This window comes from Fundulus heteroclitus, unplaced genomic scaffold (genome assembly GCF_011125445.2).
Source record: "Fundulus heteroclitus isolate FHET01 unplaced genomic scaffold, MU-UCD_Fhet_4.1 scaffold_580, whole genome shotgun sequence".
Classification (NCBI taxonomy): Eukaryota; Metazoa; Chordata; class Actinopteri; order Cyprinodontiformes; family Fundulidae; genus Fundulus; species Fundulus heteroclitus.
The window spans coordinates 4,486-67,500 of NW_023397012.1; the positions used below are offsets into that span (position 1 = coordinate 4,486).

Below are 63,015 nucleotides of genomic sequence, written 5' to 3' on the forward strand. Positions count from 1 at the left end.
TTTATATTTGCATCTTGGTTGCTGATGTTAATGAATTTGCATTTTCACAGAATGTTTATTTAAAATATATAATAAGGATGCATTAATGTGACTAATGACAGATTAGTTTAAAAGTATAAGACTAATGATTTTATCAAGACTGATAAATATTTCCTCACTATCTTTTTGTTCCCATAGAAACCAGTTGTTGTATTGGGTTAAACCGAGTCAAGTAAATGGACAGCATTGTATTCTCTCTGGTTTCTGTTTAAAATAACCACCAAGGATGGCTGATCCTAGGAAAATAAGCACATGGTGGCTTTAACTACCAATTACAGCAACCATGTGCGGTTGCATCTCTTCATGCAGGTGTTTACCTTCCTCTCCCACTCTTTTTTTTTTATCTGAGAGGTATTTAAATGTGCCCAGAGCCTTTTCAAGGTGGGATTGTTACACCTTTGTGTACAACAGTGTCCTCTGTGGACCTTGTTGTACTGTTGGGGAAAGCTACTGAGTTGATGTGTTGTGTTTGTGACAGCTGCTATGGGGAAACATGCAGGAGTGAACATGACCCTTGTTGTCACACTCTGAACATACCATACCAGTCTTTGTTAAAAAAAAAAAAAGCATAAGGGTATGTTTTTATATAGCTTTTTTTTTTGGTATACAAGAGCAAACCCTTATTGATGTTGTAAGGCAGTTGTGTCCAAAGTGTAGTTCGGGGTCCATTTATGGCCCCAAAGAATTTGCTAACTGGACGACCATCTCTTAATAAGGAAATATCGGATCTACAACAATTTCCACATCTTTTTCCTACAGAAAATCTGACAAATTTAATTAAAATATTGCATGGTCCTGCAATAGACTGGCGACCTGTCCAGGGTGTACCCCGCCTCTCGCCCATTGGGTGGAGATAGGCACCAGCACCCCTCGCGACCCCACAACGGATAGACGTGTTAGAAAATGGATGGATGGATATTGCATGCTCATATTTTATGGAGCAAGTTTAAAACAAATCTGGTTATAATTTTTTGTTATCATTTTAGTTTTTTAAGTTATATTTTTTGACCCTCAAGTACCTTTCACTTGATAATTTTTGCCAACCTGACAAAGCGTTTGGACACCCCTGCTCTAAGGGAATCTTAGAGGCCCTACTTTGTGCTCATTTTGTTTAATTAGGGAGGTTCCCATCAGAAAACTTTGAGTTAAAAGTTCCATCCATCCATCCATCCATCCATCCATCCATCCATCCATCCATCCATCCATCCATCCATCCATCCATCCATCCATCCATCCAAGGGCAACATCAAACCTAAACCAGAGGCAAATGGACTTTTGGTCAGTTTTTCTGAAAACGCTTCGACTCAAGTGCGATCCTCCAGAATTGACAAAGACTCCTGGATACCTGTCAGACATTTTCAGACAAACTAATCGAAACTCCAGTTGCCTCCGGTTGATTTAAGTTTCATGTTAAATATGAGCTAAAATTCAAATTCTAAAATAATAAAGAGCAAAAACAGGATTTGCATATAGGCATTGATGAATATAATGACAATAATAATGTAGTGTATAATAATTTAGAGTTTTTTTTCATCTTAATGTACAGATTCAGATCTGGTTTTCTGCCAGCACTATAAAACTCACCGAAAAACAGCTAATATGTTTAGTGATGCTAAAGTAAACATGTTTTTGTGTAAAATATTAGTTATTTTGTGAAGTTCTGTCATTTTGTTAAGGTAGGAGACTGATAAGCTGATGTTGGTGCTTAATGGACTAAGTTATCTGCTTCAGCAAGCTGTTTATCTTACCGACAGACATGGCACTCCTTGTCACTAGCTTGTTGCCAAGGTTTGTTTTAAAATAGTGTGCCCTTGAAAGGAGTGATGAGTGCCACGGTCTTTGAGTAGTGAAACCTTGGTCGAGATCGGGTTGCAGAGGTAACGGGTCCAAAGAAAACCCCAGACATCCTTTTCCCCGATGACATTCTCCATCTCGGGTTGGGAAAATCCCAATGTGTTCCCAGGGCAGAAGGAGTATACAGTCCCTCAATTAAGTTCTGGTTTTGCCTCAGGGTTTCCTTCCTGTGTCTCAAAAAATTTCATCAAGGAGGCATGCTGGATCAAATGATCAAATGCTTAAACCACCTCATCTGAGTCTTTCAGTTCGGTGGGGAATCTTCTCAGTTTTCACCACGAATGATAGAGCCCCTTCACCCTGTCCCTAAGGCTAAGCTTAGTGGACTAATTGAGGAACTCATTTCATCTACTTGTATCGTAAGACCTTGTACGAACAACTAATTGTATCAATTTTAAGTAAGTGCCATGGTTTGCAGGTAATCCACTTATTTGGCCATCCCAGCGTTACCATATTTATCTTGTCTGTTACCCTGTCATTTTTAGCTAGTGATCATCAAATACAGCCCAGACTCTGTCATGGTTTAGGTTTTGGTTTATTTGTTTTGGACTTTTCTAATTAATTTTCACTCCCCTCAGCCAACAGCAATCTGTCCCCATCCAATCAGCTCAGTTCACTCCTCAGTCACCAGTCAGCCCAGATCAGCTCCACCCTCTGCCACTAATTACAGTCAACTCTGTTCACCTGCCTACATATACCTGCCTCTTTCATCCACTCTCTGCCAGAACGTCTCGTCTTGCTCCATGTGCCGTGCCTCTACCAGTTTCTGTGTGCCCAGCTAGCTGGACTCTTCTGCTTTATTTGTGTTCAGCCCTCACTAGTAGTGTTTCCATTACAAACGTGCGCTAAACATTGTCGATACTCTGCTAATTTTGATAAAACACATTTCGGCAATTGCGGTGTTTCCATTAAATAAGAAAAGCAATTACAATCATACGTTATTACGTTTATTCAATCCAATCCACTTTATTTATATCGCAAAATTTCCAATGTGCTCTACATAACAAAAAAAAAAAACTAAAAAGTACACGGACGACCACACAACTGCTTGGTGTTAAAGGCCAAAGTTTATTCATGCAAGTATATCGTCCATGAGGGAGGTGTATTTGAAACAAATTTTTATCTTTTCCACTGACGGCACTTTTGCCAAGCTTTCTCTTCTCCGCCAGGTATTTCTGTTTCAGAGTTTTCCATTTTGAACGTAAGATTTAGGCAGTCTCCTCATGAATCCAAACATGCCGCGCCATCATCCTGCTACTACGTCCTGTTGTCTTCTGCGTCTATTTCACCAGTAATGGCCGGTTGTTGATCATGTGACTCGTGTGATGCGAAAAAAAACTGTTTCCATTGCGGTTTTGGGAAATATACCAATTTCGATATGGCTGGAAAAACCACCTCATCCTAACGCAAAAACCTTTTATCGAAAAGTAGGAGTGTTTTTTTCGAAATTGCAGTGTTTCCATTAAACACATTTATTTTTGTAATTACAATGTGTTGGTCAATGGAAAGGCGGATACTGTTGCTGCCTGCTGCCTGCTACACCTGTTTAAGTCACCCCCCACCTGCATCCTCTAGTCTCCTGCCCATTACTGTCTGCCTGCTTCTTCATCCACTATTCATTATTGCAGTAAACTTTTTAAAACTAAGCTCTGTGTCTGGCTGATATCGGGTTCTCCAGCTCTATTCATAACAGACTCATTAATAAACTCAGAATTAGTCCTTTTTCACTGAATGGAGAGCCCAAAGCAAATGTTATCCATAGCATTGTTTTACTACTAATAGTTAGCAGTATTCTTACACATGCTTCCAAGTCATTCATATTTTGTAACTCTGTTACTTTTTTCTACCATGTACTCCAAATGTTGCCACACAGATGATTTAAAAGTGTCATTTTCGTACAAGAGCTTGTTACGCCCGCAATTCATATTGAATAACAGTTTCAAAAATGAGCCTCCTAATTAATTGGATTTTTTTTTGTGTTCAGTCTTTCCTCTTACACTTGTGATGCTGTAGTAGCAGTGCCAAAATAATAGGAAATGTGCGAGAGTGGAAATACTTGCACAGATTGCATCAGTTGACTATCACTCAGCTTTTAGTTGTCTCACAGCCAGAGCTTGAAGCCGTATGACAACTGTGAAACACCCATTACCAAAGAACTAAGCAGCGGTACACACCATTCTGGTGTGTAGTCAAGGGACGGAGCAAAGCCTCTGAACAGAGGACCACCAGGTTTTGGATGTTTGAAGCTAAAATTGGGCTGGTTTTCCATCGCGCCCTCTCTTTGAGTGTTGATTGCAGACCTAAGAGCCTGGTTGACTGATCTGAAAGGAAATCACAGGAGAGAGAGAGAGAGCTTATCCATGCTTTTGACTGATAATCAGCTCATTATCTTGTTGATCATTTACAGCTCTCCCTCTCACCCACTCTCTATTCTTTTAGCTGTGTCACCGGAGCAGAGCACGGCGACTTTTAATGGCTTGGCAACGAGCCTGCCGCGTCGAGGCAGAGTTAAAACGACCCATGCTAGCCTTGGCTATTCTCCACTTTTCCACAGTGCAGGATCTCTCCCCACTTATCAACTCTCTTGGGGTACGGGAAAAAAAAAAAAAAAAACTAAGTACAAACAACAACTGCAACAACATCTGCAACCATGATGCGAGTGCTGCCCTAGAACCCTAACATGACTAACTGTGCATGAAATTGAACTGATTGGAGTTATTGACCAGAAGACTCCAACCCCTGAGAGGACACGGAGGAGTTGAGGTGGGGATGGGGGCGGGGTGGCTGGTGTGTTACCTGATTGAGTGAAAAATCTCAGCCGGTTGCTTTGATGGAAGCCACTTTACAGGAAAGAGTGATTTAATGGAAGCTGCCAGATCTCATCAATGTCAGCGCTGCGGCGGTGTTTTATATAAAAGTGCCTACGATGACAGGCCCTGATGGGCAGACGTTTGCTGGTTGTTTTAACTGCAATGTCAAGAGAAACACTCATTTCAGCTACTAACAACTAAAAGAGGAGCCCAGCTGAACATACAGCACCCTTGCCCTTTCTCTTTGTAGGTCCCTATTAATAGCCCTGTTGAATTTTTAGCTGAGCTTGATTAGCCCATAATTAATGTGACCATTATTAGAAATGCCCATTATCTCGGGGAAATCAGCAAGGTGAAACCTGGAAGAATAGAAACTTAAAGTGCATGTGGCCTCACATAATAGACCCAGTGACCTAAAAATCTCAAAAGTAACAAATAAGTAATTCACAATTGACTGTTTTATCCTTTCCAAATCAGAAAGCATACACATCTTCCATAATAACGTTTGTTACAAAGATTTTACGGAAAATTTGGATGAACTACATGAAAATAAACACAGGTAGGGTGGACAAATATCTTCACGCTCGTCACAAATAGTTTCTCTGTTTGACGCAAGTTTTGCCCAGGATTGAAAAATAAATGGATTTTTGGATTTAAATGAAGGAAACGCTCCGAAGCTGATGGACAAGGACACGACGCAGTTTACACCATGGCTACAATCTGTATTTAGATTATGGGGTAAACAGCTAGACAACCAAGGTTCTATCCAGTATACAGTATGTGTAGGTATTGGCAATATGGACCTAAAATTTTATCCCAATATATTGTGGTACTATTGTGATAATGATAAAAAACGAGGATAAACGTCTAATTACAGCTTCTTGCAGCTTTTTAGTTATCTGTCTGGCTGTGACTGCATGTCTCTTAGGCTTATAAACATAAATACTGTCCTTAAGAAACATTTAATAGCGTAACATATAACATACGTCTCATCAGGACACTAGTTACATAAAGAAGTTTGATTTTTACCACTAAATCCCACAAAGTAACTGCATTTAATTATTATTTTGAATTTATTGATATTTATTTAGGCTCTCAAAAAAAAAAAAACAACAGCGACAAAAATAGCAAAAACAACAATCATGACAGAGCTGGTTGTTTTGGGGTTTTCCAGACACCACTAGTTGGAATTTACTGTTACCAAGATAAACTCAAACTCTTATCATGATAAGAATTTTTTTTGCGATAACAATAAAACGATACGATAAAGTCCCACCCCTATGTGTAGCATTAGTTGAAGCAACTACTTAAGGCTAAAAGGTATGTCGCTGTGGGTCAGTGCAATGAGTTTGCTTAGAGGCCATTGTAGTCGAGTGCAGTGCAAATGGTTGGGAAGAACTGTTCCTGCTATTTCCAGGTGTTTTCAGTGGTGCTCATTGGAACTATCAGAAGTTTAGAAATGCAGCTGTAACCATTGCCTTAAGTACTTTGTCGCATTGGCCATAAGTTATTATCAAACCAACTGATATTGGTTTGCAAATAGCAGTGAGAATAATTTCTAAATACTGACAGATTTAAGATGGTTTCGTTGGATTTCTACACCTTTTTGCACTTCCTTTTCCTCATGTGTCGATACTTCCAGGTACATCTAAAAAAAATTGGATTTCGTGAAACAGTTCAATATATTTTGTGATTCATTTAAAGCAGCACCATGCAAGTCTTGAACCAGGTATTACCTTAAGCTGAGATATATTAAATGTTTTTTCACGTTAATATACAGCACTCTGTATGTATCGATGCTCTGTGCTAACCTATGTAACTTGAGAGGGTTGGATCCATCGCTGAATAAGTCATGCGACCTGGAGCGGCGCTTTAGGTTACGACACTCTGAGCTCAGACTGCCGTAACAAAACCAAAACAGATATTACACTTACTGATCAGACATATTTTTTGGTTCTCTGATGTAGCATTTAATGTAGAGGGGTAAATGTGGCCTCGTCTTTACAACTAACTCCATTACTTCTCAGTCTTCATGATTAAGGCTTACAGATAATGAAAACCCAAAATTCAGAGTCGAAAAATCAGAATATTGTAAAGGTAAATATTGGAATCCAATTGTGTGCCACCCTAATCAGGTTCTTTACACTTACAAAGGTTTTCTGATCCTCTAAATTAGGTATGTTCAAAGTGTGGCCCGGGGGCCATTTGTGGCCCCTCTGCTGATTTTGTGTGAAAATCACACAAAATCAGCATAAAGCCAGTATAAAGTATAAAGCAACACAAAACATTTGTCTTTTACTAACTAAACATTCTCCTTAATGTTGTACTAAATTGGACTACATCTATCCAGTGACTTTTACTCTTTTTTTTATTATATATATTATTTTGGCCCTTGAGTCCTTTTCGAACTGACAATTTTGGCCCACAAGCCGAAAAGTTTGGACACCCCTGCCCTAAATCTTCTGTCAGTCTGGGTCAGTAGGCTACACAATCAAGGGGAAGACTGCTGACTTGACAGATGTCCAGAGGTCAGTCACTGACACCCCCGACAAGGAGGGTAAGCTACAAAAGGTCATTGCTACATTCTTCGTGTCAAGCCACTCCTGAGCTAGAGATTGTCAGAACCACCTAGGCTAAGAAAAAAATCTATGAAAGAGTTTTAGTGTCTGAAATTAATGACAAAAAAATTGTTTTATACATTTTATTTCAGATGTACTGTACTTGTATATCTTCTTTATAGGACGAGCTGAGCCATGTGAACAGTTAATAAAGAGTGACGGCCAACCAATTTCTCTGTGATGTGCAGAAGGTGCTGCTTTGTTTTTGTTTTTTTTTGTTTTTTTCGAGCCTCAGGATAACACCAAGCGTCATCTGTCAACTCCCCTGCAAGAAGCCCACTGTGGCTGTGTCTTCAGTAGATCTGAATTGCATTGCAATTGCATCATTAATAGAGAAGAAATGATTCCCAGCGACTCTGGGAGAATTCATTGACCCCTCAGGGAGAGACTAGAAACAAGACATTGTTTTTACAGGGGGAATATCTAACTAGAGGTCCCATTACCACATCATCAATATACAGAAGCTAGTGAGCAGGGAGAGGAGTAGGGAAGGAGAGGAGGGAATGGAATGGCTTATAGTGCTAATGGCAGTCTGAGCACTCAAGTCCCAAACATTCAGCTGCCTCATCTCATCTGGGCTATGTAATTGCCCTCCTGGAAGCTGCCACGCGAAGCGGCTGCTTCCGCAAGTGAAGAGTGGCAGCTGCTGGATGTTGAAGTGCAGGTCTGGGTCAGGTCCCCAAGTGGGTCCCCTTGCAACCATGAGATGTCATAATTAATAGCTATCTGTTGGCCTGCGGGCCGGCTTTGTGTGGACACTTTGAGAGCTAGCGGCGTTTAGGCAAATTGAAGCCTAACAGGGAGTAATGGTAAACTTATTCTTCACTCAACATGGAGGATCAGGAGTTTTGAAGTGAGGTTCTGTTGAAAGCTTATAATAGTTATGATGGGAGGGTCTTAACTCCACCAAAAGGTGTAACTATAACAACCTTTAAAGGTTTTTGGCCAAAACAGGCTTTCTTTTTACTGGCGTTTAAAGCGAGAGGAGCAGAGGCTAAAATAACTGTCTACATCAGGCATATCGTTGCACGGGCTCTGACTGTTTACACTGTACCCAAATGCTAAGGTAACTAGCACACGCCTTAGCAGGGATGTTGTTGGACTATGATACATAGTGTATATTGGATAAGCTTTGTACGTTATGGAAATATTGCATACTATTATCCATATTATCGAGTGTTAGGTCTATAGGCTTGAGTTATTTTTCCACCATCAAATAACTTTTTTTTCCCTTTGGTCAGTTTATTTATTTATCCTTATATTCTACTCTTGGTGTTTTCTTTAGAGCTAACTTTAGATTAGGCAGTTTACTTTTTTTTCCCCCCTGTATTCTTTTTTCGTTTCTCATCACTAATAATCGTGTTTGTTTGTCACTGTCATACCCGAATTTCCCCATTGAGGGACATTAAAGGAAATCTTATCTTGTCTGTTGGGGTTTACAAGCTGAATATTCTAGAAACGATGATTGGTGTTTTTTTTTTTTCCACTGCAGTTACGCTCAGAAACAGAATTATTGTCACTTTAAAGTCAGAAAAAGTTTAGTACATTTTCCAATTTTCAATTACTAAAGATTGTGGTATGTGTGTGCCTTGGGAGTATAAACCTTATACACGCAGTAGCAGTATTCCTCATTTCTCATTTTAAACATATATAGGATTCATCTGGATGATAGTATTTTTGCTTTGAATCATAAATAGTTTACTTCAGAGCAAATTTGTTTCAAAAGCTGAAGTTAATAACTAGTCCAAGAGACCCCAAGACCTATTTGACTTTAGCTGTCTAATAACAAATCCTGTCTCAAAAACATTATTGCAGTTTATACAAAAGCTATTTTATGAAACTTTAAACTGTTGTCATATTCGCGTTAGGTGGTTATTTACAGAGCCTGATTATCACTTACGTGGAAAACGAACGTAGAATCCAATGGACCGCCAACAAAATAGATTTCAAATGGAGTGCTAAAATACTTTTTTCTTTTTACCTCTACCCTTCACATGTAAACGGTGATTATAAGTGTAAATAATCACCAAAGCTTCAGGTTAAATAAACCTCAAGACGAGACGGTACACCTTACTGGTGTTAGCGGCTAACATTTATCCAGTTACGGTAGTTTTGTTTACAATCTGCATTATTTCTGTCAGAGCTTCTTTTTTTACTGAAAATACTGTGATACAAACAACTTAGTTTGCTAATATGATAGCAGTTCCCCCTGACCCTGGTTCTGCTGGAGGGTTTCTTCCTGATAAAGGAAAGTTTTTCTTTCCACTGTTGCTACATGCAAATAAATATATATATATCTGTATATGTGTATATATATATATGTATATAAACTGAATTGAATTGAGCTGAATGTTTTTGTGATGATTCTGTTTTATCCGACTCCAGCAGCATAAAAGGGCAACAACCCAACAATGACTTCCTTTTGCACTAAAAAGTAAGAGACAGGGTGTCATGCTTAACACACTTATCCTCACATCCAGGGCTTAAACTAGAAGCTTACACATATTTCAACAGAGAAAGTCATATAATGACAGAAATTGGATAGCGCTTCGCAAGATGGATTTCATGTAAATGAGAAAAATTGTGGTTTTTAATGTCTCATTCCACCCCTGGTTTCAACAGAAAATTACTTCCAAAAAAATATCCTAAACTATGCCTTTAATGTATACTTATCCTCACTTTGCTTGCAGCAAGTGTCTGCTGCATCCCACCCTCTGCTTTTCAGGGATTATTTTGCTCTTGTTTGTATTAAGTTTCCTCTTTATATCTAAATGTATCTGGAGATGTATCCCTGTGGTGTACCGTGGGAGTTCATTAATCTCCGGGGACCAGCGTTCTCCCTTGTTAAGTAAATATACATGAGCTCCTAGTGCAGGATCGAAGCTGGGAGCACCTTCGCAAAACAACTTGTTCCCTCATCGTCCCTCTTTCTTCCCGTCCTCCTCTCGTTCTCTCCAACACGTCGCCCGGGGGGGGGCAAATCTCACTCTGTCTCATCTGCTGGTTAATTTCACTGGAGCGGCCCTTCAGTAATGAAGCGCCTTGATGTACATTTGCCAATTTCTGCCTCTGCCACCGCAATATAATTGGGATGTGACTAAGCATGAATACCCGGCGCAGGGTTGGTTGACCTCTCCACGACCCCGCGGGGTAGTGCTTTTGTCATAATGGAGGTATTATCTCACATGATCTGGGAGTGGGTAGTGGGGGGGGGACTGTCTTCAGGGTGCCGGGGGAATGGAAATGGATTCATGCAACTCCCCAGTCCTGTGCATCGCAGAGGGGAAGTACGAGAAAAAAAATCTTTTTTTTTTTTTTTTTTTTTTTTTTTCTTACACGCTCGTAATGAAGACATTTTCTTCTTATCTATTGCCGCTTTGTGTTTATTGGAGTAGGAGAGCAGCTTCTGGCAAAAAGCAGGGGTGGCTTGTCTCTTTTTCATGTGAAGGCAGTGAGTTTTTGATGCTGGAGAGGATTTCTGTGCGTGTGTGTGTGTGTGTGTGTGTGTGTGTGTGTGTGTGTGTGTGTGTGTGTGTGTGTGTGTGTCAGTCACTTCCCTGCGTGGGTGCACTGTGTATTCACATGTTAGTGTGTGTGTGTGTGTCTCCTAATGACCCTGTAAAATGACAAGCTGAGCTGGAAGGGAGAGTACAGCCGCTTGTCAGTGAGAGAGAGAGAGAGGGAGAAGGTGGAGGAGGTAGGAGAGTTCAGACGTAGAGAGGAGAGGTGGGTAGCGGCTGTGAGGTCGGTGGTTGGTGTGATTCACCATGCTGTCATCACAGGGGGACCGAGGCCCCTCGGTGGCCCTCTCTATTCCCACCTGAGAGGCCTGCAAATTGAGGGGCCGCACTGTCATTATTTACAGCCCGCAGCTCCTAACCTTGGATTCGGAGCTCATCACTGCGAAGGGAAAATCAGATTGGACTTGACGTGTACCCGAGCCAGTGACCTTGATAAGTGTGAGGTGCCTGCAGCAAGAGGTTAGGGGGGAGACAAGCTCGGCTTTGCACACACACGTGTGCATGTTTGTGCGCTACAACCAGGTGGAGGATTTGGAGACATGGTTGAATGACCGAATCATGACTCAAAATGCCACGTGGTCAGGCCTGCTCAGGGACCACGTTACCGAAATGAACATCAGAGGGAAAAACAAAATCACAGCCAGGCTATTCAAGGCGCAGTTTATTACAAATTAAGCGAAGTTAGTGCGTAAAATCTAGTCTATAAATACACTCCGCTTTGACACGTACAGCACCTTGCAAAGTTATTTATACCCCCTGAAGCCTTTTCCACATTATGTCACATTACAACCGCATTCCTCTGTGTGTGTGTTTTTTTTTTTTTTTTAAACTTTATAGGTTGTTTGACTAATACGAGGCGGTGCATGATTAGGAAGTGGTAGGAAAACAATAAATGGTCTTTGAAGTGTTTTACAAATATAAGTCTAAAAAAAGGGGCCTTGCATATGTATTCACCCACCTGGATCAGCAGGTGGTAGAATCGTGTTTTGGTGCAAGTAATTATAAAAACTGAAATTGTAGGAATCACTAAGACATCAGTTTTCAAGTCGTGCCCTTGAATCTCAGTCGGATTCGTTTCTGGACTTTGACTAGACCATTCAAACACTTGAGTGTACTTTAGTCTAGCCCATTCTTCCCCAGTTCTGGCTAGAGGGCGAACCTCCACGCTATCCTCACCTAGTTTTTCCCATCAGTTGAAGGAAGGCATCCCCACAGCATAATGCTGCCACCACCATTTCCGGGGGCTGTGTGGGTATTCTGCAGCGTTAGTTTTTCCTCGACACGCTGCACTTTGCATGTAGGACAAAAAGTTAAATTTCTTTTATTTCTAACTAGAGCGCTGTCTCCCACATTTTGGTTGTGCCTGCTTCCTGGCTTGTAACTTTCTTTTAACAATGACTTTCTTCTGACCGCTTTTCATTAAAGGCCAGATTTGAAGTTAGGGATATTTTTTTTTCATAACCTTACCCTGCTTCAAACTTCTGTAAGGCTTTATCCCTGACCTGTTTCTGGTGTCCTAGTGTGACTTCCAAGAATAAATATAGGTGCATTGTATTGACTGTAAAAGACCCAATTTTGATTAAAACCACTTTCCTTACAGACAAGTGCACACTTATAAGACCAACTTTTTGATTCAGCGCCCTAGGTCAAACAGTATGGGGTTAAAATAAAGTTTCTTAGACGTCAAGCGGGTGGCAACAAGGCATAGTAAAAAGGTCAGTGGGGGTGGTGGGGGTCTTTTGTGTGTCTTCATGCACAGATTTGCAACATAATTTGAAAGGATGTTATAGGATACAATAGAAATACCTTTGTCGTCCCACAGTGGGCAAATTTGGCCGTGGCAGTGGCAAAAACACATAAACAGGATACGTTAGATATGCTAGATTAAGTAATTTAATTAAAAAAGCTTATTTTTAATTTCAGTTCTAAAGCAAAAGAGATTAAAATGATCAGAAACAGGAAACAAAGAAAAATGTCCTAATTATAATATGGCATATTCAGGGATAGCTTGAATTTATTTTAGGTGTGGTGCTATTGTGTTATTGTCTTTATAGTTCCCCTGCCTGTACTAGTAAGATGTCATAATAGAGTCTGAGTCTAAAAAAGTGAATACATTTCAGAACACTATATAAGGCTAACGGTTTAAATTCCCTGTTTTACCAAATGTTATCAATTGAAAAACACTCAAATGGAAAATGCTTCTTTTCAAGGGATACTATGCTGTATTATTGGATCTCCAACTTCTACACCTTCACAAAAAACTTTTAACAAGTTTTTTTTTGGGTCTTTTTTTCACATCAGGACAGTGTACCCGTTTTGGGACGCAAAGTGACTTTGGTTGACATTGTAGGCGGAGAAACTATGCCACTGTTCAGCTAAGAAAATGGCAACAAATTGAACACATTCTTGTGAAACTATGAATGTTTATTATTCCCTAATATAGAGCCGTATTCTACAGATATAAACATTTGTTGTTTGACTTATTTTAAATAAGTCCTGTCTGGCAAGCTGTTAGCCTCTCACTGCTCTAAGGATGTCCTCACCTTTCTACAAACTCACCGCATTTGGGTAGTGAGCACGATCCCTGATCCTCTCCCAAACCCCCTTTCCTGTGACAATTCTTTGTAAAAAAATAAATAAATAAAAGTCAGCCCCTAGTGCCATAAAAAAACAGAAAAAGAATAAAAAAAAAGAAATTTAGTCCTGAAAAAAACAAATGCACAAATATATGGCTACTCTCATTTTGATGCCCGCAACACGATCCAAAAAAGTTCTCGTTACATCTCCTGGTTAATTAGGCTACTTGGCAGCAGGTCAGTGACAGGACTGGGCTTCTAAAGTGCATGCAGGGAGAGTTTAGGAGGAAAAGATAGCGAGGGGCAGATGAATCTGTGAATGACTGTGTGTGGTTGAATTCTTCTGTGTTAAATGAGCAACAACTCTTGGTGTTAAGCTGCAAACAACTTGGGGATTTTATTATCTACCTGGCAGTGGCTGCAAAGTTGGACTCCATTGTGTGTTGTAAAACACTTAGAAGGGAGTCTTGAGCCATTAGCAGAGGAAAAGTACAGTTTCTCTCAGAAAAAGTACAGTTTCTCTCAGAAATACCCATGCCTCATAATTATTTCCGGTTTTTGCCATGTCACAACCAGCAAAATCTAACGTTTTGTTGGGATTTTATGTGATAGATCAACAAAAAAATAAAGCATGATAATTAGTAAAAATAAAAGTATACATGCTTTTAAATAGTTTTCACATATAACAGTCTTAAAAAGTATGGCATGCATAATTGTAACAACCTTTTGTTACAATTACCACTGCAAATTGGGTATTGGGGTTATGTTGTTTTATAACTTAACCCTTCTTTAAACTTGTCAAGTAGTTTCTCCTTGACTATTCTGTTGTGTTCCTTGGTCTTCGGGATGTTGTTTGTTCTCTAATGTTGTCTAACAAACCTGTGAGGTCTCTACAGAACAGCTGGATTTTTACTGACATTAAATTACACACAGGTGGACTCCACTTTTTATTTAGGTCACTACTCAAAGCAGTTGCTTGCACTCGACTTTATTTAGCACTATAAGGGTAGGTTTTGTTTAGGTATCTATTTGTAACAAAAAGTTTTAATATAATGTTATGCTGCTTTGTGTTGTCTGTCACATAAACTCAACACATTACAGGAAGGTTTGGGGTTGCAACATGACAAAATGTGAAAAAGCCGAAGGGGTATGAATACTCTTGCAAAACACTGTAAGGTGGGTAGTTTAGCGGAGCATTTTGTGATCCACTGATCTGTGCGTTATAATAAAGGAGCTATAAGTAACAATGACATTTAGTGGTTGAAATTGGAACTACACATACACAATGCCTTTCTCGGGGACTAGCGGTTTACTCAACGGTCCGTTGTTGATGTGTAGTTCCCCTGAATTTTAGCTTACATAGGATGTTGTATTCTGTTCCATTTCTCTTACTAGCTTCTATGTTTGCAGGCTGCAGCTCTTCTGCCAAAATAAAATATCAAATACTGCCCTTTGTTTTGGGAACTCTGGGAACTTTCATATGATTGGGTTAATTATAGAATTATTGACAATTATTTACATTTATCCATTCTTTTTGCTCTCCTTTGCACTTTGCCATTATCACTTTATTTTAGATCTGTAAATATTTATATATATATATATATATATATATATATATATATATATATATATATATATATATATATATATATATATATATTTCTTTTGTGGAGAATGTTGCATATATATTCTGAGGAACCGGGAAAAGTAAACACGGGCTACACTTTGAACCTCTAGGTTTGAAAGGAGAAAAACGTGACTAAGACATTGTTGGTGGGGAGGACTGATTGTTTATAGGGAATGTTACTTCCATCCTGGATGAGAAATGAGAATGATTTACATTGATTTTACAGTAAATATCTTACTTATAGCTCCTTTAAGATTAAACTAGCTGCACAATAAATACTTGGAAACCAGTGTTGACTATGATAACATATCCCCAGGTGGATAATTTTGCCAACGAAAATGATGCAAGATTGTGAATATTTCAAGGTACACTCAGGTTCATTTGGAAAATCTTTTTTTTTTTTTTCATTTTTTTTTTTTTTTTTCACAACAGGTAGCAAATGCTATGTCCTTGAGGATTAAAAGCCGAAGGACAATCCTGCCCTGCCATCAGTGCAGAATTGAAAATCCAGAATTTGTGATTGCTGGGTGAATTTATTAATATTTGTTAGCGGCATCTGAAATGTGAGGTATGCTACTTTCAAGCTGCAAGCAACATTTATTGTCTTGCAGAAGTTCTCACAACCCTTGAATCTTAACAACCACAAACTATGGCAGACATTTTAGATTGCATAGAAAAACAAAAACAAAATGCTCAAGAATATGAAGGAGAAGGAACATAATATTTACCCTTCAAAGTCTCTAAAATTAAAACCTAAAAAGTGTGCCGTGCAGTTGTATTCTTCCTCTTTTACTCTGATACACTTAAATAAAATCTATTGCAGCCAGCTGCCTTCACTGCGAAACATGGTGCCAGCATCATCATGCTGGTCTGCTTTTATTCTGTAGGAACAGGGAAGCTAGTCAGAGTTGATGGAAAGTTTTGAGTCGGGGCTTTTTAAAAATGTATCCCGTTCTTTCCACTTCGCATTTATGTGATCTTTGTGTTGATCCTTCACTAAAATCCCAATAAAATACATCTATTCTTTGTGGTGGGTCAGGTGGGCTTTTGTTCATGTGTCATTTTCTTTCTTCAAGGGCATGACTACTTTTCCAAGGCACCCTATGATTCCATTAGTTTTGTGATTAGTTGTGCATTTTACACAGAGACATATACATTGTTACAGCGGAAAGAGGGTGGCTCGCCTGCTGTTCAGACCTTTTCATCTGTTGCAAATGGCTCGCCCATCATGAACTGAAAAAAAATTGCGAAAGGAAACCTTGACATTTTAATACGCTGATATCCTGTCAGGCTGAAATGGTAAAACATTTCCTCCTCAAAACGACAGCACTTAGTTTTATTAGTTCCCAAGCATCTAGATTATGCTTTTAAAAAATTACTTATGCAACAGAGACAAAACATGCCACTTTACCGTTGCCTTTAAAAGGTTAAAAATTGGATTAAAGTTCATCGTGAGCATGCAGTTTTCTGAAAATATACCATTTTAAGTGTATGTGTTTTCTTAGGTTGTATGAATTTGTTTCGTTGTTCCTTATATTGCTGTTATTAAAAATATTACTTTCTAATAATATTCTATTGTGAAAATTGGCTCTATTTATTTATTTATTATTTTACTTCGAAATATTCTTGCAGCAATTATTAAAGTTCCAGATCCAAAAGTTTCTGGCACAACTTCACCGACTCCCAAGGTGCACAGAAAGAGTCAAAGATCCAGTGAAGTAAAGCTTCTGGCAACGCTTGAAGTTCTATAAAATAAAGTTGTGTCCAAGTGCTTCACGTCACCAGCAAAAAGTAAGAAATTCAACAACATTTGGAGGAAATTAAATGAGAAATCTAAATAATACAAAATGAAACGCACGTCAAAAAACACTTGTTTGCAAACTTTAAGTATGAAATAAAACAACAATAAAATTAATATATAAAAGACCATTTGCTTTTCAGCTTTAAAAATAAAGTGATGACGAAATACAGGGAAGAAAAATGCACAGGCGGCACACATCATGCTTTGCACCTTTAAGAAAACAAAATAATAAAAGGAAGAAAATGTAACTATTACAACAGAGAAGAACTGAATTAAAGAACAATTGTAGAAAATAAAATCAAAGAAAAGATGGCAACAACTAACATGTAAAACACTAGTTTGTCAATTTTATGAATAAAAATAAAGACGTGTATGTGTATTAAGATTAAAATAATAAATTAGAAGCTACGCCTAAATAATAACTGAGAATAACTACATTTAACAGCTTAAAGAAATCCATAAACTAAAAAATATATGTAAAACACCACTTGCTTAGAAATCTTAAGAATGAAAGTTTAAGTGAAGTTGTAAAACATAACATCTCTCTCTTGATTTTCACATTTGTATTATATGTAATATTTCCAGTTAAAATATAATGAATAAATCCTTTCCTGGTTGGTCTTACTCTTCTTTTTCTTCATTTTATTTTAATTTCAACTATTTCCCCTCACACCAGCTGGGTAGAATGTGTAAAATAACAAAAAAAAAAGGGCATCCGGATAAATGATGAAAACACAGTTTTCTTCCACCACAAGATGCCGGTTTGGTGGCGTGAAATGATTAATTTCACACATATACAGGTCATCTCCAAAAGCAGCAACATCTCATTCACAAGGGGCCCTCCGTCAGCAACAAAGCAGGAGGCTGCAATAAAATCAGCAAACAGCAGCACGTACTCCACGTCAATAAATCTTTGGAGGTTAAACCTGAGCTCTGTAGAATCCGAGCAGCCCAGTCAGGTAAAAGTCACCGAGTACATCAACACGGTCGGGACCAGAAAAAGAAGAAGATGAAGAAGAAAAAAAAAAAAAAAAAAAAAAAAAAGCAGTTCAGCGGGAACAGACTCATACACAGTCTGTGTTTGCATAAGAAGGATGAAGCCTTAAATTATTGGGTTTGTGTAAATAAGGAGATGAGACTGTTTTTAGCACACCGGGTGGAAGGAGGAGTGCTTGGATGAGAATAGTCTCTCTGTGTGCAGCGAGATTGCTTTTGGGTTGTTTACGACAGCTCGCAGCTCTCATATATCAAAGGCAGTATGTTTGCTGTGAAGCTACAGTTTGCGTGCCATCTGCCTTAGCTGAACTTGACCCTCCAAACAGACTTGTATTTGTAAACCGAGCTCTTCTTTTCGCTGCTTTTTCTTATTTCGTTTTATTTTATTTTCTCCTTTTCCAGTGGATGCTCCAGAAACCGCACAAGGTGGCTACCTTCTTCGGCTGCATCGGGAAAGACAACTTCGGCGAGATCCTGAAGAAGAAGGCCGACGAAGCCCACGTGGATGCCCACTACTATGAGCAGAACGAGGAGCCAACTGGCACCTGTGCAGCCTGCATCACCGGAGACAATAGGTTAGTCTCCTGTTTGGCGCCTTTGACCAAGAAACGGCGCTTGATCTCTGATTTGACAGAGCCTCTTCTTCTTCAGGCCTTGACTTTCTCATCATGGCTCAGCTCACACATCAGAGGGGTAAAAAGAAAAAAAAAAAAGAACAGCTCCAGCTTGTTTTTCTTGGGCCCCACTCAGTCTCTGCCACCCTAGTGGGTTGTCATCCATCTATAGGCTGACAGTAGCAATGTGTTAGAGATTCCCAGGCTATCCCAGTTCTCACCTGTCAGCCTGTTTTAAAAAGGGGCTTTAGCGTCTCTGGCGACTCTCGCGCTTGCATCATCGTCATCATCGGCACATCTGAGACAGCAGAGGTCAAGCCTTCACACCCGCGCACACAAATATCGCTAACTTTAAGGTCTGCAGTTCACGATAGGTCTGGCAGCGATCAATAACCCTCATCTCTAAACACTCCTTCACTTTCGGCAGCCCTTCATCCTGATGGATACCGCGGTTGTCAGTCAGCCAGCAGCCGGACCCTACCGGCCCCGGAGCCGGCAGCGGCGAGCGGTCTTAGTGGGCTTGTTTGATGTGGGGTCTGACACCTGAAAAGGTCAGGTGCTGTGCTCGAACTCTGTAGTATTTCTTACAGGTGTTTAACAGAGAGCTCAGGAGGCCAGAGGAAAGGTCGACGACTGGGCCAGATTGGAAAAGTGATGGCTTTGAAGGACTGGGTAGCTAGCATGTCACAGCCTCTCAGGCTTTGATTAGTGAAAGGCTTCAAATGAAGAAAAAAAAAAAAAACTACCTTCCCATCTTTCTCGGATCTGAAAATTTTTTAATTCCAGCATGTGACTTCGGTGCAGGAAGAAAAGTCCAATTTTAGAGATTAAGGAACAAGTTTATCCGATTCTTATGTGAGCAATCAGGGGTTTAATCAGCAAGCCGGGGATGTCTCAGTTTGTATGGTGGCCGTCATACAAAGTTTTGGATGCATTTAAAAAAATATACTATAAAAAATATATATCCAAAATATATTTTGTATACATTTTAAAATACTAATCCAGTGTGCAACGCTATGTGTTTTTCCCACTGTCACGTCCGAATGTCCCCATTGTGGGACAATAAAGGTATTTGTTATCATATTAATTCAATTTGATTTAATAGCTGTAATAAATCTAATTACTCATAATATACAAGTCTGTACTAATTACAAATGTTTGATTGTTGGCAAAAAAATTTTGACGGAAGAGCCGGCAGAACTAAATCATCTTCACCGCAGTTACAAAGAAGCTTCATCATGTTGATTAATGCACAATTTTTCACATTTACTTTTAAGTGCTGAAATACAATGATTAGCACTGGCTTAATTAGCATTAGGTATAATTATCAAGGGACATAATTGTAAAACAGTCGCAAAGGGGCACCTTTTTAGCTAAGCAATTTTGCTGTTTGTACCCATTTGGTAGCAGAATGAGTAATTCATCCCGATAATTTGTCTGTCATGAAGACATTTACTGATGAATATGGTTGAAAAATTAGAATGTTATAACATAATGTTATAAATTATGACTAGATTAGAAGTGTCCTGTTCAGGATGTTAATTTTTTTAAATGTGCTTTTCAAATATTTGCCAATGCTTATTCTTAGTCCAATATTTAATTGCAATTAATGGCATCTCTATCTTTTTAAAAGTAAAAGGCTTTAAAGCAGAGCAAATTACACACACAAAAATACCACACTACATTTTATTAGTATTATATGGTCTGCATTAGCACTGCGATTGTCTTCCATTTAACTCACTCCTTACTGAAGCGATGTTCTGGGTGCTTCAGTGTTTTCTTGACATCCCCTGAAATCTTGTCCCATCTGGAGTTTTTGCAGGACAGCTAAATGGCAGCGATGTTCACAAGTCATTTGTCCACCTCATGGTTAAAGTCTTTACTGAAATTAAGCTCCTCACATTGTGGTAGATGATATAGAAAAAAAGCACACTGATAAAATAGAAATCATATTGATCGATACCGAAAATTAGCAACAAATTCAAAACATATATTTTAAGTGCAGCCCTGGCCATTTTATGCTCTCGCTTAGAGACCTGTTTTTAGATACAGAACACACAAACACTGAATTAAAAGTTGACCCTTTATTCAACCAATTTTTTACCAAAACTGCAAGTTTAAAAAAAAAAAAACGTGTGCTCTCTGAACTCTTTCTGACAGAGCATTCCTTCGGTCTGCATTTGTGATCGGCTGGGAGGATGTATTGACTGTAATACTAACCTACATGATAGGCTTGAATCCAAGAAGAAAGAAAACAGTTCTTCTATTGAACATTTTATTGACCCCTTTTTTTTCTATCATCGGTATACGTATATCGATCGTTATATATTGTTACTGAGTTAACATCCAGCCCTATCCTCACATGCATGTCGTCTACTCTGCCTAATGCACAGGTAGCTGTAGAGTGTGGTTTTAAATCGTTATTCTTAAGCCTGATTCAATTAGATGTTTCAGAACACTTAACACCTAAAAAAAAGATTGCATATCTCGTTAGTTATCTTGAAAGTTATTTTGAAAGCTATTTATCCACCTATAAAAAGGCATTGTCCAATCATGTGCCGTGCAGTGCCTTTATTTTGAAAAACTTTTGATATTTTTGTATTGATGTGGTCATCACATCAATATTCATTCTTCACCTTTATTATTGAGTGCATCAGATGGAGGCACTTCTTATTATACAAGTCTGGGGTTTTACTACAATAAACGCTAAATGTATTATAAATCTGCATTTTAAAGCTTTGTGGTTTGGTCCAAAGTGCAAAGCAATACTAAATGATAAAGAATAATGAATTTCTAAAGAAAGGTAACAGGAGTGCCAATGTAATGACGCTGATGATATTGGAGGTAAGTGAAGGTTATTTTGTTTTGAACTGACCCAAGTTTGGTTTGAGATAAATCTTTGTAGTTATCCACAGCTGCTTGGATCCTCGTGTTTACAGATACACTTCTTTACAGATTAACCCTATAATTAGCTTTGGCTGTCACTAAATACGTCTTGTATTAATCAATTCCGCATATTTTTTCAGTGAAGTTATGAAAGACATTGGTTGTGTGTACCTGTGATGCTGTTTTGGTTGGTTTTGCTGTTATTTTTATATCTCTTTCTGCAGGTATAGAAGCAGACCTCGAGGACGTAATCTTGCACTCTTTTTCCTCTATTTTTGTCACCTTTTCTCCATTTTAACGTTTTGCCTCATCTTGCTCTCTTCCTTTCTTTCTCTTTTAACTTTCTGTTTCTGTGTCCATTGAATTTGAAATAATGCCAAAATAATATCCAATAAAGGTTTTTGCATTCTACCAAGCGGAACACTATAGCGAAAGCAGCAATGCTATATTTCAGTGTGAACCCAGTTAATCTTCTGTGGACAAAAGTTGTTCTCAAGGTACCGTACCATTCAGACTATAAGCCACACTTACAATCCTTACATTTTCTCAGAAAGCGATGGTGCGCCTTATAATCTGGGGACCTTATATATAACTACCACTGTGCTTACTGGCCGATTTTATGTGGTACAATGCGCTCAAAAATCTGTTCAAATGTGTAAGTATGACTTTGGTTAGCAATGAAACCGGTGCGCTTAATGGATATTCGAAGCATTACGGTACACTGTGTCACTACCTGATCGGACCCCTGAGCTGTCTACAAGACTGCCTGACAGTAATGTCTAAACTAGAAGTGCATTCATTTAAGGCAACCTGCGCCCAGAGTACGTGCTAGCAACAATAAACCAAGTAAGTTAACTCAATATAAATAAAAGTTTATAAGTTAATTTTGGCCTTATATTAGAAACAGGGCAGTGTAGTCCAACTACTCTGTCTTCCCGACAGAGACGAATAGCTCTCTCTCTCAGGATAGAGCTGTGTACGCGGAGGGGCCGAAGGATATTACACACTTGGGAACAATATTTAATGCGTGTTATAATCCGGTGCACCCTATGTGTGGACATAGACACACATAGACACATTAATTCACAGTGCGCCTTATAATCCGAAACATATGGCACATGAATCTAACATTTTAGTTTTGAAAGTCACGGCTTCTGTCCCACACACCAACAGTTGTTTGAGTCCGGTGTCTAAAAGTGGAATCTGCAGCACCCAATACAGTCTCTCTTTCAATGTGGACACCATTTTGGAATGTGAAATAAACCTTAGATTGTTCTAGAAAACCATGTGCAACCTTTAATAGTTTTGCAAGCCCTGCACACAAATTCTCTTTTTCAATGGGCTTTGACGATTGCGGATTGCTGTATAAATCCCAGCCAGTGAACCAACTGAAGTTGAGGACTGGAGTCCCTCTCTCTGTAACTGCTAACCACGATGCTTTAGCCTCCCCTTTTATACAAGTATCCCGTCCGATCGGATTTGTTCTTTCTTCGGTCTCTTCGTCGCTGTCGGACTCCCTCGGTGATGACACTGATTTTGCCTGTCATGTGTGGTCCCAACCTTCCAGTCCATTACCGCAGCTCGGGTCAAACACGGTCCCAGCCCCGCTGTCACATCGTAGCCTTCGTCATCACACTCTGATCAACTTAGTACGCCGCTACTCCTCTCTGTGACACCACCGCAGCGAGCAGCTTTTTCTTGCCATGCGAGAGAGGACCCCCTTCCTGTAGCAGCACTCTCCTGTCATATGGTCGCCTAACAGTTTTCCCCTAAGTAGCTGTGATGGCTGCTCTCATTTTGATGGCCGCTCATAAAGAAAGAGAACATGAGGACGGGCTAATGAGCTATGTTAAGATAAGGCCACCTGCTTCACTTCCCATCTCCCGCTACTCAGCCAAAGTGCTGATTTAATAATGCGTTTTTGTTGTTTCTCCACCTTCGTTAACCGTGAGCCACTTCTCCTGATGATGTGAGAGTATGAATTATTTGGAGGTGGCCTATTGTTCTTACTTTAATGTCTGGTGGTTTAAAATAGCCTGCTTTTGAAAAGATGGAAAAAATAGAGACGTCTACATGACTTTATTTCACCTTGGTTCAGACGCGGGGAAACTATTATCATCCTTTTTATATAGCGAAAGAACAAAGAAAAGTCTGCAGCCTTTTTTTTTTTTTTTTTCCAAGCATGTTTTTGAGACAAAATTAAGATGGATGATAAGCGAGGCAGAAGATTTATGGGGTCTGTCTCGGCAGGTCCCTTGTTGCTAACCTGGCAGCGGCAAACTGCTACAAAAAGGAAAAACACCTGGACTTGGACAGCAACTGGGAGCTGGTGGAGAAAGCCAAGGTCTATTATATTGCGGTAAGTGAGACCCCTCTACATACTGAGTGACTGTTCCCCAACTCTGTTAGCCAGAGGAGGACAAAATGTTAAGAGGCTTTATTCAGGAAATGCCTCAGCACGCCCTCAGCATTGTCAATATATCCATTCATCCTTTGTTGAGGGAAATGAGCTATGTTACCTATTGAGACAATACAGCTCCATTTTCCCTATTTTTCCCTTCGTCTTTGTGCACGAAGCTGCAGCGCAGTGTGAAATTGTTCTACATGTAATGTATTCATTCATTTCTTTTAACATGAGGACAAGCCAACAGGTGCTGGCAAAGTGTGAAAATTGATTATGCAAGTTCATTCGGCTTTACCCCCCCCCCCCCCCCCCATCACCTCCTACACAATCTTTCACTCAAACACACACATACACACACAGATTGAGCGGGACAGATGTGCGCTACTACTGAGGTAATGTCTTCACTTGCTGCTTCTGGAGCAGAACAACCAGCCACGCTCATGTTTCACTGTTTGGGATCATATTTAATTCCTGCAGATCAACATTTTCTCTCATCTCAGGTCAGAATGATAGCCCTGAAATCCCACAGCATTCCATGTCTTAATGCACTTCATTATTGGCATAAATCAGCATAACAGCCAGTGGCACTTTGCAATATAGGGGGGAGTTTGGCTCACCCAGGGAGCCCTTCTATCAGGGACTGACAGAAGCAGTGGGGGGGGGGGGGGGGGGGGGAGACTCCTCCATTTGCACCCCAAATGTGTTTTCCATTAATTAGTTGACATAACAGTTGGTTTCTGATTAGATCGGTGCAAAATTAAAGGGCTACACCAATGTTTTTTTTTTACAGAATCTGGAGTATTTGAGAACAAAATCTGAAATATTTGAAAATAATAATATTCTGTTTCTTTAATCACGGGTCAGACTGAAAATAAATTATTTAAAACACAGTTTGAGATGTATGAAAACTTTATGACGTGTGTGGAAAACATGACCAAGTCAACCCTAGGCTAGACTAGCACAGAAAACCCTAATGGTGAATAATCCAGGGTGAAATATTCAAACTCTATTAACGGATGAAAACTTCTTTCTGTCCGTCTACCCAGCTGGGCGAAAGGTGCAGCAAACAGGCAGCTTATCTCTTTATAACAGATCAAAGCAGAAGCGTGTAGGACAAACAACCGTCTACTCACACACATAACCCAAGCAGGAGTACCCAGAGAGAGACCCAGGCATGGACGGAGACAACCTGCAAACTGCAGAATCTGAACCCTGGACCTATCGGCATGAGCGTTAACAACTGTGACGCTGAGCAGCCCTGAAAGTCGAGATTTCAGTCTAAAATATTGGTGGGATGGTAGATAATAAATAAGCTTTTATAAAACTGGTGTTAAAAAAATTGCAGCTTTATTAGTAAAGAAATAAAAGAAGGAATATAGATAGGTAGGTTTTCAGCTTGATCCGCCCTGATTGGTGAATGGCCACTTAGAAACTGAAAAATCTGATATTTTCCTGTCAACACGCCACATCTAAGCACTACCGTTAAAAACAACAACTTTGGTGTGAAGCTGTTAATCAGGGAGGCAGACCCAAAAGTGAGCTATTTTAAGTGCCAATAAAATCAATCAAGAGGAGACACACAGATGTAAGAGCTGCAGATTTAATGTTAAGGCACGTCTGCATTTCATTCAGACCATGAGCTAGTGAGAGAGAGCAAGACTTCAGCGGGTAACATGAAGGCTGCAGGTGGTGCAGCAAGTTTGATCTGTTTTAGCTTTTTTAGCTTTTAAACGGTATCCGTTGTTGAACATGCTGGATTGGGAAATATTGGCACCCTTGCACAAAATCTCATTTTTAGGGAATATATAAATTGTTGTAATTGCAGCGACAGCAACTGCTGCAATCACTGGTCGTTTTGCCTTCTCTTAACGGTTTGATTACGAGTACTTATTAAGGATTGAGAATATGTTTTAAATGCTGTTCTTAAAATTTGTTCTAAATACATATAGATATATTGCAAAGAAGGATCAGCATCATGCAACAACAGACACTGATTACAGCCAAGCCATTAACACAACCCTTGGTATTTGGGATCAACCGGCCCTCCAAGCATGGCACACCGTAAACTCTGCTACACAAGCTCTAACGGTCTCATAATTTACCGTCTCATCACAAAAGCGGACGCAGAGAAAATAAAACTAAAATGTTGCCGGTGCTCGGTCCGTCCATATTCCTGACTTTGTGTGGTCCCATTTTTTATTTTTTATTTTTTTTTCTAGCCTCTGCTTCGCATTAGCAAACATGGCACATCCTCTGCAAATTGGCAGTTGGGTTTTGCCCACATCCGACAGTCTTGTGCACAGGGAAAGCTTCCGTGGGATTTTAAGGGGTGGGGTGTGGGAGGCGGGGGGGTTGGAGGATCGACAGGCCACAAATGGGTGTTTGTCAGTGCTTGGAATCTAAAATGCGGTGTTCAGCGTCCCTCTTGGGCCTCTTTGTGAAAACGGGGGGTGTGGAGGAGGGGGGGGGGATCATTCGCTTTATTAGAGTCCCATTGGCACTTGTAAAGTACTTATCTAGATACACTGCCACAGCTATTCCCACTTAATACTGTGTGGCGTGTCTAGACTAGCATACACCGAGGCCTTCTCTCTCCATTAACCTTGTCGAGAGCACTTAGATGTATTTACCTAATTTACAGCCAGATTGTAAATTTTTTTTCTCCCTCTCCCACTACACTAACCTTTTCCCTGTATTAATGTGCCTTGTTGATTTTTGTTCGTATTAAACTGCTGCCGGGTGGTTTTTGCGGCCGTGTACGCTTTGATCCGTAAATTTAATTACCCCCCCCTCCCCTCCCAAAAAAAAAAAAGGGGGAAAAAAAAAAGGGCGTACATGTGTGTGCATGTTAGCACGTTTATTTGCTTGCACATGTGTCTGCGTCTGTCGGGGCATGCGTGTTAAGAAGGTGATTGATGATTCCTGGCAGAGGCTCTCTCAAGGTGCCTGCTACGATGTGGTGTGATTGGATGAAAACAGAATTATTAGAGGGCTCCCTCTCCTGCAGCCAGTCTGGCTCATCATCCGGCAGCGGCTTCGGCGGCGGCAGCAGCAGCAGCAGCAGCAGCAGGGCTGGTGGCAGACGCAGAGCAGGGAGGCAGCACTGCCATTTCTCACAAAGAGACACACAGAGAGAGGGAGAGAGAGAATGTTGAACTCCTGCCAAATGTTTTTGTGGCAGGCTGTTGCTAGGAAATCTGGGTCCTTAGGCAAATCATTGCACAAAGACCAATAACAAAGGCGAGTAGAAGGAATGGCTAAACGCATTTCAGGCAAACCTTTTTGTTGTTGTTGTTTTTTCTTCTTCTTTGAATGCCAGCCCCTCTGCAGTGATGTGTACAGTTATTTCCCAACCTGACGACTGTAAGCATCAGAAATCATAAAAAAAGGGAAGATGAGGGACCCTAATTGGTCTGGCTGGTTTGTGCATGCTGGCCCAGTTAGTCTCCTTCTCCCTTCCCTTCGATCCCCATCCCCCCCTCGTTGGCCTTCTGTGGACACCTTCCTCGCCCGCGCCTCCTCCTCCTCTCCCTTTGCCCCCTCTTTCTCTCCTCTAGTCTCCCAGACACACATACATTTTGCTGTTAAACACTCCCAGCATGCACGCACACATTCTGCAGCATATCACTGGCTTGTTTTTCTTACCACTGAGCGCATTGCCCTGTAATTTGATCTCCACTGCTTGATGCATCCACCGTGATGCCACTTTGAATTAACCTATGTCTGCACCAGCTCTCCTTGGCCCCCCTGCTAATAAAGTGGCCTCTTCTAACTTACTCCGATTACATTATAAAAAAAAAAGGGAAAAAGAAATAAACTCAGAAAAAAAGACCCCCCCTACCCCCACCCCACCCCATCTCATGGCAGTGTACATTGTAACTAACAGAAAGAGAGCAGAGAAACAAGACAATTGACTGTGAAAAGGCCTGTTAATGACTGGGTACAGATGGTCAGAAAATAACCCAAGGAAATACGCAGGAGACGCTCGCCCCTGCCAACTGGCTTGGTACACCGAATTCAACCAATGAGGCACAAGCTGCAGAGCTGTTAGGTCACAGATCTGATCACAGCTGCTCCTTTCCAATCTACCCCACGAGCTCAGTAGGATAGATTAGTCTCGTTAGCCACACCTAGAAATGAGAAAATTGGAGTATAATGATAGATTAAAGTGCCAAAACATTTCTTGTCTGTCTCGCGAAGCAGTAACCAGTTGTGGCCAGCATGTGACTGCATCCTGCGAATGAAGTGACAGCAGTTTTTTTTTTTTTTTTGTGACTCTTATTTTGAAGTATACAGGGAAGTAGATCTTGAGCTCACTGCACTTTATATAGCACTTTGTCGCTATATTTACAGAGTACCTGGACCTGTTTAGCGGCTCTTTTTTAAGAAAGCAACGAGCAACAAATAAATTGCAGTATTTTTATTTATTTCTTTTTTTGGTGTTTATGGAGACTTTTAAAGATTCTGGAGTGAAAGTAAGAATAGTTCTTACCGCCGGTACTGCAACAAGGTCCCTTACCCAGGCAGGGCTGGACTGGCCATCGGGCGTACCCGGCAATGCGCGGTGGGCTGATGCACTTTGTTGGGTAGGCCCAATTAAGGCTGTCATAATTTAATCAAAAAAGTATTTATATATGTATTTATTTGTGAATAATAAATAATGTATTCATAAATTGAAGAATTGTATGGGTAGAAACATTTATAAATAAATTTAAGCGACTGCAACGGTATATGAGAAACCAAATGTGCTTTGTTTTCAATTCTATTTATTTTTTTCTCTTGACCTTCCTTGGCCCGCTCCGCCCATAGCCTCACCGCCGTTGGCTGGGGTTTTCAAATGCAGCCAATTGAGCCGACTTGAGTTAATAAGGTCGCTTCGTTTCCACCTGTGGAATGGATAATAAACCACAAAAATGCAAGAGGGGAGCGCAGAGAGAAAAAACGTCTCAAAAGCCTCCAAGTGTGGCAATAACCAGATCTGTTTAACGCCACAAGATAACTGGAGCAGGTGCAGAAGCTGTCCTGTCGAGCGTTTAGCAGAAACACAGAGAAAGAAGTAGAACGATGAGAGGGAAGAGAGAGACGTGACCCAGCAGGAAGAGACCAAGAAGGAGGTCAGAATATGTGCTAACAGCCCGGTAAGAAGCAGCAGAACATATTAGCACTGCAGAACTAGCAGAATGAATTAAGAAAACCTATATTCTTCTGACTCTGCTCTACCCACCATGAGTAACTTCAATGAATGAAGAACTGACTGGTTTACCCAAAAATGCATGAGGTAGACACCAACATTTATATGTTAAAGTGAGACTTCCTGTTTGAACGTTATTTTCTATCTACTTATTAGTATTCTAGTAGTTTCCTACTCTAACTTGAGTACAGTTTGTGGGGACAAAATATGCTATAAGATTATAAAATTATTTAAACTATACCTTAACTGACCCCTGCCTTCGTATCTCTGCATCTCTTTTTTTTTACTCTCACTGTTTTTCAAACTTTAAAGGCACCACTTTTTATTCAACCTGGATGTTTTTCCTTACTGTTGCCCTAATTGTCGTATTTATTTTAACAGCATAATTCATTTTACCCATCAATAGCAGTGTTTCTTTGACAACCACTTTCACTAAACGATGGGCACTGTGGTAATTTCTCCCAGAATCAAATATGTGTAGTGGAAGTGCATACATTTTTAAAGATGATTACTCTCTAACTGGTAGACTGCTGCACTTTATTTTAAGAAATAACCTAAAATTTTTGGTCCCAGTCCAGTCTTGCTCAGAGGTGGTTTCCTCTATGGGTTGCAGACAGTGAACAAGTTCTCAGAATTGCCACGTTACGACAACAAGTGTCATTGTGCACAATTATATTGAGATGTTATTTTGATAGACCAACAAGAAACTGCAGCTACATTTCTAGCGCCTCCAAAACTCACCCCATAAGTAAACAGAGTCCGTCCGTGTGTAATTTCAGTTGAGTACACATACGTCGTGTGAAGGCCTCTGATGTTTTTAGAGAGCAGAAACCCATCATGAAGATCAAGGAACCCAGCAAATAGGTCGGCAGGCTGGACAAGGAGAGCATTAATCAGTGAAACAGTCAAGAGACCCATTGTAACTGTGAAGGAGCTGCGGAGAGCCACAGCCCAGGTAGAAGAAATGAATTAAATTAAATTTTATTTTATTTATATAGCGCCAACTCATGAAACATGAAACTTCTTTCTTGTCAGAATTTAAATGCAGGAAATTTAAAGTCTTCCAGCTTTTGACGTCATCAAGACTGATTGGATTCATCAGGATTTATGGATAAATATAGCTGAGTGTCATCAGCATAACAGTGGAGAAGACACCATTCCCTTCTGTGAAACATGGTGTTGGCATCTTCATAGGAGACAAGGTAACTGGTGAGAGTTAGGGTGCAAAAGGCAGCACAATGACACTAAACGTGCCGCATGAGCTACAAAGCTAATGTTCGGATCGCAGCCTATCCGTGTGATGGGATGGCCTAGTCAAAGTCCAGACCTAGATTGAATTGAGAATCACTCGACAGACTTGAAAATTGCTGTTTGCAGATGCATTCTGGGGCCAGTGGTGGCCTAGTGGTCAGACCAGCATGCTTGCATCTGCAAGTGCCCGGTTTGAATCCTGTAGACTGCCACTATGGATCCTTGAGCAAAATGCTTAGCCCCAGATTGCTCCCCGGGCGCCATCAATGCTGCCCACTGCTCCCTAAGGGATAGGTTATATGCAGAAGACTAATTTCGTTAGAATGTATAACTGCAATGACAAATAAAGATTTATTCTCTTTCTATCCATCCAATCTAACATAGCTTGAGCAGTTTTGCAAAGAACAGACACAAATTTAAATCCCAAATGTACCCCAGGAGAGTTGAGTCTCATGACCAAATCTTGTGAACAGTCTCATGAGCTGGGTTTATTGCTACAACCCTAACAAGAACAACAAAAAATGTTTTTGTTTTGTTTTGGGTGGGTTTTTTTTTTTTTTGGTCTGTTTTTGTTTTTTCAAAGCTAGTTGAACCAGAATGCCTCACACTGTTAACACTGGTACACTGTATATAGCATTAATTGCTGGTTGTATTCTTGCCCTCACTGCAGGGGAAAGCTGAGTTCAGCTTCAGTCACTGAAGCATAATATGCAAGGGAGAAAAAAAAAAAAATGAAGGCAAAAGCAGGAAAAAAAAAAAAAAAAAAGCGCAGCTCTGGCACCACAAGCTGCACGTCAGCCTGCTTACACCCTAGAGTGACACATACACACACGGGCGCGTGCACACACACACACACACACACACACACACTGTTACTCCACCCCACCAGTCTCCTTCGGTTTGTAGCCAAAAAAGCAGAGAAAGGTTTTCCACACACACATCTGACACCTCATCAGCCAGCCGAAGGGCTGATCAGCACAGAGGTGACTGCGGCTGCGTTTGTGTCCAACTCCGAGGACCACACTGTCCTCCCGCTGACCTTCAGACTATCTTCCACTGTCCTTCTGCTTCTCCGTCCCACCACTGTTTTTTTTTTTTTTTTTACACGTATAACCTCCAGCCCTCCTCTGTCTCCATTCCTCATTTTTCCTCTTCTTCCTTTCTTCCTTTTCCTCTCTTTACTGCGCCACTCTGCACTGCCCCTGTCCTTCCACACAGCCAGAGAGAGAGAGAGAGAGAGATCACGAGGCAAAATGCAGGCATGGGAGAGAAAGAGAGGGAGGGAGGACGGAGAAGTGGAAGGGTTAGAGAAGAAGGAAGGGAAAGAGAAAAAAAAAACCTGGCAGGCTTCCTCTTTGTCTGCAGGCGATCAGTTACAGTCTTGGTTGCCGATGAAATTTAATCCCCACCGCATTTACATGCCAAGTTTGACTTCTGGCAAGCCTTATTAAATAGATTTGTAAATCATTTCATCTTGATTAGAATCTGTTCCCATGGGATCAACACTTTTTTTGTTGTTTTCATTCGCTTGTCTTTTTGTTACGTCTATCCCTACTTTTACCAAGATTTTTAAAGTCGACCCTCACTTTCTCTCCCCCCCCCCCCCTTCCAGTGAGTGTGAGCAGTAGGTTTTAAGGGGACAAAGAGCAATGGGAGCCAAATCCCGTCTGTCACCGGCCAAGCCCACTGTGTCAGCATGTCTCTCATCTCCAGAGGTCATGTCGGCAGCCGGGCGACTCCTCTGATGTGCCTTCCTCTTATTAGGCTGACACCGCATACTCTTTTGCATGGAACAATGTCATTTCAAATTGCGCCTAATCAGATGGGGATTTTGTAATTGCCAGCAAACATCTTTTGAATATGAATTCATTATTGTTCAATTACAAGTCGACTGGATCGTATTTGTCGGCTTATTTTTTATTCCCCCCCCCTTCCCGATGGCCCGGGCCAATTATAGGATTTCAATCTTGAGGCAATCAAGTGATAAGGGGGAGGTGTTTAGTGTTTGCTGTCACTATATAATTCTCTCCAATGTTAAACATGCATCTGGGAGGGCTGCATTTGTCAGAAGGCTGTGCTTGGAGGTGCACCTGCCTAATTGAGTGGTAATGAGCTGTCAGGAGTGTGGGCTCGGTGATTGGCTGCTGGCAGGGAGTCCCGAGCCAGTGGGGATGTATAGGCTGGCCCGGCCCTGCTGGAGAACCAGCCAGCTTTATGGCCCCGCAGGCCTGAGTGGGCGGAGTGTGGTGAATTAGGGTGGAGAGGCCAGTGACGCCGGCTGTGGAGACATCCTGTGGCTTTCACTCAGCTGTGGGATTTATTTAGGTTGTTTATGATTATCCTTTCTCCTGATTTGGTTTTACTCCTTCTTGTCAGAGTTGCGTAATCGTTTTTTTTTTTTTTTTTGGTGTTTCAGTCGAGTCAGAATGTAATGTATATGTAAAAAAAGCAACGCCTTTGTCTTGTGTTTTTAAACACAAAAGGCAATTTTCTCTTTAGCTGAGGCAAAGCCTGGATCTGCAATCAAGGTAATCAACATAATTGCCAAAATGCTTTTCGTTTTTTTACAGCTCTGGCACCAGCGTATCGAGGCAGGCACACACAGCCAGCTCTGCACATGGCTGGTCTCCATGGACACTGATCAATAAAATCTTACTTCTATTAAGGCACACGCAATAAAGGGAGACATTTCAAATGATATTAAGAACAAAACAATGGATTTGTGTTTAAAAAAGCACAAAAAAATAAGTTGTTTATCTACAGGGTAAAATATTTCATTTTTACAATACATAGTATCATATCTTTAGCTGGAGTTTATATATCCAAACCCTATCTCCACCAATCATTTGGGTGAGAGAGGCAGGTACACCCTGGACAGGTCGCCAGTCCACCACGGGGAAACACAGACAGTGCAGTACATGCACATACTCTTAAGGGCAATTGTAAGGGACCAATAAACCTAACATGCATGATGACAGTGGGAGGAAGCCGGACTACTTGGAACGAGCCAATGAATGCATGGAAATACCATGCAAACATGCAGAAAGACCCCAGGTTGGGATTCAAACACAGAGACTATGTGCTGCAAGGCAAGCGTGCAAAGACCTTCTCCACCATGCAGGCCACAATCAGTCAGTCATGTGAAAAATGTGGACACTGCAACAGTTTGTGTGCGATAGCATATTGAATAAATAATATTAATATTGGGAAATTCAGTTAATATAATAATTGGAATTGAATAAAATACCTTTTAAAAGTTGACATAAAATATTATTAAAAGTGAAATTTCTGGTATGGTATAAATAATAAAAGATGTAAAATGGCTGCATTTCAGGAAAAAGAAAGCCTCATACCAACTGTGAAGTACGGAAGCGGCGGTCTCATGGTTTGGGGATGTTTTGCTTAAGCAGAACCCGACTAGCTCACCCTTATAGTATCCACCGTGATTCAGAGGGTTATTGAAAGTAAATATGAAACATCACACATTTACTATCAAAACCATCAAGAGCCAAAAATGAAACTGGACCTTTTAACATGAATGTGACCCAGATTATACTATTCAATCCACCGAGACCTGGCTGAGACTTAAGAAAATCTTGAAAATAGAAAATCTTGAACTGGTCAAGTCAAAGCCCAGGTATTTATATAATTTAAATGCTTCGGTGTGACCTCAAACGAAGTGTACAAGCAGGAAAACCCTCAAACATCTCACAGCAGGGGCCGGGATTGAAAAAATCATCTGGAAACATCTCACTGAAGTTATTTCAGCCAAAAAGGATAACAATAGCTGTTTAAGGGGAATTGTGTCCTAAGTTTTTCCATAGTTAGAACACATATTTTTGTTGATATATTGTTTGATGTGTACGAGTCAGATTTTTGATAATTTTCCAGAGATAAATAAAAAAAGCATAGACATAAATATTTGAGCATTTCTTTGGAAAGATAAATATTTAATGGGGTGTCCAAGTTTTAGTTTTTGTTTTGACTTTCTGGGTCAGTGTAAAGTGTGCGGTGAAAAGACTACAATGGAAAACTCCTGGCAGCAGTGAATTAAACACAGCGTTGGGTGGGCGTAGTGATGGACTCACACTCCAATCTTCTGAGGTACATAGAGACAATGCAAAGTTGGCCCATCTACCACCTGAAGAACATTTAGGGAATTAAAGACTAGTGTCCCAACAGGCTCATGGAAAAAAAAAAAATCAGTGTCTATCTTTAGCCACATTGATTAATGCAACAGTGTTTTGCACAGTTTTGCGTACACACACACACACACACACATATATATATATATATATATATATATATATATATATATATATATATATATATATATATATATATAAAATACGGCCACTATGGAGTATTCATTTGTTATGAAATATTAGTTGTTTTCTAGTCCTATTTTTCCAACCCTCGAGAAAGACGCTTGCCTTCACTGTGACACTGCCTCTTCCTCTGCGGGTGCCGCCCATTTCACGACGGCACCCTAGATCCGCTGCAGCATGGTATCAAAAGAGAGCAGTTGATGTCGCTGTGCAGAGTAGGGGCTAAAAGAGCCACTTTAGCTCAACTTTGAGTAGAAATGATCACGCTCTGCCTCGGGTCACAATTCGTTGAGCATGTTGTTTACTGGGCAGGGGTGGTGCGGACAACGTATTTGCTGGAGGGAACCGGTAATGGCTGCTCTGCGTAGACCTGGTCTTGGCCGCTCGTTTTCCAGGACAGGGAGGGGATCCGGCTCAGAGAGCAGAATTCACAGGAATTACTCTGGCATGCATGAATCAAGCAAAACTCTACTTTGGTTATGGTTTTGATGAAAAAATAGCATCATAACATAGTTAAAAGCTGAAAAAAGTTGAGTTTGCATGATATAAGCCCTGGACTTGGCAACAGCTTGTTAAGACTCAGACATTCGAAGAGCAAATGTTTGCCGCCTGAAACAACCCAAACCTCATAAACTTAATGCACTTTGAATGACTGTTATAGTGTTTCACTTTGGCCTCACATGATTGCTTTTGTTGGCAATCCTTTTTTTTTTTTTTTAAACCAAAGTACATCTGTCGTGCAGGATGTGCACACCACAGTCAGATGTTAACCGTACAATGGGTGCGTAATACTAGCCTAGTATGTCGGTTGAGAAAGGGTTCCAACGTGAACTCTTGTCTGAGGCCAAAGTGCATTTACATATAGTGAATAAGTGAATGAGTTACTTTTAATGCATTTCTGGCATACACTGGTGCGATTGAGTTTGTTTTCATCCCAATTAGTGCAGGAAATAGCATTCCGAGGTGTCTGATTTTAAAATATAACACTATACAGCGTGAGATATTGTCAGAAAATTGATGCACCTCACATAAGACCTTGATCCATATCAGTGTTAAAGACATAAAGTCTGTTTATCTGCTCAAGATCAGTATAAACATTGTACATTTTAGAAGAGCCAATTTGTTTGGAATTGTTTTTGAAAAAGTCTCTTCTCGTTGTATTAAACAGCATCTATTTAAGTTCAAAGTTATTTAATATTGTTATCTTTTTGTCAGAGTTGTCTATTTAAACGAAACGTTGGCAAGACTACACTGGAACTGTTTTGGGAGGCTTTATTTACAATTAATTACTGGAACAGCTTTGGACCCTAGTAGGTTTCCAGGTCTGTATCGCTTCACTAGTAGGCATGGACTTTTCCTTCTACACCCACATTTACCTTGTAAAAACAGTTTTTCTTCTGCAGTAAGGGAAAAAAAAAAAACACAATGTTCTTTCACCCCCAGATTACTGCGTGCATCTGCTCCACCAGCAGTAACAGCTCTGTTTTCTGCTGGATGAAATTGTTCTGAATTAATGATATTTCTGCTTGCCATCACCTTGTCGCCTCGGTCCCTCTGCTTCAAAGCCCCGCGGCATATGTGGGCCTCTTTATTCATGAGACCAAGTTGTAAAACACTGAATAATGTTTCAGTGCTACAGTGGGAGTTTGTGGCCATTTGTGTGAGTTCCACAGCTTAATTGAATAGCCTGAGTAATTATTTGTCAAGTAATGCCGAGCAGAAAATAAATAGCCACTTTGCGGCTGTGAATTGTGCCTGATAGCCATGTGTTGATACTCTCACCAGGGAGAGGAAAAACCTGCTCGACTGGCTAAGTATCTGATTAAGATTCACATGATGGAACCGCAGACGCTTTAGGATAGCATGTCTCCTGGGCAAAGATGGTGAGCAGAGTTAAGTGTCAGACAGTGTTACATTATCACACTGAAGCATGAAGCCTTGACTTAATAAATACTGCTGGAATATTCTCGTCATAAATGATCTGTACCCACTCGGGTCATGTTAACCAGATTTCTGAGGTGTCGTAGAACAACTAACTTACTTGATAGAAGAGGAGAGGGCAGGCATAAGTATTCCTACCTCTTGACGCTTTTCGCTGTGGTCACGTTCCAACCGCTAACTTTAATGTACGGATGTCTGAAAAGCAAGGCGTGCATTTGCACTCAACCTCGCTGAATCCTTTATTCAGTCTGGACTTGGATTAGTTAACAGTCTGACCCTGAAGAAAAAGTATAAGAAGTATAAGAAGTCTGGTCTCATCTGCCCAAAGCTCGCTGTGTCTCTTGCGTGGCTGTGACAAACTTTGCTTTCTTTCCACTGTTTTTTTTTTCTTGTCCACCTACATGGTTGTCAGATTCTTGGATTGCATGTCCCATAGTTGTCCTGTCAAAAGTTTCTCCCACATGAGCTATGAACCTGTGCAGCTCCTCCACAGCTACCATGCTTCTCTGGTTACTAATACATTCTTTGCCCGGGCTGTCAGTTCAGTTGGACAGCTATGTCCTGGCAGGTTTGAAGCTGTGCCATGCTCTTTGTATTTTCAGATCCTGAATTGTGCAGTGCGCTGTGAGACGATCAATGCTTTAAAGCAGGGTTAGGTTATAAAACATACTGCAAACATTCACTGATGTTCTCTAACAAACCTCTGAAGCCTTCGCAGAACAGCTGAACCTATACTGCTGGTTACTAATTAGGTGACCTCTGAAGATTAGAGGTTGCACTGGATTTTATTTACGGGTATCTTAGTAAAGGGGTCTGAAATGCACAGTGCATTTTCCCCTTTTCCATTAACAGAACCCTTTCCCTTCGACTTCACAATTATGCAGTCGTTATTGTTGGTCTATCACACAAACATTTTATTGAAGTCTGCTGCCACTTCATGAGAAAAAAAGTTTAGAGGGTAAAAATACTTTTGCAAGGTGCAGCATTAGACACTGTTCCCTAGGAAAGTTCTTCTCTTAATTATTCTGAAATTTTTTTATGGGTTGTTATATACTGTCATGTTTACAGGTATACTTCTGAAGATTTCTTTTTTGTTACATAAAACAAGTCATACTAATAGTTTGTAATCACCTGTGCTTTTTCAATTTTGCATCGAAGAGGCCAAGATGTGGGTCAGGTCTTCAAAGACGACCTGAGCCAGGGGATTAAATACTATTTCTGGTCTGAGAAGGATTTGGGATCCCCCAGAAGGACGAAAGGATGAGTTAAAGCCTTTAGTAACTCTGGAGGAGCTGCAAATGGGAAAATCCGTTAACAGGACAATTGTTAGTTGTATATGATTGAAATATGGTCTTTATGAAAGAGCTAAAAGGGTGACAAAAGAAGTCGCCTTTTTGCCGTTCCCCACAAACCATGCGGAGGACACAGCAAGCATGTGAAAGAAGGTGCTCTGGTCAGATGAGGCGTAAAATCACTTAAAATGCTAAGTAGAGAATAGCTAACATTACAGATCACCCTGAGTACACCCTCCTCACTGTGAACCATGGTGGTGGCTGCATCGCGCTGTGGGGATGTGAAGCTATCCAGCGTTAATGGGCAGATGGATGGAGCCAAATACAGGGCAAACCTGGAGAAAACCTGTGAATGGCTGCAAAAGACGTGAGAATGAGTCAGAGGTTAACGTTCTGGTAGGACAGCAACCGTAAACATACAGCCAGAACTACAATGGAAGGTTTTTGATCAAGCCATATTCATGTGAATGGCGTAGTCAAAGTCCAGGTTAATTAGGTTAATTAAGATTCTGTTGCAACAACGATGTCCACAGATGTTTCTCATCTAGCTTGAGGTGTTTTGTAAAGAAGAATTAGCCAAACCTTTACTCTCTGTAGATGTTGAAAGCTTGTGCATATGTAATCCAAAAGACTTTCAGCTGTAATGGCAAAACACAGTCAAACCCCCGAAAATGGTTGTAACTTCAGTCTATGCCTGGACTAGCCGTTTGATAATTAGATTTGTCTCTAAGTAGTTTAACATTTTAATACAGTAACACAAACGCTTTACTATCATCAGTGTTGAGCAAACTGAAGAGTGTGGTTGTCTGGTTTGTTTTCATTAGGCATGTCTGCTGCGAGCACATGCAGTGCAGAAGTCTTTGTTTTTTCCGTGCATGGCCCCAGTCAAACATGGACTACCACTTTGACCTTATCTATTGTTTCTCAAGTGTATATTGTAAGCAGCTTTGGAGGCTTTATAAAGACTTAGCCGGCAGGGCTGCCGTTGCTCTGGTGGAACATTTGGACCTCTGGCAAGTGTCAGATTTTCAGCTGCACATTAAATCTCTTAACCCAGTTCTTCCTCTCCCCTCCCTTTCTTCTCGCTGTCCCTCTTTTCCGTCTCTCTCTCTCCGGCATGCTAACAAGCTGGCTGTGATTTATTTTTCATGTGTGGCATTGCTAGTCTCCTCTATTTTTTTTCCCCCCACTCCTCTCTTTTATTTCTTGAGCCTCTAAAGTCTTGTGCCAGCGGTTAGCCTGGTGCCCAGGCCCTGAGGGGCAGCGGGCAGAGTGGAAATGCAGCCAGAGCAGCTGCACATCACCCCGACCGGGCAAAGTCCTCCAGATGCGCCGTCACTGGGAGGCCAGAGACGCTTTGATTTGCACGTCCATCGTTATTGGCCAGCTTGAATGTCACGCGCTGCGAGCGCAGTTGTCTAACGCCTCCGGCCGGCCAACAGGGACCACTCCCTGCAATTACAGATATGGCCGCGCGCTCCAGTTTCGGAGGCGAGGCCAGAGAGAGCGCCAAAGTGCCAAATGATCGTCGTCCTGTGTAAATAAAAAGCAGACATCTTTCCTCTTTTTTTTTTTTTTTTTTTTTTTTGATGTTCTGTATGTGCGTGCTTCATTTTCAGATGCTGTGGCGCAATCACATTTGAAAGCGTTTTGCACTCCGAACATAACAACAAGAGGGGGGGGGGGGACCAATCAAAACAATAACTGTGGTTCCTTTTGACAAAGCCCTTGGCTCGTAGTTGTCAGAAGATGTAAGCTGACTCATCCACACAAGAAGGGCATGTATCCCTGGGAGCGAGGGGCAAAATGCTATGATGAATCCTCCCCTCTGCGCTCGCCGCTCTCCAGTGAGCCTGTTTGGATTAATTACATGACTAGTAGCCGGTTTAGTCCCATTATTTTTTTTTTCTCTTTGCTTTTTGCTTCTTCTAATGAATAGTTTCACTCCCTTTCTTTGCCCACATTTCATTCTGCTCAGGACTTTTCAGCTTCGCTCAGTGGAAATACGAATGCATTGATTATTTTCCATCTCGCGAATATCCCACCAGCTGAGGAATAACATGCCTTCCTCCTAATTGGTTTGTTTATCTTGAGCAACAGACTCCGGGTTTGTTTGGACTCTGGCTGGCATCCACTCTCTGCGCCGCTCCTCAGCGTGATTACTCACCTTGGGAGGAGGCTGCCGTGGCAAGGTTGATGTTCCCCACGCAGACATCGGGCTGTCATTCTCGCCGCTTATGTGACATCATTTGCCAAGACAGATTTGTTACAGGAGAAATAAATTCAGGCCTAAAAAGGGATTGATTTAAGGACAGGCTTGCAAGCAGGGAGGGAAGAAAAAAGTCGACGGGAGGGACGGGGGCTCAGAGATGCATTTCACCACTCAGAGGGCTCGGGCCAGATCCAAATAAGCTGCCAACAGAAAGATAGATTCTGGCTTCATGTATAATTGATAAACTGTATGTTCTAGGTGTCAGCTTTAAAGAGGGAGCTAGGACTATATCAGGAAGCTATTTTTCCCTCTCCGAGGCGAGCATCATTTTTATTTTGTCCTCCCCCGTTCTTTGGCTTATCTCCTCGGTTCAGAAAGCCCCGTTGAAAATGATCGCTTTGCTTTGAAGGCGACAGTTTAGGAAGTGCGGCATTAAGAGCACATCCTGTTCCCGTGCCTATTAGGAGAGCAGGAATGGGGCAGATAGCCATCTGCAAAAGTTGACTGAACATGCCGAGTTATCAGGATTAGCCATCTCACTCTTGACACCTCGCACATTAATATTAGCTATGGGAGAGTCTATCCTGCTGAAAGCAGCATAAAAGGATTAATGCAGCTCTTATCCTTTTGGAAATAATGCCCTTTATTGAACGGATCTGACACTGCAGAGGCTAATGATGACATTGAATGGAGCCGGAATAAGTAATGGTGTATCATCCCATGTCATGCAGGCAGAACAGTCGCTATTTGCATTCCAACAGCTCAAACCATATTGATTGCGCTGAAGGCTTTTGGTTGTTTTTCCCGTGCAGCAGTGTGAGGGATGTTACTCAATCATCAGCGTCCTGTAGATAATGGCGGTCCTCTCCCAGCGGGTCCAATGACACGCTTCCCTCATCGTTATACAGCATGCAGGGGTAACACCTCCGAGCGGCACAAAACTGTTTCGCAAAACGACAACGTGTGGGAGAGTTCAAGGGGTGTGACCACAAACTTCATTGTGTTTTATTAGGAGTTTATGCGACAAACCAACACAAATCAGTGCCTAATTGGGAAGTACTACTCTAGTGTTTTTTTTATTTTCTTTTTTTTTACTCTGGTCCCTTTAATAAAGTAAAGTGCAAGCATTTGCACTTAACCGTGGCAGAAAGACTGTCTACGGAGGTGCTTTTAAAGAATTTACTTATATATGTAGTTGCATTGGCATTGGGCAGATTTCACTTGAAATCGGGCTGGACTTTTTCCACTTCTTGGTGGTTGCAACCAGATATTCCCTGTTCCCTGTTAGGTTTGTACATTGGACCTAGAAACTTGTAAACGTAGCTCTGTAGATGGTCGGGAATAAATTAGCCAAACAGTTTAAAGCCAGGTTATGTTATAAGATAATATCCTAAGCTTTGTGCGTCTCACTGTTCAGTACACCATCTGAGGATGGCCGGAGCCCTGGAGTGTGGCCCAACCAGAAACCTACCAAGATATGGCTGTAAACCCAAACTGACTGGACACGGATAGCATTAATCAGAGACGCAGCCACTACACTTTGGCCCACATACAAAAACACTGCGTGGTAAGTCACTCTCACTGGAGATCCTACTGAAACACGGTGGTTGTAGCATCATGCTGTAGGAATGCTTTTCTTCAGCAGGGAGATTGGAAGATGGATGATGGATGGAGACCTACCCCAGCAGGCTTGCAGCTGTAATTGCAGCAAAAAAATAAAAAAAAGTGGTTCAAGAAAGTTTTGACTCTGAACAAAAATGCCATCTACAGTTTCAGATTATTTGTTAAAAACGTCATAAACCATGCGTCATTGTCCCTCATGTCACAATTTAGCCCTGCTCTGTCCTGGTTTTGTAACAAGAAAACAAACCAATGTTTTTGTAGTGACAAAATGTGGAAAAAGTAAAAAGAAAGGAGAAAAAAAAAAGAGTTCAGGACGTTTGCACGGTACTGTCTTGTACAGGAAACAGAACGAGCCAGAGCGAGGGGATTAATGTGGCGTTGCCCTCCCACATTAATACAAATAAATTCATATCCTGCCATTCAACTGTGAGGGTTTCAGAGGTGCAGCTTGTACCACTGAGGCCGCTCTACCAAAGGAGGGTGGAAGTCCAGCGCTGGACCCTGTCATTTCCCTTTTGACACAATAGGTTGTGAGGGGGGGAAAAAAGAGAAGTTTTGTTGTTTTTACAAAGAACTTTAAGTACGAAACAATTCCATGATTGCTATTATTTTTTTTAATGCCCCCTTGTGCGCAGAGTTCAAAATGAAGCTGGTTTTAAACAGGAAAGCCAACGGCAACCGGGCGCATGGTGAGAAACTAAAGTGATTGTGATTCAGACGGACACACGGGGAGAGAGAGAGAGAGAGAGAGAGTCTCCTTGAACCCCTAACACGATTTGATTATAAAGAGGTTAAACAACTGTAATAATAAATCTGTCAAGTTTTTAATACAATGTGCCGTTTAGTGTGGGCATAATAACACTGAGAGGCAGACAAGTGGCCATCAGCGCCACCTGAGAACATTGGCTCTGTTCTTTCTGCTAAAATTGCTGCTTCCCCCTTGGTGTTATATAAATATATGATATTCTCCTTTAGCTGACAGGACACTAACCTTATCAATCAAAGCTGTTTTCCCCTCCGTTCCAAGGACTTGTGTTGATTTGTTTTAAGTGCGCTCTCCTTTGGTAGCTTTAATGGGTACATTGCATGCTCATTTCAGCGCTGCCTCCCTGCTTCTTAATGAGCAGATAAAGCCCCAATTATCAAGGCAAATCCCGGTTTCTGATTTGCATTACTGATTCTCGTTTTACCACACGCAGCGGAAATGTGCATGATTGAGGGCTCTGGGATGTCGGCCTGCCGTTCCAGAAGTTTGCGCGGCGTGCTGTGTGTCGCCGTGCATGTGTGGAGACACAGGAGATGGCCAGATTAGATTAGATACAGCAGAGGCTGCGCGGCGCAGGCCGTTTTGTGCTCTGAATGTGATTTGGTTGGGAGGTTTGGAGCCCACTCTGGGCTCTGGTGATGGGTGAGGGGACAGACTGACAGTGACAGTGGGGTGGTAATGCCTCTGAATGAGAAGCGATGGCCTCTGTTCGGCTCCCACCCTCCGAGCGCCTGAACGCGTGGGTCAGGTCTGGCACTGGAAAATAAATTATTTTCCCAAGCTATTTATAGCTCCTCTAATCTGAGGAGATATGATTTTAGGAAACAGAAAGCTGCCCTTACAGTTATTCGGCCCTTGTTTCCATTAGGCAACAGCGGCCGTTGATAATCTCAGATGTTAAGAGATCAGAAGAGGAAGCATTTACAGTTTGGTTTGACTCAACAATCAATTGACCAGAGATTGGAATGGGACCATGGGACCAGGGCAACTCTGGTGGAGGCGCAGAGAGCCTCAGCTCGGGTGGGAGAATGTGTTGACAGGACAGCTTTTATGGAGCTTTTATCAGAGCTCGGAAATCCTGTCTTACCATCGGAAGAATCAACCGGAGCAGGCCGCTACAGGCGGACCTTCCCTCTGATAGTTGGAGAAATTGTTTAAGGCCGATTGTTGGATCCAATATGGCAGCTCCTCGCATCATCAGCAGGAAGCTGTGGTGAAAACATGTTCATTTTACAAGACACAGTTGTAAGAGTCCATCTAGAATCAATGTTAAATGTAGCGGAGGCTACTCTTAACGGAACAAATTAAAAGTGGTGTTAGCATCCCTGAAGGTACCGCTTTAATTTATGTTGGCAAGAGGTACGCATACCAGATGCTGTGTTTGTGGATGCATTCAGGTTGTGGTTCGGCTAGGACAGACAACGTGAGACAAAACGTGGGCTTCTGAAGCAGCACTGCAGAGAGACAACAGGAGAGGGTTTTAGGTTTAAGAAATGAGCAACTTAGGCTACGTTCACACTGCAGGTCTTAATGCTCAATTCCGATTTTTTTTTGTGATATCGGATTTTTTTGCATGGTCGTTCACATTTCCAAATATATGCGACTTGTATGTGATCTCCTGTGTGAACTGAATGCGTTTAACCTAAGTGTCCCGCATGCGCACTCGAGGACGCGATGACGTCACACATAGCAAGCGTCCTCAGTGTTTGCGGAAGTAAACATGGATTATAATGCTGCCGCGCATTTTGCGGTCATTAATTTATTTTCTAACCGGAGCTTTCTGTCCATTGACTTCTCTCCTCATTGTAGTCCGCTATGGGTGTCGTCTTTCTTCCCGCTTCTGCATAGCAGGACGCAGAATAGTGACGTTTGTCGAGTACCGGTGAGGTACAGGTCGGATAAATGCGACCTGGCAATACAGACACAGGTCGCATTTGAAAAGATCAGATACGTATCGGATTCAGGACCACATATCCAAGTGGCCTGGGTCGCATTTGAAAAAATCTGATCTGTGTTGTTCAGACTGTCATAAAAAAATCAGATCCAGGTCGCATATGGGCAAAAAAATCAGAATTGGGTCACTTCAGGCTGCAGTGTGAACGTAGCCTTAGTGACATAACTTTATCACAAGTCAGAACTCCAGAGTCTTTTCTCAGTGTACAACTGAAATAAATAAAAAAAACACAATTAATATTCTTTCACCTATAAAACAATGTAGAAAACCAGATCAAACTCTTAGTTATCTTCATAATATTACAGCTGGCTGCAAGTTTGTCTCAGACCCACAGCAAATAACCAGCCCACTGTCTGCATTTAATCCCAGGATGGCACTGGAACCCGAGGTGATGCATGTTGTTGAGGCCCTGACTGTAGCGTCTGCTCTGAGACGAATGTCAGAAAATATTCTGATTGGCCTCAAAACCCTTCAGGTTGTTCAAAGCTTCTCAAATCATCGCAGTGGAGTAGACAAGGCAGCTAAATATGCTTGTGGACCTAATCAGAGGCAATTCCTTCAGCTCTATAAAATCTATGAAAATGGAAAAATGATTAGATTCATCCTGGCAGATTTTTTTTAAATGTGATGTTCCTCTGTGTTTGTATCAAGTTGCTCTTCCGTAGACCGTTTGTTTGCATTCAGGAAATTTGGTCCAGAGGTCACACATGTAATTCACACAAAGCATTATGGGTTATATCACAGACTGTGCAAAAGGCTTGAGGTTCATCTTCTAGCAGAACAAAGATACTAAATGTGCAGCCACAGCAATGATCAAACTGTTCAGATCTGAGCACATTCAAGCCTTAGAGAAACTCGAATGCTAATGCTCACAGATGTTTTCTTAAAGACTAAAAGCTGTAATTCCGGATTCCTGCACAGCCTGGAAAACTATGGAGTTTGATTTAAATATTTTCCAGCTTTTGATGAAAAGGGAAAAATAAGTGTATGGACAACATGTTTTGATTTTGAGAGTTTATTCCCTTTGTCCATAAATTGCATCCATCCTTTTGTCTGTCAATCAAATTATGTCCATCCATCCATCCTTCCTTTCCTACATCCTTTCCTTTCTTCTTCCCTCCCACCCGTCTTGTTTTCAAGAAACAAAGGAAGTCAAGTTGTCTTACAGTTAAGCGCTTAGTCCTGGATGACTGATAATCGACACATGTGTACTCCCTCCGCTTCTTTCTTCTTTTCTTCCACTGGTCCTTATGCCTGTTATTCCTTCCTCCCTTCATCCTTCCCTTCCTTACACTCTTCTGTTGCGCTCTCCAACTCTCCTTCATTTTCCCCTTCTTTCATTTTCCCTAACTTCCTTCATCTCCTTTGCTTCTATGCGTCCTTCTTTCTTTTGTCCCTTTCTGCTTTTCTTCTAACTTCTCCACTTTCTTTCTTTTATCCCTCTCCTTCCTTCCTTCCTTCCTTCCTTCCTTCCTTCCTTCCTTCCTTCCTTCCAGCTCTATCAGTGATTGGTAGTTTTTTTTTCTGTTTGTGAAGTTCTCAAAATTACAAACTCCGACTAATTTTAGTTTATAAACATTTGAACCAACAGCATGTACTTGGACGCAAGCTGTTTTACTTTAAAAAAGTAAAATGTATATGTTTTTATATATTTTTTTCTAAAACAATAAAATAAAAAGATAAAGTTAGGAGCAGATTATTTGATTTATTCACGTGGATGTTTTCTGCTGGGTTTAAAACTATTACTTTTGTCTAAGAACCTGCAGCATGAGTGTCTTTTTTTTTTTTTCGTTGCTAAAGAAGGAAAATCGAATTAGTCAACACCGGAATCAGCAGTCTAGACCTCAAAGACAACCGGAATCCCAGTATTGGCCAAGAGAAAAAGCCTTGTAGGTGCGTCTCCGCCCCTGGATGTGCAACATCATATCAGCCCTCCCAGACTGCATATGAAAACCCAGATTTGTTTTCATGCAGCCTCGTATCTTTGGCCCTCCCGTCCTCCTCTTGGTCTTGGAAAGTGAAACATCATGTCTAGAACTTTGGCATGGAGAGCCCTGCAGCTCATGAAAAATGCATTCGCTCCAGCTCTTTTTCTAACTCCTCGCCTCTGATACTCTTGTCATATCATATCCATGTCATGTCAGTGTGTGTATTAATTATGTAGCAGGCACAGTTGAGCAGACAATATTGATGCATCCCAAACAGACATCCTATGTATATAGAACTCCCTCTCCTCGACTTTGGGGTATACGTTGAAGAGATAATCAGGGGTGAGATGATACTGTGTGTAAATAACTCCCGTGTGTTCACAGGCAGCTTATTCTTTCCGTCCGCCTCTTTTTTTTTTCTCTTTTACTGTCTCAGCTGTTCTGGTTACTTTTTGTCCGGTTCTGCTAAGGGGGCCCGACCCAGTCGCCCCTGTCATGGTTTTTTTTTTCCATTGACCAGCTCCCGATCCCACAACACATCACAGACAAATGACACCCAGCAGCTCCTCTGGAGGTGTTCCAAATTGCAAAGGTAATTTGTTTCTTTTTGCGAGAAGAATTATACATGAGTAAGAGGTTATATTGTAATATGAAATTGCTCAGCAGTTGCACACACGCCAGATCCCCGCTGTTTTTTCTTTTCTTTCTATGAGTCCTTTCTAGAAGTGTGATAGCACTAGAAATACGTTTCCCTCACTAGAAGAGATACCAGGAGACATCACAGCCTTTTCCTTCTTCTGCAACAAAATGCACTCTCAGGACTGAAACCACAACAGATATAAATTTTCCTCCAACATCTTGATTAAAAAGGCTGCAGTTTTAAATGGAAAAAGAGAGACTTTTCTTTTTTTTTTTCGTTTAAGAGAGACTTAAACGATTTTATTTTATTTATTTATTTTTTTTGCAATTAAGAAAGGTCTCTGTGTTCCTTGCGTAAATCGTGTAATGAAGACATAAATTAAGCCGGTAACCCTGTTGCTGCCAACAACTTAGTCAGCATTGATCGTGCGTGTTTTGTAATGTCGGAGCAAAGTCTTACAGAACGGTGATTGCTGCGGTTTGGCAGGAATAATTGGAAGTTCAAAGCTTCGATCTGCAGAGTGTAGCCTGGGGATAGGTTTCTGAAGAAGCTGACACTTCAGACGTATTATGAAGCCATCATGTCTAATTTGCACAGGCCTCTTTTGTAATTTACCCCCAATTCAGAGGAAACCGTCTCCTGCTCCGCCGCACAATGCACACTTGGCTTGCATTGTTCACGCTCATTGGAAGAGACACCGAGTGAGTGATTGTTGGAGCTCAAATAATGCGCAGCACTGTTCCTGTCATATTTGTTGCTGCATAATGGTCCCTGATTTGCAGTTTCCTGCAGCGACTTCTTCTTTTTTTTTTTTTTTTCTCTTCCTTTTTTTGGTTTGTTGCAGAGCAGACGGCGATGCACCGTGCTGTATACAACAACATCTTTCTGTGCATCCAGTCCAAGCCGCTTGTTTACAACTCACTGCCGAAGCAACCGCTTGACAGATAAAGGGGGCCTCAGAACGTCGCGCAAACGTTTTTTAGGGAGGCGGGGAGCGGAGGAAACCTCTTCAGAGGAAGGACGGGGTTTTCCGCATGCCGCCCAGACAATCTCACATATTGAGTTTGTCTGTGTGCATCTTTGAAGATGCAAATGTGTCAACCACATGTAACAAACCACCCAGCGAGAAGCTGAGATGCTCAACTGGCTTTCTCACGGCTCCTAAATGGCTGCCAGTGATCTTCAGCGGCTCTGCGTGTCTGTGAAGCCCGCAGTTCCTTTATTAAACGGACAGATTAGGGTTTTCGTAGGATATTGAATAATTTGTGCACATTTATCACTGGGCAAAAATGTCTCGTTTAACCACATGAGGAGACGTAAACGAGTTTGGCTGGGAAGTTTTATGAGCTCTCTTCTTGCAACCTATTGCAGTCGAGTGTATGTGAAAGTGGCGATACTGATACAAAAGCAATTAAGTTGCCAGTAATATGTTCAGAGATGGCATTTATAAAGGGTGTCTTAAAACAGTTTTCCTCATTTTGTTGACTTTACAACCACAAACCTCTAGGTATTTTATTGGGTTTTTCTGTAAAATACTGAAACAAGGTAGGGCACAACTGTGAAGTGGAAGGAAAATTACACATGGCGTTTTAAATATTTTCATAAAAAAAGGTGTAGCCTGCATAGGCAGTCAATCTTTTTTTACTCTGATACACATCGATAAAATCCATTGTGGCATCTATGCTTGGAAATTATCCAAATTGGAGGCACATTTCAAATCTTTTGGGGAATTATTTACTCATGTAGACACAGAAATGTTTCTCTTTCTTCTTTGCAAAATAGCTCAAGCTCATTTAGATTAGACACAGAGTCTTAATGAAGATCAATTTTCAAATCTTTCCATACATTCAGATAAAATGCAGGTTTGGACTTTGACTAGGCCATTCTAACGCGTGAATATGAAATGGAAGGTTGTACTTCCTTCCAAAGTGGATGTCCATCCCCGCTCCCCTCAGTTCTGACCAACTTCTCTGGACACTCCCAGGAGATTGCTGAGGTCAGGTGAGCAGATCCTGACGGATGCACTGAAGAGCAGAAGAAACAGAATCGGCAACAGGGAATTCCTCGTAACTGCCACTTAGCACTGAGAAAAGCCTGCTCCTTCATATCAGGACTAGTTTGAAAACACATTTTTACTTCCTCTCCTGACTTGTGCTATTATTTTGTTTCTCATTAGGCTGGATTTTGTTGTTTTTGTGTGTTATTATTATGTTTTTTTTTTTAAATGAAGCAGAGATGGAGAAACACAAAAAATAACCCACATTCAAAAATTCCGTTAGAATACTTTTCCTTCGGGACAGACTTTTATCACACAAATGTAAATGTTCATATATATATATATATATATATATATATATATATATATATATATATATATATATATATATATATATATATATATATATACGCAAACATCTGTAACTATTGGTTAGCGGACATAAACAGCAATATTAATATCGGAAATCAATATCAACTAGAGAAAAATAGTTTATTATGGCAAAAAATAAGGCCAGACGCTATTATTATTATTAGTATTATTAGTATTAGTTGTAGTTTTAGTAGTAGTAGTTCAGTCTTAATTAATTTTATTTGATAGGTTTGAAAGTGCAAACAAGGAATTTGACTGTGGATTCCAACGTTTGCATCATGTAAGGGAACAGGCAGACAAGTAATAGTCACATCTTTAACAAAAAAAAACGTTATTCAGGGTAAAAGGTAAGAACAGTAGTCTATTGGTTTCCCTAAATAGACTCGCTGGGTTTCCTGATTGTAGAGAGACAGCTCCCCAGGGGTTAAAAACTAGCTCTGTGTCGGCTCGTTTTAGCCATCAGTGCTCTGTAACGCCAACCTAAAGGTAAAAGACAGCCGTCAAACCCCATATTGTGTTTCTTTTTGACTGTCTTGAATAGAAGCAGACCCTCAACTGCAATGCTGCTAATCAAACAAATCAGAGAAGTTGGCGACAGGTTATACAGGCTGAACAGGCATCTCTGAAAATCCCAAACATCTACCTAAAGGTTATTCTACTAAGTATTACCCTCTAGGTCGCTGGGGGTTGTTTTGTTTTGCATGTACGTAGGTCAAAAAAAACAACAAAGCTTTCCTTTATTATGTTCATAATACAATTGCAGGTTATATACTTTGTTTTCTTTGGCTGTCTAAATATCCCAGTTTTGCAGAGTGTTCGAAATGCTTCATTCATCTATTCATCCGTCCATCCTTCGCCTAGACCCGTTCATCCATGCAGAATCATCTACTATGATCATTGGGCGAGAGGTGTGGTACACCCTGACCAGCTTACCATACCATCACATGGCAACACAGACACACGCAGGATAAATAACCATTCACAGGGACAATAAAGGGCAATTTAGAGTAGCCAGTTAATGCTACATCCATGTTTTTGGATTGTGGGAGGAAGCCGGAGTACCAGGAGAGAACTAATGCAAGCAGAAGGTGTACATTGCACAGCTTGTGGATGCAAGTGAATGAGTAAACACTGGTCCACCGGGCATCCAATGCCACATTCAACAGACAATAAGGAATTACATTTTACTTGTCATTAGATTATTTAGGTAGACCAGAGTTAAAGGGGGTGAATGCAAATATACAATTATACCCTACTTTGTGTTGGTCTACCACATAAAACCACAACAACAACAAACTAATGTTTGCATTTGTCACAAAATGTGGAAATGTTTAAGGGGTATGAGTAACCTCGCAAAGCTTAAAGTATTTTATACGCCTCATCCTTGTATCTGGTGCAAAGAAAATAAAAAATAAATAAATCAGCACATCATAGTGTTTCGTATGTTGACAGAAAGGACACTTGTAAATTATAGATGCTTCCCCTTGCTCTGTCGCCTATCAGAGCGTTATCTTTCTCCCCCGTTGTAGTCCTGCAGTTGCAACAAGTCATGTTTCGGGCTCTCATTTCAGCAACGGCAGTGAAAGGTCGGGGTGATATATATTCCGTCCCGTCGCTGTTTCGGTGACTTACCCGCCCCAAGCTGGAGATTTTACAAGGCCCACCCAGCTTGTCGAGCACACTGACAATAAATCAATCTCTGTGAAACATTTATGTTTCACACACACACACACGCACCGCTATGTTTCACCTTTCCCCTGTTTGAGCCTAATTGGGGAGTCATCAGTAGCCCCCATTGTTAGGGAAGCCCCTTTGCTTTGTCATTTGAAAATTTGTCTGTTGATCTTCGGCTGAGGCCGGAGTCCAGCTGCTCTTTCTGCACGTGCTAAATTGCATTTGCCAGCATGCATGTGTGGGAGATGGCATGCTGCGGCTGCCTCGTCTCCTTGTTCCTGAACCTACTGTTGCCACACTCTCTCTGTCTTTCTCAACAATTTTCTTTAACTTTTTTTTTTTTTTTTTTTTTTTTTTTTTTCTAGACGGAAAGGTTTCTTGATTCCTAGCATGCCGGAGAAGGGTCCTCTGAGGATTACATTGGCTAAGCCCTTATCACTCCAGGAAATTCAGTGGCTGCTTAAAAAAAAAAAAAAAGTAGTAGGAGTAAAAAAAAAAAAAAAAAAATAAAAATCAAGGGGGGGAAGTGTTGTTCTTTTTAAGTTTCTCCCTATTCCCATGGAACGTTATTATGGGTTTGAAGAAAACTCCTTTTTTTTTGCCACTCAAGTTTTTCTCGTAACTGCATTGCATATTTCATCCTTCCTCTTCTTCATTCTCTCCCCCCCCCCCTCTTCTTTCCAAGCGGCTGGTGGAATTTCAGAAGTGGAAATTGTGAAGGCAGGTGCTTGAGAGAAAGAGAGAGGGAGAGAGAGGTTTGGGGAGGGCTGTGCTCACTGGGAAGCAATGTTAAACATCCAGGGGAAATGTTTGTTATTCTAATGGGATACCACCATGGTAACAGCTTTTAGAGACTCCCAAGGCTTTGTATGGAGTGCATGCGCGCATTCATCAATCTCGCCTAATTTCTTTAGGGGATTAGCAAATATAATCAGTCCCTTTCCACCACGTCCTCACCTGTTTATCGACAAGAATATTACGGTGAAATTTAGCAGAATACGACCCTCTTGGATGGTGGGGAGGGCGGTGCACGGGCCATTAATATAAATCACAAATTGAGTGCGTCGCTGAATGGATTCTTAAGTCATTAGTGTTGCTTTTACACTGAATGACAGATGGGTAGAATAGCTTACATTTTGCACATACCTACTTGCTTTTGAGGAAGAAAAAGAAAACGTTGGATGGAAGACCAAAGCGCTTTTGCTCATATCGTATCTTCAAGTTAAACATGTTGCAAAGGTAATGATTTAGGCTATTTTGAAACCTAATACGTTTACAAGGATTAAAAAAAAATTGCAGTGCACTCATTTACGCGACTTGACGGGGGGGAGGAGAGAAATAAAAGACCCTCACTGATGCCATGTCTTCGTCTTTTTTTGAAAAGGCTCCAGGAACTTGTAAGCCTTCTCTCAGTTCTTCACCTTGTTCCTCTCTCCTTCTGCAGATTTCCTTAAGTGGCTTACGTGAATTGCAGTGCCACGTCGAAGCGGGGAGTGTTCTGAATAATTTTCTTCCCAGCCGTGACGGGCTAACAACGAGTCGGACCTGTGCATGTTGTGATGGAGAGGTTTTCACCCACAGCACCGCAGAACTGCAGGAGTGTAGACTAACCTAAAGCTAAGCCTCCAGCTGGAACAACTTTCCATCAAACTCACGACGCAGCTCTCTTATCTACTGGCATTTCTGTCTGATACAAATAGCCGGGACATGATATAGCTGGCTACATGTCATCTCTGGTGTAGTCCCGCCACCCCAGCCTTTTGTGAAATATAATGCTTTTAACTTACCAGATTTTTTTTGCCTTGGTTATTTTTTTTCCATCTATAGCTCAGACAGAGACCACTGTGTTTGCTCATCTTGGCCAGAGGCCAAAGGCTCTTTCTGCTATAATCCCCCACCATCGATCAGACTTTGTTTACTCTAACATGGTTTCTCTCCCCTCCAGCAATTAGAAGGCAACCTTCCACCTCCTGCTCTTCAGACTGGCTTTATACGTTTATTTTTCCCTTAAGTGGTAATTTTTCATGTAGCAGCTTAGCCCTTAGAAGTGTGGGTGTATATTAAGTAATTGATATTCTTCAACCAGACGGGCATGAGAGGTACCTAAATCCCAGTCACCAAAAAGTGTTTCTATATATATATATATATATATATATATATATATATATATATATATATATATATATATATATATATATATATATATATATATTGTATTTGCTAAATGCCAGAATAATGAGAGGAGGATTATTTTTTGACGATATTTTAGTGTTATCTTCATATTCAGAAGTTTCATGTCCCAGAAAATAACGGGCTTTAGTCCGACATGTGTGTAACCCACATAAAATAGAGTCCATTTCCCATTCTTTTATTTTGAAAAGTCGAGTTCCTTTAAGACCCCCGTCCTCCCTTGTCACTTCCTTCTGCTTGACTGCTGCTGCTCATTGCTGCTCCTGTTGTGGCATGGTTTGTTTGGTGTGCGTTTTCCTTGATAACGGTGATTTCAAATCTTAAAACTACAGCAACTCTATGGACACCTTCTCCGTAGCATTTATAACCTTACACTCAACGATTCAACACCCGTAACTTCACGGACAACCTTCTCATTGCCTCAGATAACCCTCTACTCACTGGTCAGGTTTTTTTTTTAATCCCCTTGGTTTCCCCAACGCAAATTCTTTGAACCACTATTAGATGGTGAGCTACCAATGAACCGCTGTATTGTGGTAGGAAAGTTTTCTTTTCCTCTGGATTCGCCGATTTGGATTCAATGGATTTCCAATGGATAATGGGGTAAAACCAAAACTAATTGAACTGAAACTAATACCTTGTATGAACTACGAAAGTATTGATACTTGTTTTTTTTTTTTTGTATTTTGTTTTTAATTATACCTTTCTATTTCATAAAAACATAATCATAAAAATAGTTATATAATATAATTACCCATATTAATACAGTACAATATGATATACACCTCATATTTCTGGAAGAAGCATATCATTTTGGTAATTATTCAATATATTTTTGAAACAAAGTATGTTGTCCGGGTTTTCAATTCATACACCTTTGCTCCGTGGCTATTCCTAGTTCTATGTCAGGAGTAGCAGAGAAGTATGTTAGAGTGGTGCAGGGCATGTGTGAGAGCTGTAAGACAGTGGTGAGGTGTGCTGCAGATAATGACAGTGGAGTTGAAGGTGGAAGCGGGACCACATCAAGGATCGGCTCTGAGCCCCTCCTCGTTTGCTGTGGTGCTGGACAGGTTGACATGAGGTTTGACAGGAATCTCCACGGATTATGATGTTAGCTGATGACATTGTGATCTGTGGTGAGAGCAGGGAACAGGTGGAGGAAAATCTGGAGAGATGGAGGTTTTCCCCAGGAAAGGAGAGGAATTAAGGTTAGCCATAGCAAGACAGAATGCATGCGTGTGAATGAGAGGGACCCAATTTTAGCCCTGAGGTTACAGGGAGCTAACCTGACTCCGCCAGATAGATTTGCTCCGCATATCCATCTGGAAACCTTCCGTTGAAGTAATTTTGGGAAGGGGCGAAAATACTGGTTAGCTGATTGGCCTATGTTGGTGATAGACGGGCCAAATGAACCAATCAGATCAAAGAAGCATATGACGTACTCGTCAACATGCTTCGTCGTCGCTCTGTTACGAGCGACGACGGAAGGAAGGAAAGGAAGGAAATATGCTTGTAACAGAGCGACGACGAAAACACAGCCACAAGCCAAGCTACTCTTGCTGCTGCAGGTAAAGGCTCGTTAGCTCAGCAAAGAAATACTGTGTAATTCCGATAAAACTTGCTCGATAGCCACGCTAACGCTAGTTTCATCGGCTGAAGCCGCCATGTTCTTTAGACTGAACTGTCGCGCTTCTCGTTGCGTCACACGTCAACCCGCCTCAAAGCCAACGCTGATTGGACGTTCGTTTGGTGAACTGCTCCAAATTTTCTTTAACGGAAAGTAGCCAGACTGATCTGCGAGTGAAACCTTGAAAGCTCGCGAGATCAGGATGGTCTCACGAGGCTAACAGGGAGCGGAGATAAAGAAGGTGGATGATTTCAGATACTTGGGGTCAACAGTTCAGAGCAACTGCGAGTGTAGAAAAGAGGTGAAAAAAACGTGTCCACACAGGTTGGAACAGGTGGTACGATAAAAGTGTATCAGCAAGAATGGAAGGAAATATGTACAAGATGGTGGTGAGATCAACACTGTTTGGTTTAGACGAAGTGGCACCGAGGAAGAGACAGAAGGCATAGCTAGAGGTAGCAGAGATGAAAATGTTGAGGTTCTTTTTGGGAGTACATCACAGTGACACGTCATGTTAGATATATATAGGAGACAAAGCCAGAGAGACAAGACTAAGATGGTTTGGACATGCACAGAGGAGGTATAGTGAGTACATCAGTAGAAGGATGCTGAGGCTGGGATTGCCAAACCGGAGGCCTAGAGCAAGGCCAAAGAGGCGATTTATTGATGGAGTGAAAGAGGACATGAAGCTAGTTGGTGTGAGAGAAGAAAATGCAGAAGACAGGGTTAGAAGCCAGATGACTTGTGGTGGTGACCCGTGAAAGGGAAAAGCCTAAAGAAGTTGTGTCCTGCTTTGTGCTGGTCTGTCATATAAGATTCCAATACATAACATTAAAGTACGTGGTTGAAATGGGAGCAAATGTGAAAGGTTCAAGGGATATTAATGCTTTTGCAAAGCGCGTGCATGTCTGTTCCTGAATGGAGTAACTTGAACTGGATAGCACATAAAGTAGTCAAAATAAAGCCAAAAAGTTTTACTTCCCCTATGTGGAAAAGTTTGTCCAGTAATAAAAGCAGATCACGAGAGTGCAGAAGAAACAGACTCTGGTAATAAATCACTACATACATGAAGACTTAAACATCCACTGAACTTCCGCTCCACTGGAGAGATGATAGATTGCGGCAGGAGAAAACATCAGACCTGGAGTAAAGTTTCCATCCAAAAGCAGCTCAAATCAGAGAAATAAAATGTATCTGCTTTTCCGTCCGCCGCTGCTCGTTGAATTATGTAAAAATATCACACATTTCAATCAGATTGTCTGCAGCGCTTTTTTTAGTTCGGATCTGGTTGTTTCATCATCTTGTTGAGCGTTCCTCCTGTTTGATGTCTTAAACATGAATGCTGCCAACTGGCGACACCATCAAGTTCCTAATAAATTCATAGAAATCTATAAAAAAACAAAACTTTGTTTGCTTTTTCCACAGGCAAACATTATTTAAAGACCCATCCAAGCATCTCACTCTTTACCAGTCACTAGCCCTTTTTACACAACCATGTTTAAGTGAGACCAAACCTAGAATGTATTTTGCAATTTAAAAGCACACATTGATGTATGTTGTGCCTGTTTTGGTCTTTACAAGCAATACAAATACTTATTTTGACTCAAAAATGGCTTTAATCTTCCTACAAGATATCTGCTGTAGCCTCAAAAACGCTTATTTCGTTGTGTGGATTTATTTGTACCAAACACATGGTATCAAGCAGACCAGCTAGCTGACTGGAAAGTTGTCACATCTCACTTTCAGGAACATCGTGTCAAACATTAGTAACACAATCATAACTGCTTTTCTAAATTAGGTAGTCTGAAAAAAATTAGGAATATTTTAGCAGAACAGACGACAGAGCGAAGAAAAATGCAGGGCTAATATGGAAATTTGCAAATTCATGCATATGAGGCAGATTTTAAACAGAGGCGAAATGCTTCCATTTTAAATGTGATCTTCAAAGAAAAGTATGTAGTAAGTAAATTGATTTCTAGAGGAGGGGTTTTTATGATTCTGAAAACTAAAAAGACATGGCAAGCTCCAGCAGTTAATCGGTTCTAAGAAGTGCTGGCGTTCAGATGTTTTGTGGTAAAGATTAAAATAATCAGTTATAGAAAAAGGAGTGAAATATTTCACCTCAACCCTCGCAGAGCACATCAAAGACAGGACTTATGCTTCAAAATATAACAGCTTTTTCAGCTTTCATGTTTTAAATTCACATACTAGGGAAGCATTAGCGGTGCACTTAATTTTAACTTCATAATCCAGCTTTCAAAGTATTTTTGGGAAGGACTACAGTTTCATCATAATCTCTAAAAAATTAGACATTTGGTTTTGGTGATCTAACTACAGCACTGTCACCTCCACCATCCTTCCATCCATTGGCTACACCTGCTTATTCATGCAGGGTTGCTGGGGGGTAGGGGCCTATCTCCAGCAGTTATTGGGGGAAATGTGTGGTACATCCTGGCACCGAATCAACCAGTTAAAACATTTCTAATGCTTACATAAAAATGGATCCTCCTGCTTCACTCCTCAGGGGAGGGTGTGAATTCGCTTTTGGTGAATCTGTTTCTCATTTAGGGACATTAAGGAACAGAACCGGCTTCCGTCCCAACAGTTCCCGAAATATGAGGAGTTCCAGATCCTTTTCCATGAAGTCCGAAAAAATAGCTCGTTAGTAACTAATGTTGTCCACGTTACAAGACTATATAAATTAGCTGGTCTGTTTTTGTCATCTTGTATTATACAACTTTTAATATTTGAAATCTGGTGCAGTGCAGATGTTCCCCTGTGAGATTACTGTTCCTGTACATGATCCCAAAAACTTTAAACTCTGAGCAAATCATGCAAATGTTCATCTTTAATCAGGTTCTGGATATTTCAAAAGAAGAACGACCTACTCATCCTTTTTCTTGAAACGGTTTATTCAGAAAAAGAAAAGAAAAGCGTGACTTTGCTGTTGCTTCAGCCTTCCTGTTATCTGCTGAAGTCTCTCTCTCTCTCTCTCTCTCTCTCATTTTCTCAGCTTGAATGAATGTCAAACTTGTCTCAACATCACATAGGAAATAACATTTCTGTTTCTTGTTTTGTTATTTGAGATTCTTTAATGAAATTTAAAAAAAAATAACTAACTCGGTAGCGGCTGACACCCCAAAGAGTGTTGTTATTAACGCAATCTGGTAGCGCTTAATACGATGCATTCGTTGTTCAGAAAAAGATTCAAACTTGATTAACATTGCTGGTGAATCAGAACTTCAAAAATATAGTTAGCAATTTCCATCTCTGTGAACCACATAATATTGAGGAAAATGCAAATCATAGGCCTAGAGTTAAATTATTCAGATGTATTTTCTGTCTACCTAATGTACTGATTAAAAGTGTTTACTTGCTGAATAAAATGTACTTTAGCTTAACCTTTTATCTATATAAAGCAAGCCTCTGAAACGTGTTAGCTGTTTTGTCCTGCTGAGAGGTGATCGAACGTTGTGCTGAATTATCAAAGGCAAACAGTATGCCAATGCCTCCGGACCGCTTTAATTTAACATCTAAGACATTTCTTTACCCCGATACTTTTGGCAGACAACCCTGACGCCCACCAGCAGCTTTTGAATCTGGGATTTAATTTTTGTTTTAGGCTTAGGAAAGATTTATTCTCTGGCTGTCATTATATACAGTTTAGCCTGAGATATGTTTCTGAAGTGGGATAAGGTTTTAGTGCTCTACATTTCTAACATCTGAATGGATTGTGGGAGAGAAAAAAAAAAATGTCTGTTAACGTCAATCAAAAGGAGCAACTTGCACAATAACTCACAGACAGAGGATAAGTACAGCAACGGTGGCCAACTTTTAATGGTGTTGTCATGCATTTATTGTGATAAGTTAAACGCTCCCTCCGTGTCTTGCAGTTTCTACTGTTTTTCAATTTTGATCCGTAAGAGTTTAAAGTCCTGCAGAGGTATTGCCATCTGCTGGGATTAACCGCGCGCAGATACCAAAGTACTCTTTTTCTCTAGCGGCAGCTTAAACTTTCAGCAAAAAACTGACACCTTTTATTAATCAAGACGGCAGGAGTCTTCATAGAACGTGTTCCCTCATTTACAACGCTGGTAAACTTTTTTCTTTATCGCTTGAGTTTCTGCTCTCATCTGTGTGCAGTGAGTATTTCTCCCTTGTGGCCCCAAATAAAAACAAAGATGATCAGAGCTGACTTGCAACATCATCACAGAAGGTAAAGAAATGTGGTGTGAATAAACAAGCTCTGAGCTTTCTTAGCTTCAGCTCCATTTCTCACTGCTTGTCATTTTATATAGCTGTATCAATTTTTTTTTTTTTTTTTTTTTTTTTTTTTTGCATATTTCCACGGTGCATTGCCTTGGCTTGATTTGATTTAGAACCTCAACTTTCAAGGAAATTGGACTTGTGGTATGAAAGTTCACACTTTGTGCCTGGAGGCAATTGATTTCTTCCAAGCTTGATTTCAGTGTTGTAGCAGTCCCAGCACGGCGTGTTAGAGCCATGTTACATGTCACAGAGGGCTAAGGATGCTTGAACCTCGCTGTAAGTGCCTGGGTAATTTCACCACTTAAAGTTGAGCTGTCCTTGTGAGGGGGAAAAAAAATGTTGTTTGTTCTTGATAAACCAATAACCAATCATGGGAGATTAAATAAAAGCATCATTCGATCTTAATAAATTCACCGGTTGGCTCCACATGGTCTAATTTACTTTCTGACCAATTAATTGTAAAATGAATAATTATATGCAATGTTGCTTGACTTGCAAATTCTATAAAAGTGTGAAATTTACTTTAACTGTGCTCCTTGTCTAGGTAAGTATGGGGGGGAAAAAAATGTTTTTCCGTACTTTTGATACTGCATCTCATTTCCCAAAAATATAAACATTAACTTCTCAAGCAACTTTCATGTTAAATGGAAATGATTTGAAAGTAAAACCCAAATTGTGTCTTCTGTGATATGGGTCACATGCTTACTTAGCCCCTGTTTGGCTTGTTTGCCTAAAGCCCCAGAGCTAAAGCCAGAAAAGCTGCTGCAGCCTTCTCCCCAACTTTCCAAATGGCCATAGTAAAGAACTGTCATTTCAAGGGCCGACGGTGTTATCAAACAGGGCATATCATGCAAAATCTACTTTCTTAGCCCTTGAATACATTCTGTTGTGTACTAAGAGTCTCTAGGAGTGACAAAAAGTTGAATTTAGTCTCTACAGATGCTGTATAGATATCTTTATATTATGTTTGGGTCATATTTTTGATGCATTCATTATTCTCTATTACGTTTTTTTTGTATATGCACTAAATACCCAGAGTTCAATCTCCAGTGGTTGGCGTCCTTTTGCATCAATAATTGCATCAATGCAGCTTGAAATGGAGGCAGTCGGTCGGACTGCGGCTCTGGTGTTCAGAAAGCCCAGGTTGCCTTGGTAGTAACCTTCGGCTCATCGGCACTGTTGGGTTGGGTGTCTCTCTTCTTCCTCTTGACAACACTCCATTAAGGGGTTTATGTTAAGTGAGTTTTGCTAATCGTGACACTATTGTCGCTGAGGCAGATATTGGTACTCTTAGCAGTGAAGGCAGTTGCCAAGTTCTGCTGGATGAGGAAAGCAGAATTTCCATAAAGCTTGTCAGCAGAAGGAAAACATGAAGTGCTCTAAAATTTCCTTTTTTTTTTTTTACTCAAAAAAAAATAAATAAAAATAAATAAAGATGGGTGTTGATCCCTACCCCAACAAAGTGAACACCAGTGGGATGACTCCCTAAATCAGTGGTACCCAACCCTGGGCATTGAGTATCCCTGTCCTGCATGTTTTAGATGTCTCTCGTCCAGCTCACCTAATTTTAATTATTTCCTGACGTCCTCTGCAGCCATCAGCCTCTGCAGAAGCCTCTTAATCATCTATTCATTTAAGTCAGGTGTGTAGCAGCAAGGAGACACCTGAAACATGCAGGCCGAGGTGTCAAAATTAGAAACTTAGATACTAGGGTTGAAAAACACTTCCGTAGCACTTGAAGTATCAAGTTTCTAACTCAAGTAGAAGTACAAAGCACTGGTTTCCAAACTAGTTAAAGTATAAAAGTAAAATTTATATAAGAAAAAAAATACCACTAAGTAAAAGAACCTTAGCCACACCACAGGGGACTATAGTGTAGACTCATAACTTAGAGCTTCTGCGTAACTTTTGGCACATAGTAAATGTACTGATTGGTGTTTCTGCTTGTCTCCGGTTTCTGTCTGTGTCTCCAAAACGAGAGATTTGTGGCTTCTGTGCAAGCCGCAGAGAGCATTTAAATGGGAAACCATATTTTGCCGTCTTTATGTGTGCATCAGCAAGGATAAATGGAATTTGTGGAGGTCCATAATTATTTATAATGTCGTTAAATTTAGAAATTACATATTTGGGAGTCATGTTGAGCTTGTCCTTTTAGATAAAGAAATGCTAAATAAAACAATTGCAACTCTGTTTTAATGGATGTTTTCTATATAAAGGTGAGAGTCACTGATCCGCACTGATAATGTGTAACTTGCTGCCTCTGAGGCTAAATTATTTGGCCACTTGAAAGCTTGAAAGCAGTACCGTGGTCCTATTTAAGGTTAATTTATGATCCAGTGTCACAGAACCTGCAGTTACCGTGACTGACGAACATATCCCTACCCTTTTTCCACATTTTGTATAACCACAAACTTCAAAGTATTTTTATTGGAGTGTTATTTGACGAATCGACTTTGTTTTTTTTTGTTTTTTTACAAAGAAATCTGAAACGTGTTACATTCAAAGAGCCCCTTATAGTCTGATACCCCCAGATAAAATATTGCGCCACCAACACGCTTTTCTTAAGCAGAGACAGTTAATCAAAGCTAATAAAAGATTACGGGAAGATGAATGGAGCTAAAAAACACGGGCAGTGCTGGGTGAAAATCTGCAGAGTGCACAAGTGGTTTAGCTTGGTCCATAAGATAAAATCAAAAACAAAATGTTTGTAGCTGTTATGTGGTAAAATGCAAAACAAAAACAAAAAAACTGTCAAGGATTTTGAAGTCAAGCACTGTATTGACTCCGGGTCTATTAGCAACTTCGCAAATTCATACTCGTCCACACCCGCTTCTGCCACTGCCACTGCTTGTTTAGGTTCCACCAAAAAACAGCTGTTTTATTTTGCGTCTTTCGTCCATTTTGTATTTATTTATTTATTTTGGTCTTTCATTTAATTTTAAATTCAAGTTTTGTGATTAAGCAAAGAAGGAAAAACATATCTTTAAACAGCTCTTGATAGCTGTTGGTGTTTACACCTGGGGTTCATTTCTTCTTCTTTCTTTTTTCTTTTTTACACTTTCTGTTAGATGATATTTAAAAAAAAAAAAAACATAAATAATTAAAAGTTCTTTTCCTGCTGAGAGTTCTCCCGTTTGGCTGCAGCGTACAGTCAGGAGAGACTAAATTTAAGCTTTTAGCAATAGGCACCAAGCTCTTGCATTGAGTTTGACAGCCTTCTCACAATATTGTGCAGGGGCGCTCTCTTAGCTTCTCATGCTGCTTAAATGTAGTATGGCAGATGGATGGTATTTGCAGGGGAGAGCGGGGGTCTCACCCTCCTTCTCGCTGCTTTCCCCCCCCCCCCCCCCCAGTCTCTTGCCAGTACCTCAGACATTTGAAGGGGGGAAATATGTATCAAATTAACTCTTAGCAACAGGGCCTCTGAGCTCCCTGCTCTTGTCTTTTCAGCAATCAGAGCTTTGTTATTTTAGTCTCTCAACCAAAACCAAACTGGATTCAATAGCCTCGGCAATTACCTGTAATTTTCCAACCTGGTGCATTAGCTTTCACCAGAGCAACTGCGAACAGTGAAAGATTGTCTCCTCGGTTCCTAATTTTAGCGTCCGGGCGAGGTGCAATAATTCATGAACATCAGCAGAGTGGCGCTTTTGGGAATGTTTGCTTTCCTGCAGCGGAGATCTTGTGTGGAGCACTTACTTTGCGTGAGGCCGACCTCTCAGGTGCTCAAACTAGACACCTCGGGATCTGCGGCGTCGACGCTGAAACCTCATCCGACCCATAAATTAATACTTCCTTTCAGGCTTTTGAAAGTACACGATGTGTTGCGAAAGTATTCACACCCCTTTATTTATTTTTTTTCCGTTCGTTGTCACATCATTCTTCAAATAGTGTATTTTATTCAGATTTCATGTGGCAGAACAACGCGAAGTAGAGCATAATTGTAAAGTTAAAGGAAAATATTATGTGGTGTTTAAAGTAAAAATCTGCAAAGTGTGGCAAACATTTGTTTTCT

At 40.8% G+C, this 63,015-nt stretch overlaps 1 protein-coding gene across 2 annotated transcripts; it reads left to right on the forward strand.

The window, feature by feature from the left end:
- The first annotated feature begins 17,900 nt into the window (after positions 1 to 17,900).
- On the forward strand, positions 17,901 to 52,543 carry LOC118556135 (adenosine kinase-like). Of its 2 annotated transcripts, none has more exons than XM_036133140.1 (3): positions 17,901 to 18,417; positions 23,593 to 23,701; positions 52,359 to 52,543. In XM_036133140.1, the coding sequence occupies exons 1-3, from the start codon at positions 18,023 to 18,025 to the stop codon at positions 52,527 to 52,529; spliced, it is 675 nt and encodes a 224-aa protein (XP_035989033.1). In that variant the 5' UTR covers positions 17,901 to 18,022; the 3' UTR covers positions 52,530 to 52,543. The 2 variants fall into 2 exon arrangements, with proteins under 2 accessions (XP_035989033.1, XP_035989034.1); XM_036133141.1 differs by lacking the exon at positions 52,359 to 52,543 and adding an exon at positions 46,669 to 46,738 and having other exon boundaries at positions 18,165 to 18,417.
- Positions 52,544 to 63,015: the final 10,472 nt, after the last annotated feature.

Bases quoted from the DNA above. Each gene is read 5' to 3' on its own strand.
- LOC118556135 (XM_036133140.1), top strand. From the start codon at position 18,023: ATGAGAATAGTCTCTCTGTGTGCAGCGAGATTGCTTTTGGGTTGTTTA. The intron at 18,418-23,592 runs GTTAGTCTCCTG...CTGTCTCGGCAG, and splicing joins TGCATCACCGGAGACAATAG to GTCCCTTGTTGCTAACCTGG. The intron at 23,702-52,358 runs GTAAGTGAGACC...CTCCTTCTGCAG, and splicing joins CCAAGGTCTATTATATTGCG to ATTTCCTTAAGTGGCTTACG.